Source organism: Schistocerca nitens, chromosome 2 (genome assembly GCF_023898315.1).
Source record: "Schistocerca nitens isolate TAMUIC-IGC-003100 chromosome 2, iqSchNite1.1, whole genome shotgun sequence".
Taxonomy (NCBI): Eukaryota; Metazoa; Arthropoda; class Insecta; order Orthoptera; family Acrididae; genus Schistocerca; species Schistocerca nitens.
In genome coordinates this window covers 659532537-659604625 of record NC_064615.1, presented here as the reverse complement: position 1 = coordinate 659604625, position 72089 = coordinate 659532537, and positions in this window count along the sequence as shown.

Sequence of the window (72089 nt, the reverse complement as noted above, 5' to 3'; positions counted from 1 at the left end):
ATAATGCACGCGATCTCCACACGATGTGCTTACTTCATCGATTTCTTAGCCACTGGTGCCCCCAATACTTATCTTCTCACATTAAACACCTATCATCATTCCACAACCGCAATACCAGATCGGATACGTCTAGCATCTTGGCTGTACCTTTACATAAGACAAAATCTTTCTCCGTGTCATTCTCCATCTCAGCCGTACGACTATGGAACGCGCTACCCTGTGATCTGCGTCTTATCCAGAACCACTCAATATTCAAGAGGGAACTCAAGACTTACATATTAGGGACGGTATAGCCACCATTGTTGTGCCCCTCTCATCTCTTTCTTTCTCCTCTCCATCATAGCTTCGAATTTTACCATTCTATTTCTCTTCCTCTAACCTTGAAAGGGTACAGTACCGCCCAACATTGAAAATAGGTACGAAATTCTTGTCAGAGCAACACATTTTTTGTGTAAAAGTAACTCAATTTCAATTAATACAGCGAAGCCGGATACCAGTGTGGGAAAGAATGACTATTTATTTAATTGATCACATGTGCACTCCCTCAAAATAAATCCCTACATCCAGTTTGGTGAGATCTGTGAAATGAATAAATGTATGGTCGTCTGCTAACCACAGATAGTGAATGGGAATGTAGGATCATCTTTGAGTCGATCCTTTGGCTACCTTTGGTGAGACCAAAGAGATGAAAATTTTACCAGAGCTTTGGGCATCTGAAATGTGGCTGACCAATAAGGTAGCAAGGTGCTTCTCCCACTTCGAGAGAGGTGCGAGAGAACCGGAAGACGGCCATGTTTCAGACTCGGCACTCTGGCGCTGAACCTTCTGCTGTAAAGACCTGTTTTTTTGTTGTGCTCCGTAATGAAAGTGTGGAGGCATGGTATGGATGTGGAATATTTAAGAGTAGTTAGAACTAATCATTTCTCTTTCCCAGGAACTTTTGTGGGGAAAATTACAAAGTGAGGCAGGTAATTTTAAGGGGATTGTAGTAAACCAACGGTCACAATATGCCCACGTGTAGTTATAAGTTGAGATACTAGCGTGTGTACAATAAGCTGAAATATTGAAGAATTAATAGCGTGTGTACAATAAGCTGAAATATTTAAGAAATAGCGTGTGTATCATAAGTTGAAGTATTTAAGAAATATCATTCCGTGTGACGCTAAATTTAAACTCTGAGAGAGAATCAAGGTGAGTCGGCCGTTTTTCCAGCATCGCCACTTGGCTTGCATTGCACAGGAAGACGTGCGTTTATCTCCAGAGTTCACAGTAGGAAAGTAGAATTACAAAGTGGGGCAGTGTCGTGTGAAACTGGGATAGATATTGATTGAAGTGGGAAAGCGGAAAGTGATGATGTTGTAACAGTTCTTTGTGTTGTATCTCATATTGTTGTGTTGTATATGTCATGTAATTTGGGTATGTGTGTTTTGCATGGGGGTAGCAAGGTAGTTTCGAAAGATTTGTGGGTATGCCTGTTCCTTCTGTATCGCTCGATCTGGAGGAAAGTTTCGTGAGGATGATTGTGAGAGACGAAGTGTGAGGTATAATAAAAGATCCACCATCCGATCCAGGGAGTGCACTGTTGCGGTAAATAGATTACGAGACCATAGTATAGAGATTCACTAACGTAAAGCCATGCCCACTGGGCGGAATTTCTCATGTGATTTTGTTGTAGGTTGTAGAATTTGTGTGTTTAGGAATAAATCAGATAGTGAAAAGAAAGAGATTGGTGGCCTTTTTCATTAAATTGTATGTTGTCATAATATCCCGAATTTATATAAAAGCCGTTAAATCAAAGACAAAAAGTAAATGTGGTATTGCCAATGCGTAGTGTGCAGTCAGAGTTCTATAAATCACTGATTGTCAGATGCATGTTTCCATTGCGTATTATTCATGCAGGAGGATAATTTGTAACTAAATAGTAAGATACGAGAATTCATGTTGCTCGATAAATTAAGGAAGAATCCACTCGCTTGGCAAACCACTCATCTTGCAGGCCTGACTGCTTGATGCCACAGTATGAGAAAGGCAAGTGGGTGCCTCTCATAATTTCGACCCTGCCAGGATTATTTTATTGGTTAGGATATTTTGTTGCCAGGATTCCGTTTTTGTCACGATAATTTTGTTGCCAGGATCATTTTTGTTAGGATATTTTGTTGTTAGGGTTTGCTGTTAAATTTTTTTTTATGGAATGTATTGTGATAGCGCTAAGAAGTAAAATTTTTTTTCTGTTTGCAATTTCTTTCTGGATTGGTGAGGATCTTTTATTTGTTTTATGTAATTAATTTTGGTATCACACAAGGCTAGAAGATCGTTTTATAATTTTTTTTTTGCGTAATGTCCGTAGTAACTAGTCGCAGGCTAAAAGTATAGTCACCATGGAGAATAACGATTCTGGCGTGAACGTAGCAGTGCAGCAGGAAGTAGCTGTGGACCATGGGTTAATGAGGGAGAAAGACAAACACTCCGAAGAGGCCGTATTGTTCAGTGGACTGCTGCAAGGGGATCCTTTATGCGGCGGGCTTTGTCCACAAATGCGGGCTTTTCCTGACGACGCGGGCGAGCAGGGACTCGGTCAGGTAGAGAATGAAAATGCAGCTACCCTTAGCGAAGCTACGGTCTCTCAGGCGCACGAGGTGAGCGCGTCGAAAGTTGCAAATGACGATATGATGCTACAGTTGTTACAGAGTTTGGTGAGAGATAATAAGGAGAGAGATAGGGAGGCTAAGGAGAGAGATAGGGAGGCTAAGGAGAGAGATAGGGAGGCTAAGGAGAGAGATAGGGAGACTAAGGAAAGATTGGAAGCAAATACAAAAAAATTGGAAGCAATGGATAGGGAGAATAAGGAAAGATTGGAAGTGATGGATAGAGATAATAAGGAGAGAGATAGGGAGAGAGATAGGGAGGCTAAGGAGAGAGATAGGGAGACTAAGGAAAGATTGGAAGCAAATAAGGAAAGGTTGGAGGCGTTGGATAAGGGAAATAAAGAGGCAATGAGGAAGCTACACACAGTTATCGGTGAGCGTCTGTCCGCAGTTAATAATCGGTTAGATGAGGGGGAGAAGAATCTGGGTGCGGTGAAGCAAGTATGTGATGCCGTGAAAGAAAAAACCAATAATTTGGAGGTACGAGTAAGTGCAATAGAGAGCGATATTACGGAACGTGGGGACGTATTGCCGGATGAGCGGATCAAAGAGATAGTGGAGGACTTACTTGCAGATAAACAAGGGGCATTAGACAGCGTGGAAGCTCAAGTCACACGGCAGGAAATGGCGCTAAATAAACACAGGGATGAAATTGCGGAGGTAGTGGTCAGAATGAATACGATTAGCGCAGATGTAGAAAAGATCAGTATAAGAGGCGAAACAGGCTCTGACAGTACGCAGCGATAGGTTTATGCCGATCAGGAGGAGATACAATCACTATTACAGTTTAAAGAGGCACAATTAGAAACAAATAGGAAACATAGAGAAGAATTAGCACAGTTGCAATTAGCGTGCAGAAGCGAAGGTGACACACCACCAGGTAGACTGCAGAGGGAGAGTGAGAAAAATTCAAAAAACGAAAATAGGCAGAAAGAGGAAGACGAACTCAGAGAGCTAGAAGAACGATTGTGTCGGATAAAACAGGTGGCAAACCCAACTGGGTATAGTCCAAGGTCGGAAAACATAAGTGCGGAAGAAGAATGTAGGAGGCACTTCGTGTCGGTACAAACGTACACTTGTTTTCCGGATCCTGATAATTACCAACATCCATGCCTGTGGCTGTCTCAATTTCAAGATTCATTACCTTCATCGTGGGGACCGCTCCTCAAAATGAAGTTTGTGTGTAACCATTTGAGGGACGAGGCTAGAGCGAAAATGCAGGAAGTTATTAAAGACTGTAGTAGCTACAAGATGTTTTGTGACAAATTTTTAAATGAATTCTGGTCGAAAAGTAAGCAGGACCAGGTTAAGCAAAGCATATTGATGATGCCAAACTGTAACGAAGGTGGTATAAGAGATCCAGTGTCGTGCTATCAGGAAATGCTGAGACGAAACAGGTATTTGGATGTGTCATACGAAACTGGGGAGCTCATTAGGATCTGTATAACGAAGTTGCCAGTGAGATTGCGCAGAGATATAGTGATAGCAGGCAGAGGCATAGACGATTCCGCGTCATTTCAGCACTTGTTACAGGAACTGGGTAATGAGAGCAACATTGTGAACGGCGACATGAATCATAGGTCAGACGGGGTTGAGGATAGGAACGGTAGAAACTATCAGACCGACAGGAGAGCATGGAAGCAGAGGAATGACGGAAATGGAAGATGGCGAGGAAATAGGGGGCAGAATTCATGGGGATATCGACCAGAAAACCGGGAAAATAGAAGATGGGACAGAGATGGAAGAAGAAGGGAAAATGAAAATGATGGGCGAAGAGAGGATAGGCAGTTATTGGGTTCACGACAGGACAATCCTTGTCACAATGACGGAGGGACAAGAAGGTGACTACTTGATAGACGGGTACAAACCAGGACTAGTAATGATGTAAATATTAGGTATATCGATTACGGAAAACTAAGGGAGAATCTGTTAGAGGAGGTAGGAGATGTTGGGAGTGAAGTCCACCCAATAATTAGCGTAGAAATAAATAATATAATCGTACCTTGTGTCATCGACACAGGCAGTGTAATGAGTGTTTTGAGGGAAGATGTGTTTAAGTGTTGTAGTCTTACAAAACCATGGCCAACGTTGCCATTGCAAAGGACAACAGTGAGAGGGGCAATTACAGGAAAGGGAATTGAGGTGAAGTTACAAGCGCAGGTAGACTTTGTGTGCCAGACGAAGAGGTTTAGTACAGTGTTCATGATTGTGTCATCTCTGACTGTTGAAGGGATATTAGGCGTTAATTTTTTTGAACCAATATAAAGCAGTCGTTAACATGAGGAATGGTTCGATTGAGTTGAAACGAGATTCGGAGGAAATTACATTAAGATTCGACGATTGCTTACAGGGTAAAGATAACGCACACCTAGCATTATGTCTGGCGGTAAAGTCCGGTAAACAGGCACAGAATAAGGGGTTCGAACAAGAGAAGAAGGAAATTCATAAATGTTTGGAGGAGGAGATCAGGGAGAAAACCTGGCATTTACGAGGGACCACGGTCTACGGGGAATTGCAGAAAATTTTATACGAGAATAGAAAGGTATTTAAACATGCTGCGGGTACAATAAGAAATTTTGTATATAGATTCAAGGTCAAGCCACATAAACAATTTAGGGCCCAAGTGTACCCGATACCTGTTGTGTACAAAGAAAGAGTGGAAGCTGAGATCGAAAGCATGCTACAACAATTGATTATCGAACCAGCATCCAGTCCGTACAACAACCCTTTAGTGTGTGTTGAAAAAAAGGATGGGTCAATTAGATTAGTTTTGGACGCAAGAAGGATTAATAAGATAATAGAGCCAGAGACAGATCGGCCGCTGACACTAGACGAACTGCTACAAAAGTTCCACGGGATCAGAGTTCTCAGCTCAGTTGATTTGAGAATGAGTTTCTGGCAGGTGGAGTTAGACAGGGGGTGTAGAAAATACACTGCCTTCTTGTGCTACGGGAAATCGTATCAATTCCGGAAGCTACCATTTGGGTTAAATGTATCATCCGCGGCATTTATCAGAGCGCTAAATACTGTCATTCCTAATGAAATAAAAGATAAGGTAACACAGTACGTGGATGATGTCCTGATAGCCGAAAGAAACTGGGAAGACCACAATAGAACGTTAGGCATACTGCTCGGTGCACTGGAGAGACATGGGGTGACCGTGAATTTGGGAAAATCAGAATTTGGACGAAAAGAAATCGAGTTTCTAGGTCACATAGTGACGCCAGAGGGAATAAGACCAAATCCAGACAAACTCGAAGCAATCAGAGATTTTCCGGTGCCAAGAACAAAACGTCAGCTACGGGGTTATTTAGGATTAATCAATTTTTATAGGAGGTTCATTAAGATTGGGGGTGCAGCGACACCTAGACTATGTCAGCTGACTGGAAAGAAAACGGTGTGGAATTGGGACCCTGTCGCACAGGAAGAGTATGAGGCATTAAAGAAGGCACTGCTATCGGCACCTCTTCTCGGGCATCCAGACCTAGGGAAAGAGTTTTGTATGGCCACGGACAGCTCCCGTAGTGGACTTGGGGTAACATTGTTCCAAGAGCAAGAGCAAGGAGGAGAAGTAATACAGCAACCTATTGCATTTGCGAGCCGAGTGCTTAGCAAAGCTGAGAGAAATTACACGGTAACTGAGCTTGAAGCTTTGGCAATAGTATGGGGTTTTAGTAAGTTTAGATACTATTTGTATGGAAGGCATACTAAAATCTATACTGACCACAAGTCACTACAGTTTCTGATGTCGGCCAAACTTAACCATAGACGACTCGCTAGGTGGGCACTCTATTTACAGGAGTTTCAGTTTTCGGTCATGTATATTCCTGGGCCACAGAATATAGTGGCAGATGCGTTGTCAAGGAATCCAGTAGGTCACGGTCAATGCTTTGATGAGGAGGTAAACGAAAACAGATATGATATATTGTATATGCAGGGCGTGCCGTTCGAGAAATACATAGGGGCGGTACTCACAAATATCGCGAAAGAGCAGGATAAAGACGCGTCATGGAGAATGGTGATGGACAGAGTTAGAGCGAACTTAGATGCCAATATAGCGCGCTTTTATACAATTCAAAACGGGGTCCTTTTCTACCGTAGAAATCCGAACACACAAGACTGGGTGTTGTGTATACCAAATGAAATAATCAACAAGTTGATCTGGTACACGCACCTAAGTTACGGGCATTACGGAGCAAGGAAATGCTGTAAGAAGTTAAGGGAATCAGTTTATTTCATTAGTATGGAGAGGAGGATCAAGAACGTGCTTGGTAGTTGCAAATTGTGCCAGAAGGCAAAATCGTTAACTATCTCATGCAAAGCACCGCTTTTTCCGATAGTGCCAGGTAGACTGAGGGAATTCGGAGCAACAGATTTGTTTGGCCCGCTACCTAGGTCAGTGCAGGGATATAGATATGTTTTAGTAGCAGTGGAATTGGTGTCAAAGTATGTGACTTTTACCGCATTGAAACGTGCGACGGGAAGGACAGTAGCAACAGCGATCGTTAAAAACTTTTTGCGAAAAGTAGGGACTGTAGAAAAGTTCATTGCTGACAATGGACCGCAATATAGATCCAGACAATGGCTAACCACACTGAAGAGAAGAAGGATAAAACCGGTGTTCATATCCCGATACCATGCTGCAAGTAACCCCAGTGAAAGAGTAGTAAAAGAACTGGGAAAATTGTGTAAGATCTATTGCCATAGGCAACATAGAAGTTGGAGTATTTTTCTCAAGGATTTTCAGGACATCCTCAATGAGCTACAACATGGAGCAACTGGTTTATCACCAATTACGGTACTAAAGAATGAACCACCACCAGATCGAGTCAGGGAGCTGGTAGATTTTCCACGATCAGGAAAGCAGAGGCACACAGAAATTGTCAAGGTTGCGATAGAGCGAATTAAGAAAGCAGCTAAGGATAGGCAGGAGAAGCAGAAAGGAAAGATCCGTAAGATCGAATTGGCAGTAGGAGACAAGGTTCTAATAAAAACTCATCGATTATCGAAGAAGCACAGATTCCTAACTAGCAAGTTTTTTACTGTGTATAGTGGACCATTCAGAGTGAGGCGGATTGTCCATGAAAATGCTGTACTGATTGAGACGATCAAGGGAAAACAATCTCGTGGGCTTCATCACATTTCTAACATCAAATTATGGAAAAGTTAAGGATAGATCTAAGGAAATTTATGGTAGATAGTCAGTGTATTTATTTGTGATGTGCAACGTTGTGCAGGGTCAAATCGAACATAAGAATTTTCAGGCGGGATGTCAGGAAGTGTGACGGAATAGACTGGTCGAATGAGTCATGAACAGGAGTCGACAGAGTGGTGTATGTACGTATTTTTTGTCATATGAATGAGGATCAAGCAGAAACGACGTGATGATTAATGAGTGAATAAAGATGGTAGGTAGAGAAGCGACGTGATAAATAGTAGTGGGTAAAGGTGAGGTGTAAGGAAAGAAGCGACGTGAAGCAGTGTGATTAATAAAGAGAGATTCGACGTGATGAAACAGTGGTAAATAAAGGTTAGTAGAATTGAATAATGTGGAGATGTCTTAGATGTATGTTACAGAGAGGCCTGTGTATGCTGCAGTAGAGATTGATGCCAATGGCGAAGGAAGACCAGGAAATGATGGAGTAATGGACGGACGGAGAGCCGAAATACGAATGAAGAGATGAGGACAACTGCACAATGTGAAAGGACGTAAAGAGAGTATGAGACCCAGATGGTGAACGTTGTGAAATACTGACGTAAGATGTAATATAAGTGTAGATCTAATTCTTACCATAAAATATGCTATTTGGCAAAAATAATATTTTTTGTTGTTGTTGAAGCCTGGTACCAGTATAACTAATCAAAACGGTTCCAATAATGTGTACAGTTATTTTGCAGGTTGATTAATTTGTGTATTTTTTGTTCTTAGATGAAATGTCGCAATTCTAAGTTGGTGTTCAGCAGAATGAAAGCGAATGCGGAGGTAAGCCGATGGAGAGAGGTGCCAGAGTGAAAGGACGAATTCGGAGACTGGAATGCTATCTCCGAAACAGCTTCATGTGTTATGTGGTTGAGTATATGGGAGCAAAGGTATGGTATGTTGTAGTGAGTGTGGTGGTGTTAAGGTTAGCTGACTTCTAGACCTATTCTGTTAGTGTATCAATGGATTGAATGAGAGGGAAAATGTGATGTCTGGTGAGTGAGAGTCGTAGAGTAGTGTGATCAATGCACACACTCCTGTAAAGGGGATGCTACCGATCCATAACTAAAACATTATTGTGTTTTATTGTTTGTTGGGATGAACCTCGATGTCAGGTCAGGATCTGTCATACGTGTCCTAGAAACGTTGCTATATATAATGAAATGTAAAATATGTGAAGAGATACTGATTTCAGTCTGTCACAAGCACAAAGGTGCATTATATGTTGTAGATTTAGAGTCACCAGTTCCTAAAATGTTTATTGTGTTAGGATGTTAAAGTAGTTTAATATTTAATAACCTGTGGTAGGTAATTGAGAGTTGTGTAGATTATTTTCTCATTTTTTTGTTAGAACACTTTCAAGGGGTTTTAATTTCAGTCTGTCACAAGCACAAAGGTTCATTGTATATTGTAGCTTGAGAATCAACAGTTTCTAATATTTTCACTGTGATAGGATGTTAGAGTAGTTTACTATTTTGTATTGTAATTATGAGTTGTATAGATTGTTTCTTATTCATTTTGTTCTTTATTTTACACCTTCATGTTTTGTATGAGGGACGACAGGTACAATGAATATCACGAGTGTGGGCTGTCTATAGAAAAGGGATAGATAAATGTATGTTGTCTGTGTAGAAAACTAGGGTGTATAATTTTATGCTCTTTTTATAACAAAGGTTCTTTTATTACCAATGTATCTAATAGATCATACATGTAATCAATGAGTATTTAAATAATGTAAGAATATCCTTTTGTCTGTAATGTTGCGAGATGCACGGAAGATCTGGCTAATTGGGTGTCGTAACGCCCATACCGCTAACGGGCCGAGCTGACGTCGCCATGGCGACAGGCGACACAGCCGCGGCACTCCCCACTCCACTGTCGGACGAGGTACACTCCACGCGCCCGCTACAGCAGGTCAACGGCCTGGGGCGACACGCACGCATCACTGGCCATTCATGAGTTCCACCACCCTTACGACTGGGGAAAGAATCCCGCGGAGGCAACAGCGGGTGGTTTCTTCTGCTCAACGGCGCGCGCAGCGACGCTACTGCAGAATGGACGAGGCGCGGCAGAGCCCGGCGAGCATTTGTTACCAGCAACTATTACCTAGTACTGGACTGTGGAGCCGTGAAACAAGATGACTGCGACTTTCCATAATGTGGAAAGTGAAGGACTGGTGTTTCCACGTTGTGAGTGGTGGAAAAGATTTTGTCTTTAGCAGACAGGACGATCGTTTTGTTTTGTCTTGACCACTGAATGGTGGGATCCATAAACTTTTGACAATGACTTGTTAAGTGTGCTTTGTGAATTGCATGTGGGACACTTGGTATACTTAGAGGACAGTTGTCGTTTGGTGAACAATTATTGTATGAAGGCAAGAAATTAGAGTGGGACATTGACATTGGCGTCTGTAGTAGGAGACATTTCTTGAATTGGCGCGGGAATAAGTGCTGTTTGTTGAAACTTACGACTTTTAATTACACCATTAACTGAAAGGACAGAACCGTGGGTAATAGTAGTTGTAGGGCCATTTTTTGGACGTACAGATTCGTGTGGATGGTACTCTGAGAGTGACTATGACATTTGTGTTTCATGAGAGATACAGTTTACTGTTCAGTGCGTGTTCAAAATGCCGAATTGAGTGACTCAAAGACTTTTGTCCGGGTAACCATGGGAGAGCTTTGACACCGAGACAGTGGTTCTAGGAAAACTATCAGCAACCTTTTGACCCCAAGAAAATCACAGAATGAAATGTTTCCGTGTGACTTGCAAGATAGGGAATAATGTATTTGTAATTGTGTAAATGTTTTTTTATATGTTTCATTCCTGAAGGGACAGCAAGCGTAATTGTATTTTATTAATACTTGTGTTTAGAATAGTTAGTGTTTTTTTTTGTTTGTTCTGGGTTATCAAGTTCACGTAGCATGTTTATTAGAATATTTGGTACAATGATGCTTTAATTATAAGCCAGTGGCGTAATACTAACGTAGCGGTTCATGTAGCATTGATCAGTAAGATTGTCACAGGGGACAAGAGTTTGCATTGCACAACAAATATCGGAATTAACTGATGTATTTTGATGTCGTGCATAGTAATAATCTTGTTGGTGTTTTGACTGAAGCCACTTATTTTTATTATCACAGTGGTGATATTTCACATTAAAGTGTAACGAAGGCTAGTCGAAATGAAAGTTCTTGTCGTCTATATGTGTGACAACAGAGAAATGAACAGTAGAGTAAGATAAGAGAGCTACTGGTAGATTCAAGCACTTATTGCTAACTATTTATTGCGAGTATTGATCAAAGTTGATGGACTGACTAGCTCAGCAGCAGGTATTTGTACTGATGGATATAGGATAAGGTTAAACTCACTGTCGAGTAGCTGTGGCAATTGTTTAGGTGATGATAGTTAATGAGGTATGACATGATGTCTTAGACGAACTTTATTACGTAACCAGTATGTAACTCGTGGTATATTTCATTGTTTTTCTTCTCAGTTTTTATTTCTCTGAAGGTTTGAGGTATATTTTAGAGTAATGGTATGGAGCCTGACATTCTATGTGTAACTAGTGTACCAATTTTTTTTTCTTTTGTTGATTTTGTTTTGTATTTAGACTTTGCTGTGTAAGGGTTTTTACAGCGCAATTTATGAATGTCAGATTACCTGCTCTGTGTTTGGACGGTGAGCTATTTAAAATTTCATGAGTACAATTAGTATTTTTTTTATTTGTTTTAGAATTATTGAAATTTGGATTACTCATAAAAATAACGAAGATCCCAGTAACTAAAGCAAATTTTTATCTCAATATTATTTTTTTCATTTCTATGATGTGATGTTTTATTTGTCATGTGGATTGTTATATATTTGTATGTGTACGTTACTCCGGATTGTGGAGAGTACAATAATGCAACAACTGTCAATAATTTGGTCGTCTATTTGAGGTCACCAGGGGCTAAGGTCTCCTCCTGGTTATTTTGATGAATTGCTGCGACAGTTTTCTTAAAAAAATGTTCGGAACTACCCTCGCATTGCAAGGATAGTACCGTGCCATTTTTCTCTGCATGGGTAGCCGGTGGTGAAAGGGTACAGTACCGCCCAACATTGAAAATAGGTACGAAATTCTTGTCAGAACAACACATTTTTTGTGTAAAAGTTACTCAATTTCAATTAATACAGCGAAGCCGGATACCAGTGTGGGAAAGAATGACAATTTATTTATTTAATTGATCACATGTGCACTCCCTCAAAATAAATCCGTACATCCAGTTTGGTGAGATCTGTGAAATGAATAAATGTATGGTCGTCTGCTAACCACAGATAGTGAATGGGAATATATGATCATCTTTGAGTCGATCCTTTGGCTACCTTTGGTGAGACCAAAGAGATGAAAATTTTACCAGAGCTTTGGGCGTCTGAAATGTGGCTGACCAATAAGGTAGCAAGGTGCTTCTCCCACTTCGAGAGAGGTGCGAGAGAACCGGAAGACGGCCATGTTTCAGACTCGGCACTCTGGCGCTGAACCTTCTGCTGTAAAGACCTGTTTTTTTGTTGTGCTCCGTAATGAAAGTGTGGAGGCATGGTATGGATGTGGAATATTTAAGAGTAGTTAGAACTAATCATTTCTCTTTCCCAGGAACTTTTGTGGGGAAAATTACAAAGTGAGGCAGGTAATTTTAAGGGGATTGTAGTAAACCAACGGTCACAATGAGCCCACGTGTAGTTATAAGTTGAGATACTAGCGTGTGTACAATAAGCTGAAATATTGAAGAATTAATAGCGTGTGTACAATAAGCTGAAATATTGAAGAAATAGCGTGTGTATCATAAGTTGAAGTATTTAAGAAATATCATTCCGTGTGACGCTAAATTTAAACTCTGAGAGAGAATCAAGGTGAGTCGGCCGTTTTTCCAGCAACGCCACTTGGCTTGCATTGCACAGGAAGACGTGCGTTTATCTCCAGAGTTCACAGTAGGAAAGTAGAATTACAAAGTGGGGCAGTGTCGTGTGAAACTGGGATAGATATTGATTGAAGTGGGAAAGCGGAAAGTGATGATGTTGTAACAGTTCTTTGTGTTGTATCTCATATTGTTGTGTTGTATATGTCATGTAATTTGGGTATGTGTGTTTTGCATGGGGGTAGCAAGGTAGTTTCGAAAGATTTGTGGGTATGCCTGTTCCTTCTGTATCGCTCGATCTGGAGGAAAGTTTCGTGAGGATGATTGTGAGAGACGAAGTGTGAGGTATAATAAAAGATCCACCATCCGATCCAGGGAGTGCACTGTTGCGGTAAATAGATTACGAGACCATAGTATAGAGATTCACTAACGTAAAGCCATGCCCACTGGGCGGAATTTCTCATGTGATTTTGTTGTAGGTTGTAGAATTTGTGTGTTTAGGAATAAATCAGATAGTGAAAAGAAAGAGATTGGTGGCCTTTTTCATTAAATTGTATGTTGTCATAATATCCCGAATTTATATAAAAGCCGTTAAATCAAAGACAAAAAGTAAATGTGGTATTGCCAATGCGTAGTGTGCAGTCAGAGTTCTATAAATCACTGATAGTCAGATGCGTGTTTCCGTTGCGTATTATTCATGCAGGAGGATAATTTGTAACTAAATAGTAAGATACGAGAATTCATGTTGCTCGATAAATTAAGGAAGAATCCACTCGCTTGGCAAACCACTCATCTTGCAGGCCTGACTGCTTGATGCCACAGTATGAGAAAGGCAAGTGGGTGCCTCTCAACCTACTACCTCTTCTATATCTCTTTCACCCCATTATATCGTCTTATGTCTCTGCTAGATGAGAATAACTCACAAGCTGCAAGAATATATAACGAGAAAATTCCCAAATAGCAATAGGATTGACATTCATAAAAGAAAAATATGTTTTCTTTCATATACATAGTCATCACTATTATTATTATTATTCATGATTGTTATAATTATTTTTTTATTGTTATAATTATCATTGTACTACTTTTATAATCTCTATTTTTTTTCTTTAACATTAATACTGTATAACATGTTATATGTCCTTAATGTTCTGTAGAAACTGAAATTAGTTGAATCTGAGTATGCCTGGTTAGGTGTAAGAGAGGGCCTGAAGGCCCTAATCTTGCCAGGTAAAATAAATGCATAAATAAATAAATAAAATAAAATTGAAAGAACATCTTCGAGGGCTTCAGTTTGACAGCGATGAAGCGGTGAGCCTGTGGCTCCCACAACAAAGTAAAACATACTGCGGTGACGGTATCAACAAATTGGTCTCTGGTTGGGTGAAACATGTTCATCGCCAGAGGAACTATGGTCAGAAAGAAGTATGTAGACATGAAGAATAAATGTCTAGAATGTTAATAAACGTTGTATTACTTGAAAAGTTTTAAGGGGTTTCACATGAGAATCTTGGAGGCATTAATTTTCTGTACACCCTCATACGTACTATGTTTCTGTGAAAGCACCTGTTTTCGTTTTCAGCATCAACACTAAAACAATTATGTCGCTTCTCAGCTATTCATTTGAGACTAGCGGTCGTAAGCCATATCATCGACTATCTGCTCTATATACTCACATCTAGGTCGGCCCATATGATTCCATCCCTGTGCCATCCTGCAAATACTTTATACAGCAAAGACTCACGTCGTATTATGTGCCAAGCTACCGTTCACTGTATTCTCTAGTACACCATTTTTTTTCGTTGACTTGTTCCAGGACACTCTTATCACTTACCTGCTCGATTTGCTAGATCGCCGACGGTCTTATGTAGCAATACATTTCCAAGGCTTTAAATCATTCCACTTCTATCTTTCCACTTGTCCATGTTTCGCACCCTTACAGGCTCGCCCTTCAAACATTCGGATACTTACGGATGGGTGATAATAACTGTTTCTTTGAGAAAAAAGACTTTTCGCCTTATCAGCCATTGCTACTATGTCTTTCTTGTATCTTCCTTCAATAGATATTCCCCCAGTGAGATAACAGATGTATTTCAACTGTTAAGAAGTCTTTCATTTGCGTATGTGTAGAGAGTCGAAAGACGTATCATTAACTTAGTTAAAGGTAGGAGTTTTGAAGTAATAAATTTAGTTAAAATGTGAAGGAATACTGGGTCCCAGAAGTCGCGTGTGTGTCACATCTGGCTGCGCGTTTCAGCGCTACGATACTGTGGCGTAATAGCGTCGGTGGAGCGCCGAGTTCAGAAAGCCGAAGGAGAAAACTGTGTCAACGACCAGATCGCCGCACAGCAGTTCGCCGCACGCCAGGGTGTCGACATCGAAGGCGGTCATAGGGCCAGTCACGCCAGCCGAGCGACAACAGAATATTCCACCAACCCACCGAGGAAGAACAGCACACATCAGCGGCAAAAAGCCGTATTTAAGGATCGGCAGCCAGCTCGTCAACATCGTCCAACGTTTGGCGTTGTAGTAACACAGAACCTGTGTCACTTAGAGCCACCAACAGTTCGGAGTCCTCACTGACATCGGAATCATCGTAATAGGCACGTCGTAATGCAGGTCTTGGCCTAGGAGGCGCCAGAGTGCCGCCGCCGCCGTTGCTATCGGACGCCATCAACAGGAACACACCTGCCATGGATCATCGCTTCGGGTGCTTTGCGGTAATGCGCTGTCGCTATTGTCCAGGAGGGACGCTGCCGCCACGAACGCCGTGACCAGGGCAGCAGCCGTGGACCCTGGCTTACCGAGGCCACACAGCCGCTGCCTGGGAGTCCACTGAGACAGGCCACTGACTTATTCAGCTGCCACGTCCCCCTCCCCCCCCCCCCCCCAACCATCAGCATATAGCATAACAGAGGCCTGTGGCGCGTGGTTCCAGTAAGTCCGTGCAAGGCCGGAGCACCGCTGTCGAGGCAGCAGATTCCAGTCACGCCAGTGCAGCTTCAGACGCAGCAGCGGACGCACGTCTGACGTCCACCGGCCACCCTTTATGCCGCGAAGAATATTATGAGTGGAAGCACAACTCGCCCAGAGGGCCCACAAACAATGTACTGCTTTTGATTAATAAATGGTTATTCTGTCATCAGGAGCCGTCTGTGGACACATGCTCACCATCCTGTTCCCCACGTCCAGCAGAGAACAGACGTTCGAATCTGGCGATAGGCGTTGGAGTCCCGTGCCTGCTAATACTGTCCATTTACACTGGTATCAGATGTGGCCGTCTACATATGTGCATAGCAATGCATTCAGCTACAATATTTTCCATTCTGCTACGAATGAATATCACTCATATTATAGGAAATGCAAAGTGCTCCATAGAGGAAGCAAAGACAGAAAACTAACATTACATCTACATCTACATCTATACTCCGCGAGCCACCTTACGGTGTGTGGCGGAGAGTACTTATTGTACCACTATCTGATCCCCCCTTCCCTGTTCCATTCACGAATTGTGCGTGGGAAGAACGACTGCTTGTAAGTCTCCGTATTTGCTCTAATTTCTCGGATCTTTTCGTTGTGATCATTACGCGAGATATATGTGGGCGGTAGTAATATGTTGCCCATCTCTTCCCGGAATGTGCTCTCTCGTAATTTCGATAATAAACCTCTCCGTATTGCGTAACGCCTTTCTTGAAGTGTCCGCCACTGGAGCTTGTTCAGCATCTCCGTAACGCTCTCGCGCTGACTAAATGTCCCCATGACGAATCGCGCTGCTTTTCGCTGGATCATGTCTATCTCTTCTATTAATCCAACCTGGTAAGGGTCCCATACTGATGAGCAATACTCAAGAATCGGACCAACAAGCGTTTTGTAAGCTACTTCTTTCGTCGATGAGTCACATTTTCTTAGAATTCTTCCTATGAATCTCAACCTGGCGCCTGCTTTTCCCACTATTTGTTTTATGTGATCATTCCACTTCGGATCGCTCCGGATAGTAACTCCTAAGTATTTTACGGTCGTTACCGCTTCCAATGATTTACCACCTATGGCATAATCGTACTGGAATGGATTTCTGCCCCTATGTATGCGCATTATATTACATTTATCTACGTTTAGGGAAAGCTGCCAGCTGTCGCACCATTCATTAATCCTCTGCAGGTCTTCCTGGAGTACGTACGAGTCTTCTGATGTTGCTACTTTCTTGTAGACAACCGTGTCATCTGCAAATAGCCTCACGGAGCTACCGATGTTGTCAACTAAGTCATTTATGTATATTGTAAACAATAAAGGTCCTATCACGCTTCCTTGCGGTACTCCCGAAATTACCTCTACATCTGCAGATTTTGAACCGTTAAGAATGACATGTTGTGTTCTTTCTTCTAGGAAATCCTGAATCCAATCACAAACCTGGTCCGATATTCCGTAAGCTCGTATTTTTTTCACTAAACGTAAGTGCGGAACCGTGTCAAATGCCTTCCTGAAGTCCAGGAATACGGCATCAATCTGCTCGCCAGTGTCTACGGCACTGTGAATTTCTTAGCACTTCATTACTCGAAATTCTGGGTCGGCCTGAGTGGCCGAGCGGTTTAGGCGCTTTAATCTGGAACTGCGCGATCGTTACGGTCGCACGTTCGAATCCTGCCTCGGGCATGGATGTGTGTGATGTCCTTAGGTTAGTTAGGTTTAAGTAGTTCTAACTTCTAGGGGACTGATGACAGAGGTTAAGTCCCATAGTGCTAAGAGTCATTGATTGATATCGAAATTCTGGCTGTTATTGAACACCAACCAAAGAATCCTGACCTGGATCTCAGTGACCAAACACTGTTCCATTACTCACCTTACTAAACTAGCAAGAAAAAGTAATTTTTGTTACCATTGTGTAATAAACGTTTTATAACCAGTCCACATCCATATTCCATAGATTTTTTCCTCCACGCCCTCCCCACTTTATTTCGGCCTGTTCCATTACGGCCGGCCGCGGTGGTCTAGCGGTTCTGGGCGCTGAGTCCGGATCCGCGCGACTGTTACGGTCGCAGGTTCGAATCCTGCCTCAGGCATGGATGTGTGTGATGTCCTTAGGTTAGTTAGGTTTAAGTAGTTCTAAGTTCTAGGGGACTGATGACCATAGATGTTAAGTCCCATAGTGCTCAGAGCCATTTGAACCATTTTTGTTCCATAACATTTACCAGTTTGCCCATATGAAATCGCAGCCTATGCCATTACTCACTTGTACAACAGATTTGGAGAACACATCCATACAGTTTTAATTTTTTTTTTAATTTACTGTAACATAAGATTTACTTGTTTAGAATTTCTTTGGTTATTACACCATGCTTGTGTTTGGTATCGATATAGCCTAAAATGTCATATCTTTATACACCTCAATCTTCGTACAGCTATGAACTCGAGCTAAAATCATGTGGACTGCCTGACGGTGGTCTAAGAAACCGAAAGTAGGTTCATAACCAACTATTGAATAAATATTTTCGTGGAACGTTAGTGCTGTATATTCAAGTTTTTAACGTATTCGATTTCATGAAGCACACGACTTAATTTCTGCTCACTTTACGGGACTATGTCTACATCATAAGTAAATCATATCGTACTAATTTTCTGTGCCTGGCATGCAAATACATCATCTAAATAATACTGTGTGTGTATTGCTGATTTATCCACGTACAATCAGTGTCGACTAAATATTAGTCATTTCCTTCAATGAAATTGGCCGATTTGGAGCTCTGTGGATGGCTTGGAACTGTTAGCAAAGATCATGTGACCTTTCTTCGCTGACGTACATCGCGGCTGTTAAGTGATGTGTTTGTGGCAGTCAATAGTATGGAAACAATGCAGTAATGTAGACTCGTATGGCATGAATGGCTGGGAGACATCCAAGGGCAGGTTCAGTTGCCTGAATTGACAAGGAAAGTAGGGTTAATGTGGAAATGCGCACATGACTGCACTGTGAATGAAGCTGCTTAGTTTGTAAGTGTCCAATGTTTCTATGAGGAAAGGTGTACCATTCGCAACCATATTACAAGGTATAAGAAGAGCGGTCATAAAACGATCGACAGGAACTGGAGTCGGTTTTTAAATACACGGTAGTTGCTGATTCCAATGGATCAACCAATTTTTCGAAGAAATATTACACAGGGACATGAAATGGATATTTTGTGCCGTGTACCTCACAAAACCCTTTGTTCATAGCTGTACCTAATGCTGCACGTCTTCGATCGGCCATTAACAACAGAAAATGGACTGTACCTGACCCTGGAGGCATGTAGTGTGTTCAAATGAGACACGATATTGCTTGTCTTCAAAGGATGCTAGGAATAGAGTGCATCAAAAGCTTTATGAGGCTTTTAACTAGCAGTCTGTAGCGGGCGTAATTCGGGTTAGAGGCGGTTCTCTTGAATTTTCAGGGTAGTCTTTGCAATTTGACGAATAGTGACTCATACAGTTTGATGTGAACACGAACCGGGGTATTTATTAGAATAAACCTCGTGACCATATATACGCCATTCTTGAATTCCTTGTTCAGTTAACAATGTGGCATTTCAGCTGGCCCACAACAACACATTATCTCCACCCCACACAAACTGAAGGATTGTTTAAAACGTTTCGGTTTGTGGGCGTTGCTGCAGCGTAAATGCAGTATAGCGCGACTCCGATGCGGGTACATAAGCATGGACATGTAGGCAAGTTATTAATGTGGCATTCATCTCTTTCCTACGTGCGTGAGGTAAGTGCGGAAACGTGAACTATCACGACGTTATTACCAAAAGCGTCCAAATAGGGCCAAGCAGCTGGTATTCTTTCCTTGGGTGCCGAAGACATATACTGGTAGACATAAAAAGTGTATGTTGTAGCATATGTGTACAAAACGACCATTGTGGAGTGATGCGCCAAGATCCGTGCTGATTGTTGCTTCGTGATAACGCACGTTCTCATGTCGCAAATGTAAGGCAGAAGCTACGCCAACTCAAGTGGGGGGCATTCGAACACTCATCCTATAGTCCTGATCTCATCCCATACTACTGTCACGCATTCCAGCGCTTGAAAAACGCCCTGACGAGTCGACGATTACTGTCCTGTGTAGCACGTAGTTACGGACGTCTTCATATAGCTGGACGCAGCGTTTTACCAAACAGGTATCTTCAAACTGGTGCGACAGTTGGATGATTGCCTCAATGCTCACGTTGATTTTAACATGATTGGTGTAACGATTGTGGACCGTACATTTTGATAACTCACTGTAGCCACATGGTAACATTTTAGCTACTGGTAGCTACGTCTAATACTCAATGATTGGCTTCAGCTGGATATTGTGTACATGAAGAAGCTTATGGACTCTCATTTCCGCTGAATCGAGACCTATATAAAGACTAAGAACGGCAATACACGATATTATCGTGATGGCTCCTTGTAGAGAGTAATATCACGTCCGGTGTTAACACAATTAAAGACCACATTACCCAAATGTTTTCGAGATTGTGACTGATCAGTGCTTCTGACCTATCGATTATAAATTTTTACCGAAAGCAGAATACTAACGTGTTTACAAATTGGGGTAAACTAAAAATCACACTTGCAACTGCTACCATATGAGACTGTAGTTGAGCAGTTAGTATATCCATGAGATCTCAACAGGATCTGACCTTGGTGAGCTTTACAGTCAACAGACCACTCCCCATTAAATCATTGTGAAGCATTAAGATAAATTTCACACAGCGCAAATAAATAAGCATCTGAACTTAAACATCGGTGGCCCACTTGCACAAGAAAAATGGGAACCATAACCCGCAGAGATATAATGAGAAAGGGGTTTCACCAAATTCTGAAAAGAATCGAAAGGTCAATATGAAAACTTGATTAATACAAAAATGCATTAATTGGATGTTAATAGATAAATCAACTAACAAAAGTCCAGTGAGGTTCACAGGAAATGTTAAAGACATGTGGTGTGGCCATGGTACAGGAGGTGGAACTGGAAATGAAATGTGTATTCCTCAAGAATCTGCCATGATTAACCAGCTCTGCTCGTTCTCTCTCAAAAGGGGGACAAAAAGAGCAACTTCTCTCCAACTCAGAGAGTGGTTTTACATTTTAGCCAATAACAAGGACTGCTCACATACAGCCGTGAGTCTTTCTCCCAAATACGACACACTTTTTTTGTGAAGTTCAGCCGACTGTTCTCCGTCTGAATGCATTGTCTTTCCCATCCCCACAGATACGTATCCTTTTTGATAGCATTCTTTCCTAGACTTCTCACAATGACAGTTGACGGCCTGGTGAAAGTCACCTGCAGCGTTCAGTATGTCTCTTATCTGCAAGTGGGGTATTGTCTCTTTCAATGCAACTGCACCCAGCGTAGCAGTCCTGAGAGCCGGCTTTCCACCTAGAAACAACTTTACGACACGCCAGCCACTGGACGGCTGCATCCCTCCTTTCCACAGTCTGCCAATGGACCCCAATTCCAGAGAATTCTTAGAAGAGATATGGAATTGATAAGATCTATTTAGTTATGTTTTCATTAGTGTTTGTTTAATTAGCATTCGGATTTTCATGCACTCATTCATTTTGTATTTATGTTGGTAGTTTAACATTGGACAGGAACCTGTTTAGTAGGTTACAGAGCAGCTTTCAACAAACTTCCCACAATACTCTGCACGGTTTTAAAGGTGATTTTGATGTGTTTGTGTTGAGGCTTGTCCATAGCACCTTAAAGAAATTCTACTTGAGCTCCAGGTTCTAGTTTTTCATTTTGTTTATTGCTCACTGGTTTGATGTGCTTTGTGCCGCGAATGATGGAAATGATTAGGTTATTCTGTTTTTAAAGCCAAAACTTTGTTTTAAAATCACTTTCACATCCAGGCATAAGCCTGCACCTGACAACTCACTTGCTAGCGTCAAGATTATATGTACACAATGGAGAACAACCTTATAATATTCCATTCGCTAGCGCTGTTTACTTTTACAACGTTCAAAGAAAATGGTATTGGGCTGAAATTCTCGGTCATAGATGGATGGCCTCTTGATCAAATTCCCTTTTGCTGAAAATCACTTGATTACTTACTGATACAACATTCCATCTTACTATATTATAGTTGCAAGTATTTCTCAGTGTCTGTTCTTCAGACGTGCCCAAAATAACAGACACCACGTATGTTATTAAGTCTGCCATGGCCATTGATTGGTTCAGTGCAGATTAACACCAAGTACGAACACTTACGGGAATCGGCGAGATATCATGACTAATGAGGCTAATGAGAAAGGGCAATACATCGGTCGTGCGTGTGCAATTTGAGAATTTGGGTCTGACGGGAGGCGAGATGGGGTAGTTGGTTTAGATCTGATGACCACTGTGTCCAGAAGGCGTAGTGCTTGGCGCATCTGCCTAGTAAGCAAGGGACTGGGTTCGAATGCTACTACACAACTAGTTTTCAACTTGGCGCCTTTGATATAAATTAATTCCCAGTGGTAACTAATGTCTTTAATTCCTGTGGGTCTGGACAAATACACTCACAAAAACTTATACAGGGTGTTACAAAAAGGTACGGCCAAACTTTCAGGAAACATTCTACACACATAAAGAAAGAAAATATGTTATGTGGACATGTGTCCGGAAACGCTTACTTTCCATGTTAGAGCTCATTTTATTACTTCTCTTCAAATCACATTAATCATGGAATGGAAACACACAGCAACAGAACGTACCAATGTGACTTCAAACACTTTGTTAAAGGAAATGGTCAAAATGTCCTCCGTTAGCGACGATACATGCATCCACCCTCCGTCGCATGGAATCCCTGATGCGCTGATGCAGCCCTGGGGAATGGCGTATTGTATCACAGCCGTCCACAATAGGAGCACGAAGAGTCTCTACATTTGGTACCAGGGTTGCGTAGACAAGAGCTTTCAAATGCCCCCATAAATGAAAGTCGAGAGGGTTGAGGTCAGGAGAGCGTGGAGGCCATGGAATTGGCCCGCCTCTACATATCCATCGGTCACCGAATCTGTTGTTGAGAAGCGTACGAACACTTTGATTGAAATGTGCAGGAGCTCCATCGTGCATGAACCACATGTTGTGTCGTACTTGTAAAGGCACATGATCTAGCAGCACAGGTAGAGTATCCCATATGAAATAATGATAACGTGCTCCATTGAGCTTAGGTGGAAGAACATGGGGCCCAATCAAAGAGTCTCATGTCAACACAAGCAACGAAGTCAGCATTATCTTCCTTCAATTGGGCGAACTGGTGGTGAATCGAGGAAGTACAGTACATACTGACGAAACTAAAATGAGCTCTAACATGGAAATTAAGCGTTTCCGGACACATATCCACATAACATCTTTTCTTTATTTGTGTGTGAGGAATGTTTCCTGAAAGTTTGGCCGTATCTTTTTGTAAAACCCTGGTCCCTGAAGACAAATAATAGACTAACAAATAGACGCATTTCACTGTTTTGAAACAAACTCATTCTTTTAAACACATGCATAGTTTTGACTGAAAGTTGGCCCAAGAAATGTAACGATTTCGGAGGATTTAATGTTAGTTAAAATTTACTGCTCTTTTCGTAAAAGCGCGTTACGATTTGAGATCATGTATTCATATTTCCACTGGTTGATTAGCTACATGTCTATTTTTTGGTTAAGGCCTGTGTCATACTAGTATTGTTCCTGTACATAGCCTGCTTATAGTAACCAATTAGATCACTCGTGTCTCCAGTAAGAATTGATGCTTCGGTGAGTTGTCTACTAATCTTCATCCTAATACAAAACAAATGGAATAGAATATTTTTATGTCTGGTAAGTGGATGCAATCATAATTTGGTTACTGGTACTTGTAGATCGTCTTATGTGTACCAACACGTAAATTTTCTAGGTGTTGCTATAAATTATGTTGCTTCTTACTGACATGATGTCTACTTGTGTGGGCATCCCAATGGTGAAGCCCATTATAGATCAGTACAGACCCCACACTAGTTATAAAATGTTCTATATCGACTAAGAGCCTGTCTAACATTCAAAGTATGGCCCTTGATACTGAACGCAGTCAGTTAGCGTGTTCCTGAAGGGGTCAGCAAATAGCGGTGTGTCTTCATTGAGAATGCAGGCCACTGATTGCTGATTAACGTCACAGGTACACCCTCGTTTGTACTCAGCTGTGAACCGAAGTGCTGGTTCTGGCAGCCAGCTGTGGAGCTGTGACATGGCATGTGCCGCCAAGGGCGAATTTTTTTGAAAACCACAGACCATGCTGCCGAAGACCTGCGAGGTAAGGCCCGGACCCTTGTGTGATCACACCACTAGGTGACCCGAAGTCGCCTCCAACTACAGCTGTTGACGCAGGCGGTCTATAAAAGCATCCGATTATCATTTTTTATTTAACTTCAACCATGTTAACTGATATTCGGAATCCATGATAACCTATCCTATAATTAGTTAAAAGAGTTCATTCCATTTTAACTGTTCTGTATGCATACTCCCAGATATTTAATGGATAAGATTGTTTCAAGGAATTTTACGGTAAATTAACACACTAATGGGAATTTCTACAATATATTCCTTTTTTTTTTTTTTTTACTTTGTGGTTCAACTGTAAATTGTAACACAAAGCGTTCATTTTCTACAGGTCTTCCTGCATTTCGCTACTGTTTTTTACTGCAGGTACTTCTTTATATTCAATAGCAACATCTGCGGGCAGCCACATAGTGCTTCCTATCTTTCGGCTACTGTCACGGGCTACATTCATATGAGCCTGAAGCGAATTCAGTTTATTACTGACTGTGCACATAGTATCTCCTATTCACCCCTCATCTCTCCAATGCACTAAATGATGACCAACTATGATCTTCTAACGACAATGCGATTGTTCTTATTCTCCGACGTCAATAAGACTATTCGTGCAACAGAAGCCATCGGAACAATAAACAGATACGTTCACATATTAACAGAATCTTCCCACTAATATTGTAGAACAAAAGCAAATTCGTGCTTTTCATTTATTAGATACGTTCACTTTTGGCCGAAAAGAGATTTTACTGCGAAGTTTGAAAGTTGCTCTACAGTGTATTGCAAGAATGAGACCCACCTAATCGGACCAATACAGAATAACTTAGGTAGTGGACTTGCGGACAAAGGCTGTTTGGGTCAAGGACCACGTATGTCCAGTCGTCTGATTCCAGCATGTAAATGCATCCAGGAGGTTCACTGTTTTTGATGTTACACAAGATCTATTTTTAGACATCTTGTTCAACCCAAAAATTATTCTTCGGCCTAAAATTAGTAGTGTCATAAATGACAAGCTTACTGTTTCAAATTACAGGTCCTCTCAGTACTTCACTGCACACAAGCATGTAGCTGGCTGTAGTGTATCCTTATCACAATTTGTCTGTCGCGATATCGTCTTTCAGAAAGTCTCAGCCACAATGTCTTTTCCTAATCAGAAGCTTTATACACTCCTGGAAATTGAAATAAGAACACCGTGAATTCATTGTCCCAGGAAGGGGAAACTTTATTGTCACATTCCTGGGGTCAGATACATCACATGATCACACTGACAGAACCACAGGCACATAGACACAGGCAACAGAGCATGCACAATGTCGGCACTAGTACAGTGTATAGCCACCTTTCGCAGCAATGCAGGCTGCTATTCTCCCATGGAGACGATCGTAGAGATGCTGGATGTAGTCCTGTGGAACGGCTTGCCATGCCATTTCCACCTGGCGCCTCAGTTGGACCAGCGTTCGTGCTGGACGTGCAGACCGCGTGAGACGACGCTTCATCCAGTCCCAAACATGCTCAATGGGGGACAGATCCGGAGATCTTGCTGGCCAGGGTAGTTGACTTACACCTTCTAGAGCACGTTGGGTGGCACGGGATACATGCGGACGTGCATTGTCCTGTTGGAACAGCAAGTTCCCTTGCCGGTCTAGGAATGGTAGAACGATGGGTTCGATGACGGTTTGGATGTACCGTGCACTATTCAGTGTCCCCTCGACGATCACCAGTGGTGTACGGCCAGTGTAGGAGATCGCTCCCCACACCATGATGCCGGGTGTTGGCCCTGTGTGCCTCGGTCGTATGCAGTCCTGATTGTGGCGCTCACCTGCACGGCGCCAAACACGCATACGACCATCATTGGCACCAAGGCAGAAGCGACTCTCACCGCTGAAGACGACACGTCTCCATTCGTCCCTCCATTCACGCCTGTCGCGACACCACTGGAGGCGGGCTGCACGATGTTGGGGCGTGAGCGGAAGACGGCCTAACGGTGTGCGGGACCGTAGCCCAACTTCATGGAGACGGTTGCGAATGGTCCTCGCCGATACCCCAGGAGCAACAGTGTCCCTAATTTGCTGGGAAGTGGCGGTGCGGTCCCCTACGGCACTGCGTAGGATCCTACGGTCTTGGCGTGCATCCGTGCGTCGCTGCGGTCCGGTCCCAGGTCGACGGGCACGTGCACCTTCCGCCGACCACTGGCGACAACATCGATGTACTGTGGAGACCTCACGCCCCACGTGTTGAGCAATTCGGCGGTACGTCCACCCGGCCTCCCGCATGCCCACTATACGCCCTCGCTCAAAGTCCGTCAACTGCACATACGGTTCACGTCCACGCTGTCACGGCACGCTACCAGTGTTAAAGACTGCGATGGAGCTCCGTATGCCACGGCAAACTGGCTGACACTGACGGCGGCGGTGCACAAATGCTGCGCAGCTAGCGCCATTCGACGGCCAACACCGCGGTTCCTGGTGTGTCCGCTGTGCCGTGCGTGTAATCATTGCTTGTACAGCCCTCTCGCAGTGTCCGGAGCAAGTATGGTGGGTCTGACACACCGGTGTCAATGTGTTCTTCTTTCCATTTCCAGGAGTGTAAAATGCCATTGCCCGTTAAATGGAAGAAATTTAAAGGTGTTATAAACCTTGCCAAGAAATCTGTGCCAGCGCCAGAGATCGAATTCTATGGTAAGATGATCTGAGACAAAACTATTTATGGTTCCTACGTCCAGATCACCAGAAGGAGATACACAATGAATTTCTTATTAATCTCGGACACCTATCACTTTCATTAGGCCATCCATAGTATTCAAAGAATAAAATTGTTTAGTGCAACGGCGATGAAAGTGCAATTGTTTGAAATTGAATAAATAACTTACTAAATGCTTGTTACAATACGTGATAAGCTACTGGAATGTGATGGTGCCCTAAATACAGGTGAGAAAAAGTGAAGACCGACTGATGAAATTTTACAGTTTGTGGAAAGTTATATTTTTATTCGAAAGTACAAGTATCCAAACGTGTCTAATGTGGCTATTGCACCAGTGGAATGCATGGAAGAAGGCCTCCATGTTTTCGATGGTGTTTCGCACAAAACTTGTATTATGAAAAGGGATACTGTCTGTTGCAGTCAATTTATGGGACTTTTAGAAATTGAAATGCAGCTGTAAATTAACTTCGTTAGCATGTTATATATATATATATATATATATATATATATATATATATATATATATATATATATATATATATATAATGGTATCTGTTGCTTGTGCGCCACAAGTGTGGCAGAGGGCGTAGTGTCGTTTAACTGGCTAGGGCTTTTCCATTCTTTATAAGTTTACAAATGAGTAGGCACCCGAATCACTTCCACATCCTTGTTCTACTAGTCAAGCTGAGGTGCGTGACTGAAACGAATGGATGTGAGTTTTCGTGAGAGTAGCCAGTAGGTGCCTGCTCATGTAGTTTCATCCGCTCCTTCAGTTTTGCCAACAGATTTAGAGGAAGTAGAAAGGCATGTCTAGCCTGGTCATCAGCTCTGTTGAAATAGCACATAAAAGACATTGGTTGAAAGGTAAGACGTTGGCCTCTTTGACCCCACCACAGGGTGGTGGAAGTGGCAGACTGGGGCTGAAAGGGGACGGGGTTACTGTTCTGCTAGAGCCTGGTGAGTATAGGGTGACACGTAGGCAGCCCAAACATGGAGATAATTGACTTGTTTAGTGTATTCATTTCTGTCATTTTTATTTCAGTTCTTTTGGCATTCAGGAGTAATTACATTAAGTATGTTGTTTATTTATTTGTACCAAGATCCATTACAATCTCTACAATACCACATATAATCATGGTAGTTGTCACTGGAATAATTTCGTGTAGAGGTTTAGTATAAATCTCGAGCTTTTGGCTAAAAATACTTTCTTTTTATGTGAGCTAGGCTCGATGTGTAGGGCAGAACCCAGAGACTTTGACCTCCCAGAACAATAATTTAACGGATTCATTCTCAGCGTATAGAGTACATTTATTAAAGAAGGTTACGAGAGGCATGAGACTGAATTTTAGATCGTTCATGAGTTTTTTTAACTTTAATATCGGGGGATTTTTGCAACCACATTACCATGTGGTCGATGCCAGAGTCTAAGCCAACTACAGCAAACGTGAGCACTTTCAGCTAGTGATTACTGTGTGAAATGCATTCCGAAATTCTATTCAGTTTTTCTGTCGTAAATCGATGACTTTTCACTGCGTGAATTTCGTTTTGTCGAAGCTATAATCGGGGCTTTTCTGTGTATGCTTTTTGCCATGAGCGACCACGTGTTGATAATCCTACGTTATAAATTATGTCACATCTCTAGCCAATATACTCTTGCTAAGTAGCCATTATGTTTTGTGGTAGTTTTCGGGGTGTAGTAATGCGGCGTTTATTTTCGTGTGTTGTGGTATGAGCGAATGTACGAGCGCTAGATTTTCCGTTTCCTGTCCGCCATTAACTTTCCGATTTAGTAGACTGATGGGCTTCATTGAGTCTTCGTGTAAGGCAGACGACCACACCAACCTTATATTTTCACTGCTATTGTCTTGTCTGTACTTGATCCACATTCAATCAAGTTGCCTAATAAATCATTTGGACCAAGTGTTGAAAAATAATTCACGATATCTATATTGCAGCCACAACCCCTTTCCCCAGGTTTGTTTTTGAATGAATGAATTGAAAATGTCTCCTTCGGTATCTTATTAAATGTAAGTTCTACATCTACATCTACATTTATACTCCGCAAGCCACCCAACGGTGTGTGGCGGAGGGCACTTTACGTGCCACTGTCATTACCTCCCTTTCCTGTTCCAGTCGCGTATGGTTCGCGGGAAGAACGACTGTCTGAAAGCCTCCGTGCGCGTTCTAATCTCTCTGATTTTACATTCGTGATCTCCTCGGGAGGTATAAGTAGGGGGAAGCAATATATTCGATACCTCATCCAGAAACGCACCCTCTCGAAACCTGGCGAGCAAGCTACACCGCGATGCAGAGCGCCTCTCTTGCAGAGTCTGCCACTTGAGTTTATTAAACATCTCCGTAACGCTATCACGGTTACCAAATAACCCTGTGACGAAACGCGCCGCTCTTCTTTGGATCTTCTCTATCTACTCCGTCAACCCGATCTGGTACAGATCCCACACTGATGAGCAATACTCAAGTATATGTGGAACGAGTGTTTTGTAAGCCACCTCCTTTGTTGATGGACAACATTTTCTAAGCACTCTCCCAATGAATCTCAACCTGGTACCCGCCTTACCAACAATTAATTTTATATGATCATTCCACTTCAAATCGTTCCGCACGCATACTCCCAGATATTTTACAGAAGTAACTGCTACCAGTTGCGCCTTGTTTTTAAATGATTATAAAATGTAATCATTGAGCGGGCCTGCTGTTAAATCTTAAAGAAAAGGAGCTCTCTCTAAACTTAAGTAGCTATTTTAATGTACCATCCACTTGCACATTTTTTAATAGTAACATATAGGTTTCAGAACGATTTGGAATTTCATGTGTTCCTCTACGGCTGTTACCCTCTCCAGCTTCCTTTAGAATAGTGGAGGTTATTCCCTCATGTATTAAGAGATGTCCTATTATCCTGTCCCTTCCCCTAGTCAGTGTTCCCCATATATTCGTTTCCTCGCCGATTCTGTCAATAACCTCCTCATTCCTTACCTTGCCAGTTAAGCTAATTTTCAACATCCTTCTGTAGCAATACATCTCAAATGCTTCTATTCTCTTCCGTTCAGGTTTCCCCACAGCTTGTTTCACTATCTTACAATGCTGTGCTCCAAACATACATTCTCAGAAATTTCTTCCTCAAATTAAGGCGTATGTTTGATCTCAGTAAACTTGTTTTGGTAAGGAATGCCCTTTTTTCTCGTACTAGTCTGCTTTTTATTTTCTTCTTAGTCGGTCTATCACGGGTTTTATTGCTTCCTAAGTAGCAAAATTCGTTAACTTCGTCTACTTCATGATTCCCTCATAAGTTTCTCATTGTCCTCATTTCTGCTAATTGTCGATAGATTCGTTTCCCTTCGATTTACTGTCAATCAATGTTATATACTCATTAGACTGTTCATTGCCTTCAACAGACATGTAATTCTTGTTCACTTCCAGGCAGCGTAGAAATGTCATCAGTGAATCTTAACCGTGATATCCTTTCATCTTGAGCCGGCCGTGTGGCCGAGCAGTTTTAGGCGCTTCAGTCTGGAACCGCGCTGGTGCTACGGTAGCATGTTCGAATCCTGCCATGGGCATGGGTGTGTGTGATGTCCTTGGGTTTAAGTAGTCCTTAGTCTTGGGGACTGATGACGTCAGATGTTAAAGTCCCGTAGTGCTTAGAGCGATTTGAACCATTTTTTCGTCCTGAATTGTAATCCCTGTCTCGAACGTTTCATTTATTTCCCTCAGGTAATTCAAGCAGGAGTGAAGGTTTATTCAGCATCCACGTACAATCACGTAACAGCCATAAGCAGTGTGTTCTGTCCTTGAAATGGCTAGAGCAGGGGGGGGGGAAGGGGAAGGCAGAGAGGACACACGGGCACATCAGGCCAGCCAGGGCGGCGAGAAAATCCGGGGTTGGCAGCACTTAGCTGCAGACAAAAGCCTGCAGGCCGGGCGGCGCTGCAGGTCAGCTGCTAATTGCCAACTGAACAGAGCCGGCGCCCGCGCGCGGCTTAGACCGCAGCCCGGCTCCGGGAGGCCGCTTAACTGGCTGAGCTGCAACCCTTTTCAGCGCCTGCACCCGGCGAACCGGCCCGGCTTTATTTGCCTTCGTCGCAAAACGGGCGCCCAGTCACTCGCTTAACGAGCATCATTAGGACTCTCACGTTGCTGCATTGCCGTGTCGGAGTAGGAGGTCAGCTGTTGTCGAGTGCGTACCTAACTTTATATCACTTGTACTTGCCATATAACAACATCTCATCATCATCCAAAACCGCTGAAGTTGTGGGTCCTCCTGTGAAGGTTGCCCCTACTAGCCTAACCGGCGAGTTGCAGCATAATAGAAATTGTTACGAAAGATCGTAGAAGCAGATGGGTGTCACTGCTTTTAAAGAAAGTTTTCTTTCGTCACCCTTCTATGTCGATGTATTCATTAACGGAAAAAATTAGCATCACCAAAAAATTGATTAATGTACAGAAAGGAAATTTCTGGAATACATTTGTCGAGGTGAGCTACTTAAGTGAATAACATTCTAAGATAAAATGGTTCAAATGGCTCTGAACACTATGGGACTTAGTATCTGAGGTAATCAGTCCCCTAGACTTAGAACCACTTAAATCTAACTAACCTAAGGACATCACACACATCCATGCCCGAGGCAGGATTCGAACCTGTGACCTTTAGCAGCAGCGCGGTTCCGGACTGTAGCGCCTGGAAAAGCTCGGCCACAGCTTTGGTGTGACGTCATAAGCGAGTGACTGTGTGTGAGATCGCTCTCTAAGTTTTTTATATATTTTTAGGTTTCAGATCCATATTTTAACGGTTTTTGTGATAATATTTACTATATAAGTGACTTATTAGTGATTTCTTCATTCACCTCAGCCTTTCTTGTGTTGTGACCTGATATTTCTGAGTGTTTCGTATCGAGCAACGTAACCTCTTACCTGTGTTTACATTCCTCGCTGACCAGTTGCAGCTTCAGCAGCTCAAAAAATGGTTCAAATGGCTCTGAGCACTATGGGACTCAACTGCTGTGGTTATCAGTCCCCTAGAACTTAGAACTACTTAAACCTAACTAACCTAAGGACATCACACACATCCATGCCCGAGGCAGGATTCGAACCTGCGACCGTAGCGGTCGCGCGGTTCCAGACTGTAGCGCCTTTAACCGCTTGGCCACCCCGGCCGGCAGTCTTTTGTTATATTCACATTTGTTGTTTATTAATACTGATAATAACAGTAGTTACTTCCCTTGTAGAGTAAGTTTGTGATTATTGTAGTCAGGTTTTTAACATCTTCTTATTGTAGTAGCGGAACTTAGAAAAAGTAAAATTTTACCATGAGTGAGAAGTGTGGGCTTTGCCGTAGGTTCGTGAGTAGTGGATTGCGGTGTGAGACTTGTTCGAAGTATTTTCACTGGGGGGAATGCAGTGGGGCAGCCTGTGGGCATTCTGGTGAGATCCTCTCCTGGAACTGCAGGTTATGTAGCAAGAGTATGTTAATAGAGGAGCAGGAGTGTAAGATCTGTGCGCTTCAGGTGCAGTTGAAAGAAAACGCACAGGAGGAGCTAGATAGGATGAGGAGGGAGAAGGGGGTTGGGGAATGGGAGCTGGCTGTTGGCAAGAGATCTGCTAGGAGAAGAAGATTTTCAGATAGTTTTACTATTGGTGTTTACAATAGATATGACCAACTGTCAGAGTCTACTGGAGAGGGATCTCTAGTAGCTGTAGATGTAGGAAGTATGCAGCAGACCTCAGTAGTTACGGTGGCTAGAACAGTTGCAAAGTCGAAGAGGAAGAAGAAGGTTCTGCTGTTAGGTAGTTCTCATGGCAGAGGTGTAGGCCAGCAGTTGCAGGAGGTGCTGGGGAGTGAGTACCAGGTCACCAGCATTGTGAAGCCTAATGCAGGATTGGCTCAGGTGACTGTTAACATACGGGGGTTATGTAGGGATTTTACTAAAGAGGATCAGGTAGTGATGGTGGGGCTGGTAATAGTATTGATAGGGATGGGGAGTATGACATAGATGGTGACCTGGAAAAGATAGTCACTCAGACTGGCAACACGAATGTGCATTTCGTGTAACTGTTTCAGCGTCACGATCGGCCTCATCTTAATACAGCCGTCAGGCGTAATAACATGAGACTTGGGGGTGCGCTGATGACAGAAAGCATGGGTCACCTTTCAGTGGTGTCGGTGGAGTCTATCAGCAGGACGGGTTTCACTAGACATGGCCTGCACCTCAACAGGTATGGGAAGGGGAGGTTAGCAAAGCTTATAGGTGACAGCATAGGTGGGGTTGGTGGGATCACTCACGGGAAAATTCCTGCAGTTGTGGGTGTTAGAGCTGCACCTTTTTTAGATTGAAATCAGCTGATACGTATTCCTGCTTAAGGGAAGTCTCTCTAACAAAGGAACCACTTTTGACAAAGCTTAGGTATCCGAGTAATGAGGGAATTAGTATATTTCATCAAAATATACAAGGTATTAGAGATAAAGTTAGTGAATTGCTTATAGATGTTGACTCTGAAATTATAGGTGTATCTGAACACTTCATAAATAAGGAGATAATTCAGAGGCTTCCTTTACCAGGATACAGGTTGGCTGGTAGCTTTTCGAGGAGCTCATTGCGGTGTGGGGGGTAGCCATGTATGTGAAAAACGGCATCCCATTTGAGTCAATTGATGTTTCAAAGTACTGCACTGAAAAGGTGTTTGAATGTTGTGCAGGTGTGGTTAAATTTAATGGAGCTAAACTTCTGACTGTTGTTATTTATAGATCCCCAGACTCCGATTTCACAACATTTTTGCTAAAGCTAGAGGAGGTTCTTGGTTCACTTTATAGGAAATACAAAAAGTTAGTTATATGTGGTGACTTCAATATTAATTGTATAAGTGACTGTGCAAGGAAGAGGATGCTGGTAGACCTCCTTAATTCATATAATCTTATGCAAACCGTATTCTTTCCAACGAGAGTGCAAGGGAACAGTAGCACAACCATAGACAACATTTTTGTTCTTTCCTCATTACCAGAAGGGCATTCTGTTAGCAAAAAGGTGAATGGCCTTGCAGATCATGATGCACAAATTTTAACTTTAAAAGATTTTTGTGCTGCAACACGTGTTAAATATAGTCATCAGCTGTGTAGGAAAGCTGATCCAGTTGCTGTAGAGACCTTTGTAAACCTTATCAAGGAACAAGAGTGGCAAGATGTTTATAGCGCTGATACATTAGACGATAAATATAATGCTTTTCTCAAGACTTTTCTCGTGCTCTTTGAAAGTTTCTTTCCGTTAGAACGTTCAAAACAGGGTACTAGCACAAACAGGCAGCCTAGGTGGCTGGCTAGAGGGATAAGAATATCCTGTAGAACAAAGTGGAAATTATATCAAAACGTTAGAAACAGTCACAATCTAAATGCAGCAGCCCATTACAAACAGTATTGCAAGGTGCTTAAAAATGTTATTAGGAAGGCAAAAAGTATGTGGTACGCAGATAGAGTAGCTAAGTCTCAGGATAAAATTAAAACCATATGGTCAGTCGTAAAGGAAGTGGCTGGTCTGCAGAGACAGGTCGAGGATATAGAATCAGTGCGTAGTAGGAATGTCCGTGTTACTGATAAGTCGCATATATGTACAGTATTTAATAATCACTTTCTGACTATAGCAGGTGAACTAAATAGAAACCTAGTCCCAACGGGGAATCATATAGCGCTCTTAGAAAAAAGTGTTCCGAGACTGTTACCTGAAATGCTCCTCCATGATACTGACAAGAGGGAGATTGAGTTAATAATTAAATCACTAATGACCAAGAACTCTCATGGATATGACGGGGTATCTAGCAAAATACTGAAGTATTGTTCTATGTATGTTAGCCCAGTACTTAGCCATAACTGCAACTTTTCCTTTAGGAGTGGTCGGTTTTCTGACCGATTAAAGTACTCGGTAGTGAAGCCACTTTATAAAAAGGGAGACAGGGATAATATTGACAATTATAGACCTATTTCTATGCCATCGGCGTTTGCTAAAGTTATCGAGAAGGTTGTATATACAAGGTTACTGGAGCATTTAAATTCACATAATTTGCTGTCAAATGTTCAGTTTGGTTTTAGAAATGGTTTAACAACTGAAAATGCTATATTCTCTTTTCTCTGTGAGGTTTCGGACGGATTAAATAAAAGGTTGCGAACGCTAGGTGTTTTTTTTTATTTAACGAAGGCTTTTGACTGTGTTGGCCACAAAATATTACTGCAGAAGTTGGACCGTTATGGAGTAAGGGGAGTAGATTACAGTTGGTTCGCCTCTTACTTTAAGAACAGAAAGCAGTATGTAATTATCCGTAATACTGAGAGTGGTAGTGATGTTCAGTCCCAATGGGGCACTGTTAAGTGGGGCGTTCCCCAAGGGTCGGTGCTGGGGCCACTGCTGTTTCTTATTTATATAGATCATATGCCTTCCAATCTTACAGGTGATTCAAAAATATTTCTGTTTGCTGATGACACCAGCTTGATAGTCAAGGATCTTGTGTGTAATATTGAAACAGTAACAAATAATGTAGTTCTTGAAATAAGTTCGTGGCTTGTGAAAAATAATTTGATGCTAAATCACAGTAAGACTCGGTTTTTACAGTTTCTAACTCACAATTCAACAAGAACCGATATTTTGATCAGACAGAAAGGGCATATAATAAGCGAGACGGAACAGTTCAAGTTCCTAGGCGTTCGGATAGATAGTAAGCTGTTGAGGAAAGCCCATGTCCAGGAGCTTGTTCAGAAACTAAATGCTGCTTTATTTACCATTAGAACAGTATCTGATATAAGTGACACTTCAACACGAAAAGTAGTCTACTTCGCATATTTTCATACGCTTATGTCGTATGGTATTATTTTTTGGGGTAATTCTTCTGATTCAAAAAGGGTATTTTTGGCTCGAAAACGGGCTGTTCGAGCTATATGTGGTGTAAGTTCGAGAACCTCTTGTCGACCCCTATTCAATAGTCTGGGAATTCTGACATTGCCCTCACAGTATATATTTTCTTTAATGTCGTTTGTTGTTAGCAATATTAGCCTATTCCAAAGAGTTAGCAGCTTTCATTCAGTTAATACTTGGCAGAAATCCAATCTGCATGTGGAATACACTTCCTTGACTCTTTTGCAGAAAGGAGTGCAGTATTCTGCTGCATCCATTTTGAATAAGCTACCACAAGAACTCAAAAATCTTGGCAATAGCCCAAACTCTTTTAAGTCTAAACTGAAGAGTTTCCTCATGGCTCACTCCTTCTATTCTGTCGAGGAGCTCCTGGAAGAGCTAAAAAATTAAGCAAATTCCAGTATTACATTGTTGATTTTCTTTATTTAAACTTACGACTTGTCACCTGAATATGTTTTTTTTATATTTCATTTTATCTGTTTCTAATATCGTGTTATAGTTTCATGTATTGACTCGTTCCATGACCATGGAGACTTCTCCTTAATTTGGTCCCAAGGAACTATAAATAAATAAATAAATAAAATAAAAAACTGCCGACCATTTTAAGATAATAGATTAATGTAAGAGTGAGATAAGCAATTGGAAATGTGAAATGATGGTTCATTAATAACCGGCGTAACCACCAGGATGTTAAATGCAAGCATGCAAATGTGCAAGCACTGTGATGTACGTGTGCCAGATGTCAGTACAGGATCTGTTAATGCTGGTTTTGAACGACGCAGTAGCAGTCGATGTCCCATATGTCCTCGATTACAGAGATCTGGTGATCATGCAGGCCAAGGCGACATGCCGACATGCCGTAGAGCATGTTGGGTTCAACAGCGGCACGTGGCCGAGCGTTATCCTCTTTGAAAACAGCCTTTCGAATGCTGTTCATGAATGGCAGCACAACAGATCGAATCACCAGACTGACGTACAGATTCCTAGTGAGGGTATGTGGGATAACCACAAGAGTCCTCCTGATGTCATACAAAATCGCACCAGGACCATAACTCGACTTGTTGGTCCAGTGTATCTAGCTCGAAATCTGGTTGGCTGCAGGTCCTCACCTGGCCTCCTGTTAACCAACACACGGCCATCACTGGCACGGAGGCAGAACCAGCTTTCACCAGGAATCACAACAGATCTCCACCCTGCCCTCCAATGAGCTCTCACTTGACACCACTCAAGTAGGAAATGACGGTGGTTTGGAGTCAGTGGAATGTACGGTATAGGGTATCTGTCTGCGAGCAGTCCTTTAAGTAACTGATTTGCAGATTTCGTTGTATCACTGCGGTGCTAAGTACTGCTCTAATAGAACCACACGCCGAACAAGGTGGCCTTCCTTCTCAGTAGACCCCATGGCCGTCCGGACCCGACACATATCCGTGACGACAGCTGCCAGCAGTCATGTACAGTGGCTACATTCCTCCCAAGACATTCTTCAGTATTGGAGAAGGACATCCAACTTCTGCCGCGCGGTGTAACCGTGCGGTCTGGGGCGCCTTGTCACGGTCCGTGCGGCTGCCTCCGTCGGAGGTTCGAGTCCTCCCTCGGGCTGGGTATGTGTGTTGTCCATAGCGTAAGTTAATTTAGGTTAGATTAAGTAGTGTGTAGGCTTAGGGACCGATGACCTCAGTAGTTTGGTCCCATAAGGCATTACCACAAATTTCCAAATTTTCCATCCAACTTCTCGCAGTCCCATTACATGACCAAGTTCAAACTCAGTGAGGCGATGGTAACTGCATCTTTGTCAGCTTAAAGGCATTGTGGACTTAAACTTACCACATCCCATATCAAAGGCATCTAATGGTCGCAACCCTTACAGAGTGTATTTAAAATAAGGGAAACTCTTATGAGACTGATGCTTAATGCGAACAGACGTCATCATTCAAGTGTAGGAACACGCCTTTGAACTTCACTTTATGTCGCACTACTCCTTTGTGTTGCGATTATTTTCGTCTGTGTAGGTGACTATATTTATTTTCTTACATTATCTGTGCCCTCAAAAGGACGTCATACGGCCCTGCAGTGCATGAAAATATGTGAAAAATGCTAGAAACCATGACATATGAAGACGCAATGAATATATGGGTCAACCTAACATGAGAAGGCGTAGTGAAAGGCAATGCCTCCGAATTTTGTACATGAAAATTCTTAAGGATTTTTAAAGAAAACAAACGTTATTAACATTCTACATTTACATAAGTCATGTTTACACATTTTCAGCCCTCTGAACTGGAAGGTTCCAATTTGTAGCGTGTGTAAGTGGTTGCGACACTTGTGAGGAGCGACAGTTGTGAGGAGCGACATTTGTGAGGAGACCCGGCCGAACAGGTAGCGGGCGGTCTACAGGGTCACCAAACAGGTAGCGCACCGCAGTTCAGTACTGCATCGTCACATCACTGCAGTCACACAGGAGTGCAAAACGATCGCTGCAACAAATCAGGCAAAAAGCATGGGATCTACACAAGATCCGATCGATGCTGCAGGAATATTTCTGCAAGAACATCATTTGGTAATGAATGAGGGGAGCAAATTTTTACTTGCAGGTGACGACAGAGGATCAAATGATAGAGTATTGGTGTTCAACAGCGAAAGGGGAAAATCCTGTTTAAGAGACTGCAATTCGTTCTTTGTCGTTCAAAAGCTCCAGCAAGCAATTTTGACAGTTATTTATTGTTCAAGCCGATATTTCTAGTTCTGAGGAGGAAACAAACACAGCTCCAACCGTGTACGCCTTGCTACCCAATAAAAAGCGAGAAACGTACGATCGCTTTTTAACAGCTGTTGAGAGCAACATACCTGGATGGAATCCTACAGCTATCATGATGGATTTTGAAGCTGCAATCATCCAATCAGTGACACATTTGTTTCCTGATTCAAAGATTAATGACTGCAGCTACCATTTCAACCAGTGCTTCTGGGGGCAAGTGCAGAATTGCGGCCTTGTTGCTGCCTACAAGGAAAACGAAGAAATTCGTTTCCATATAAGATTGTGTTCCGCTTTGGCTCACATTACCGTGGACATGTTAGATGATGGGTGGCCATGCATTCAGGAGAGCACGCCAGATAATGAAAAACTGCAGGATTTTTACTACTGTTTTGTTGAACAATGGCTGCATAATGAAGACATGCCAAAAGATATATGGATCTGCGCAGGAAGGCGTCACCGCACCAACAATGTTTCAGAAGGATGGAATCGGAAGATGAATACATTAATTTCGAAGGTTAACCCAAATTTTTACTCCTTAGTAAAAATTCTCAGAGAAGACGCTGAATATCATGGCCACCGACTAGTTTTAAGTCTTGGTGGGAAAAGAAGAAAGAAGTCCGCAATTAAGACAGATGAGATAGTTTCTAAGACCCTAACAAGACTCCAAGTTGACGGCAATATATAATCATTTCTTACTTGCATGGCTTATGCACAGAAATTACAATGAAAAGGAAATGGTTGAAGCTACAGCAACACTTGTAAATATTAAAAAGGGGTTCAGTTCACGCCGATAGCCCTATTGTAAAAATTGTAAATAAATAATCTTCCTGCAAATATTGTAAATAAATATAATGCGTGACGAAGACAGACTACCTCCTCGTGGTTTTCCCTGGAAATGACACAAAGTCGGCTAAATGTCTCTTGCAAATTGTAAAAGATTCACTAATGAAGTCTGGAAAGTCATAGCTTTTCTAACAATCACAATCAGCATTTTTGTGTGGAGAATTTTAGAAACAATGTCTGTTTGAGTGGACGATGAATACATCTTGTTTCAATACATAAATTGCATTCCTTAACGCTAATTGCTAGCAGGACTCACATTAGACCTCAGTACACTTTCCTGCGTGGTACGGAAAAATTGAGGTTTATTTGGAAATATTTAAAGAAAAAGTTTCTACCGAGAACCAAATTCTTTAGTTGGCTCCTCTTAAATATGGTAAAAGGTTGCCACTCCTATCATATCAAATATTGGGTGAGAGGTTGAAAGATGGAAAACATTTACGGTTTCTATAGTTTCTGTAAAATACATCGTTAAGTACGAAGTTGAGCGAAAATTATGCCCTATGTAAGATTAATGAAAACAAAAATTCCAATGAGAAAGGTCTTGCGCATAACTATGCTGCAACTAATGGTTGACATGATATCGTGGCGGCAAAATTAGCTCCAATTACTGATTTGACTAAGGCTACTCTTCCTTGCCCAAGAAAATTCTGAAATAACGTAACCTGGCAGCACTGGAGGAGTGTGAATGTCCCTCGGCAGCTGCCCGGGCCGGCACAAGCCGAGCGCTCAGTCACACCAAGCGGCAGCAGGTAGTCGCCGAGCAGGTAGTGGCCGTGCCTCAGCTTCCCGGATTTCTCACAAGTGTCCGCACATTCCAGTTTCTCACAAGAGTCGCTTCTCACAAGTGTCTACAACTCGTGTGTAATGGCGGAGCGTAACGTAATTATGTCGGTGCTTGAGAAACAGCATGTTCTAATCGAGTTTCGAATTCGAAGAGTTCGTCCATATACTAAGCATCCTCACCTTGAGCATGGCAATACCTGAGCACAAGTGAGCGCTACGACATCGGCAACAACCCCGTGCCTTCGTTTCACCGTCATCGCTCGTGCTACATGCAGTCCCGACTTGGACACATTCCATTTTCATCTGTTTCGAAGTCTAAAGAACAGCTTCGAAGACTTCACTTTAATGGCGATGAGGCGATGGAAGCAGAGACGAGATTTCTGCTCTGCCAACTATGTCAAGCATTGTACAGCGATAACATTAACAAACTGGTATCTCGTTGGGAGAAATTTGTTTATCACCAGAGTTACTATATTTAGAAACAGATATGAGGAAATGATGAATGAAAGTATTGAATGTAAATAACGTTAGTTTCATTTAAACAACTGTAAGAGTTTTCACATAAGAACTTCGGAAGCATTACTTTTCAGAACGCCGTCGCATGGTCCTCCTTCCGCTATATGAACACTGAGTGAAGGGACGAAACACTTACAAGCAGACACCGTTCTTTCACTCTACGTCCAAATATAGCACTCGCCTTATAACAAATGTAGTCATCGGAAGATAGTTACTCAAAACCAGTTACGGTGATTAAATTTTAAGGCTTTCGTAAAATATTATCCGCTGCATGTGATTCCCCTCATTAGTTGTTAACGAAACATCACACAGAAACGCCCATCACCGTTAAAATGACATTGTCGATAATGAATTTTCTGGCCGTCAATTTCTGATTCATGATACTACACGCTGCTTCCACTCCCTCCGATGCTGTATTATATTTCGGTTGTCAGGAAAATCAAAACAAACGTTGCTTCCGGTTTTTTTATGGAACCGAGTAGAAAAAAAAACTGATGAAAAATTGTTGCCTGATTACCTAGTATATACAAGAAAACGAAAACAAAAACCATTCATTGGGGATTCGTTCTCACGCATGACGGAAAGCGGGTCATTGAAACTCATTCAAACAAAATACATCATCTATCATAATAGATAAACATAGCGGATTCTGCAGTATATTAGTGATGCTGTTATGACAACGGCACGATCAGGAAGTAACCTGTGGAAGATATGGTGTAATGTGATGCGCATGAACCATTCCATTACCTCCGTAACGTTGCACGACATTTGGACGGTGATTACAGCGATTAGCCAGCTTGTAGAGTAGCCATTATACTCACAGGACATCAACCAATTGGGCTTTATCGTGGGGAAATAGCAAAACTAGGTTTACGGCACTGGAGTGAACAGCGAGATAAATTAATCGTGCGCTCCACAGGGAGCGTGATGCACCCGAAATTTCAATGCTATGCCGTTGCGAATCGTCTTGAAATGGGTCGAATAACGTGTACGTAAAAATAATTAGCGTGAGGTGTGTGAGAAATATATTCAACGTTAGTCTTTTACTTTTTGTGGCTCTTCTACTTTTCCACTACGTCTGACAGGCGTTTATAATGTTGGACGGAGGCCATATTTCTCTTACACCCATTATCACCCGATCGTACACCGAGAAGCGAAAGATATTTTCTATACCAAATTCATTCTACCGCCCCCCATTTTTCCATTAATCTGTCCCACTATATGCTATGAAATGTATCGGTACCACTCAGAATCCGCCAGAGTTTCATTGAGTTTATCATTTCCGTCACCGGGCAGGCGTTGGCCGACCTAATATAATTGACTCGTACCGCAACACGACAAGGTAGGCTCTCCGCAATATAATGTGCATTTCTTTTAGCTTCTACTGTCGGAGATTGTTGAGGAAAACAACACATATATGACTAAGAGTGCTGCTCTTCTTTGATGATCCGTTATTTCCCTTTCACCCAACTTCATAATGGTTCAAAGATGACGAACAATTCTCAAGAATAGATCCAAAAATGGTTTCACGAGCAAACGCCTTTGTGTTTTTGAGTTATTCACATTAATCTCATTCTGGGATCTGCTATTCGTACGGTTTGGTTTATTTGACTGTGACAAAGCTACTCATTGTAACTCATACTTGACAGTTGTGAATGAACTACGGTGGCTGGTTACACATCGTGTATTATACCATTATATGTATTTAAGAGTCTTACTTTAAAGTTTTTGTGTTAAGGGCACCTTGTTAATCTTGAATGCGAACTTTGACCATTTTCAAGATGTACTACCTCGCCACAGTTGTCCAACGACGCGGCTCCCCAGATGTATTTTGCCAACATCCTGACAGAACGAGAACGAAGAGTGTTGTTAGTCACATAGATTACTAAATGATACAAAACGAAAGAGACTGAATAGGGGGAACAGTTGTAGTGACATATTAGTGAGTGACTTTTCTGCATTGAGGTGTGTCTGTAGGCTGTAACAACTTCTATTAACTTTTATTAAAAAAATTCACTAAGTAAACGAGATGAATAAAATTTTCAAACCAATAAAGAAAATGAAGCAATTAAAGATAAATGTAAAACACTCCTTCAAGCTAAATCTATCAAATTATCAGGTTCACTTTCTTTCAATGGTTGGACAGGGTTTATGTTCGTCTGGTCTATTTTGTTTGTCTGATATTGTTTATGAACGTTTCATGAGAAACGGCGAACGTAGTAGCAGTGAATGAACACTCCATCTGTAGTTAAATCTGTGGAGCTCGTATGCAGCCCAACGTTCGAGGGGCAGACAAATGAAAATCGGAAATCAACCACAGCAGGACCATGGACTTGGTCCATTCGAAAGTAATCACCGCACACGTTACGACATTTATCCCACCGGGAGGCGACATGATCTATTCCTGTTTCATAGAACGCGGACGGCCGCTAACGGATCCAAAACCTCACTCTCCCATACACTTCCTCGTCCTACTTAATCCGACATCCATGCATGTCTTTCTTCAGGTCTTCAAAGATGTGAAAATCACAGCATGAGAAAAATCTGAGCTCTAAGGAGGATGTTGCAGTGTTTTCCAACCAAATCACTGAAATCGGAATGGCAATGTGGGGATGGGCGTTATCATGCAACAGGATCATTCCGTCCGACAGCATTACGACAGATCGAGGGCAAACCGAAAAGTCAACAGTGGAAACATCTCTCATCTCCATGCCCAAGAAACTCAAAGCTGTTCACACAAGTCCGGTAAAGTCACAATGGCCTCCTCCGACTGCAGGAGCCTCCTGCTCATCGTCGTCCTCGAAGGTGGAACCACCATCAGAGCGCAGCGCTACGGCGCTATGGAGACATCTTGCGGAAACTGCTGTGTACCATAAAGTCAAAACGCACAGGAATGCTACTGGACGGAATCGTTGCACAATAACGACCGCTCCCCCTTTGCCAATCGGACGAATGCTACGCTTCAGAGGTTTGGTTGGGTACCGCTGCAATATCTTTCGTGCAGCTCGGATCTTAAACCGAGTGATTATTACATCTTTGGCGATCTGAAGAAAGATATGTTTGGACGTCGGTTGCAATCGAGTGAAGAAGTGCAAGAGTTCTACGAGAGAGGAATTGATCATTCCGTCTCTCAGTGGGATATATGTCTTAACGCGCATTGTGATTACTTTTGAATGGCACCATTCCATGGTCCTGATGTGCTGGGTTTTCGGTTTTATTTGACTACCCCCCATTCATGTGTTACATATGTTTCTTGTAAGGATAGTATGTAGTCGCGTGGGACCCAGATAGCTCCTATGGCGAAGGTAACAGCTATCTGCTTATAATCTTTTCTAACTGTGCAAAACTGATACACGTCCTCTGCCCGTCATTGAGAAGAAGACTGTCAAATCGTAGAAAAACGGTTGCGTGTCGAACACTAATGGTCTTCAACATGTGGTTCATTAACAATGAGAGCGGAGTCCTTTCTGCTTTTTTAATGTACACGTCTGCATCGTTAATACATACGATCATATGGTACTTTTTAAATATGTTAAGTGCTGCTCTTCTTTCTGAGATGTCACGCCATCAGCAGGAACCTATTAGTCTTTTTTTGTTGGAAATTTCCTATTTAATTCTGTATATTTTTCTATGTTCCACTAGCAATTTGCTTTAAGTTATTTCTCTACTGCTGCCACCTTGAAAAGTGCGCGAGACAATTGAACACTTAAATTTTTCCTTGCGTGCTATGATTTCTCTGATTTTATTACGATGATCTTTCCTCCATTCGTAGGGGGACACCTACAAAATATTTTCGCATTCGGAGGAGAAAATTGCTAAGTGTAATTTCGTGGAAAGATCTGGCCGCAGAGAAAAAATTACTGTATTGCTTTATGTATGGAAGGAGTCTGTCCTTCCGATCACCTATGTGTGAAAGAACAAGCACCATCCACATACACAGCAATACATTCCAGACGGCGTAACGGTATTTCAGTGCAGATGCACAGCAGTATCCTAACCTTGGGGGAATAAAGTTAGACTGAGAGCGAGTGGATAAATAGATAGAGGGTGCTAGCGTGCGGCAAATGGAGGTTTGTGTCGGACAGACGGCGTGCTTGGATAGGTGAGGTAGTTAAGGCTACGGCCTCCGTAAAGCTGAAATCTGGATTCGACTCTCGGTCTGGCATGAATTAAATTTCATCTGTGACTGTTCGGTGCGCTCAATTACCCAATGCAACTAAATATCACATATATATTTTGCTTTACTTTTTAGTATCATGTGTAACCTCACTTCATTCAACACCCTGAAAACGTATCAAGTGCACATGGCACACGGTTCTAATCTGCCAGGAAGTTACTGTTTCACGAGTTTTGCAGTCATGAGATGAGCAGCGTAATTCTTTGGTTTCAAAATACTTCCTTAATTTGTTAGATACAAAGACAGAACCCAAATGGTGAAATAATGTTACAGATATTACACCTCGGTAACTGTCTCTGCGCCCCGCAGGAGTATTCTCAACACCGAACGAATATTACAATATACGACTTGTTTAGCTTGGGATATTACCCATTGAGAGTAAGTTTTTCAAATTACCTGTCGCATACTTTCCTTGTGATGACTATCTTGGTTCAAATGGCTCTGAGCACTATGGGACTCAACTGCTGTGGTCATAAGTCCCCTAGAACTTAGAACTAGTTAAACCTAACTAACCTAAGGACAGCACACAACACCCAGCCATCACGAGGCAGAGAAAATCCCTGACCCCGCCGGGAATCGAACCCGGGAACCCGGGCGTGGGAAGCGAGAACGCTAGATGACTATCTTATCACAGGGAACAAGGTGCTCCAAGTAACACGTCTGTAAGGATATCACAAGTATGCAGATCACTGCATTCCGTGATGCCTGTATTAGAAGTAAGAAAATGTCACACGTTCCAAGAGACAAATGTCAGTTATCAGCAGAGAAATTTACAAAGTGTATCTTCATGTTTTCGCGGAGTAAAAACTGTTCCATAAAATTTTGGGCGTACAGCCGCATTTCATACATCGGGCAGACGACACGTACAGTCCAGCAGAGATGTACAGAGCACCGCAGGTGGCAGAGCACTGTACTGACACTGGGTACTCTATGGTGTACGATAATGTCGAAATATTAGCCTCGACTTCATCTTTCACGGACTCAGCAGTGAAAGAAGGAATTGATATTCGGTTGACGACGAATTGAATTAATAGAGATAGCTGCTTCAGCTTGGACAAATCATGGAATCCGGCAAATTTCATAATTAAATCAGAAAGACGTCGCGACGGTGCAGCTCTCCGTAACACATCTGTATCACCGTGTAGATCGACTGCGCAGCCATAGATTTAATTTCCATGCATATGTTACATCTCTTTGCCGCCTATGAAAGTCTTTGGAGCCTTGTGTATCTTTGGCCGCATACGCAGTGGTTCGGTTCTCAAATTTAAAAGGATGGAGCAAGTGCTCGAGCGCTAGTCACCTCGGTTCACCCTGAAGATCGCTGGACGGTATTCAGCCGAAATATTATAAGAAGCTGAATTTATGCTGCTGCACGCCAGAAATTTTATGGAGCAATTTACAAAGTATCTCGTTTTTCGTGAAATACTTGTATTTAAAAAATTAAGAAAGTATTTTGAAACCAAAAAATTGTGCTGCTCATCTCATAACTGCAAAACTGGTGAAACAATAACTTCCTTGGAGATTAGAACGGTTTGCGTCTGCTACACCGTTCTAATCTGCCAGGAAGTTACTGTTTCATCAGTTTTTTAATCATGACATGAGCAGCATAACTCTTCGGTTTCAAAATACTTCCTTGACTTTTAGTTACAAATACAATACAGAGAATCGAACTTAGGACTTTTTCAACTCGCGAACAAGTGTTACGCCACCACGACTCACGATCCTTCATCACAGTTTTACTTCCACCAATACCCCATCTCCAACCTTCTACACTTCACAGACACTCTACTACAACTTTCATAGGTAAAATTTTATGAAGTTTGGAAGGTACTAGATGAGGTGCTGACGGAAGTACAGCTGTGAGGAAGTGTCGTGAGTCATTCTTGGGTAGCTTAGTCGGTTGAATACTTAACCTCGAAGGACAGAGTCCCCTAGTTCGAGCCCCACTCTGGCACACTGTTTCACTCTCCCAGGAAGTTTAATATGAGTGCTCATGGCGCATCAGAGTGAAAAATTCATTCTGCGGGTGTCCTCCACGCTGTGATTAAGCCATGACTCCACAATACCCTTTTTTCCAGGCGTGTTAGTCGTGCAAGTTTAGCAAGAAAAATTCTGTGAATGTAGAGGATGAGAAACTTCCTTGAGTAGCTCAGTCAATAGAAGCGTAAGGCCGAGGTCACAGGTTCGAATTCCAATGCGACACAAACTTTTAAACTGCCGGAAAGCTTCAGTGAAACTGTAGTCAACAAAAATCATTTCTAACATTTATTTACAAAAGAACAGCAAAACATACACTCCTGGAAATGGAAAAAAGAACACATTGACACCGGTGTGTCAGACCCACCATACTTGCTCCGGACACTGCGAGAGGGCTGTACAAGCCGCGGTGTTGGCCGTCGAATGGCGCTAGCTGCGCAGCATTTGTGCACCACCGCCGTCAGTGTCAGCCAGTTTGCCGTGGCATACGGAGCTCCATCGCAGTCTTTAACACTGGTAGCATGCCGCGACAGCGTGGACGTGAACCGTATGTGCAGTTGACGGACTTTGAGGGAGGGCGTATAGTGGGCATGCGGGAGGCCGGGTGGACGTACCGCCGAATTGCTCAACACGTGGGGCGTGAGGTCTCCACAGTACATCGATGTTGTCGCCAGTGGTCGGCGGAAGGTGCACGTGCCCGTCGACCTGGGACCGGGCCGCAGCGACGCACGGATGCACGCCAAGACCGTAGGATCCTACGCAGTGCCGTAGGGGACCGCACCGCCGCTTCCCAGCAAATTAGGGACACTGTTGCTCCTGGGGTATCGGCGAGGACCATTCGCAACCGTCTCCATGAAGCTGGGCTACGGTCCCGCACACCGTTAGGCCGTCTTCCGCTCACGCCCCAACATCGTGCAGCCCGCCTCCAGTGGTGTCGCGACAGGCGTGAATGGAGGGACGAATGGAGACGTGTCGTCTTCAGCGATGAGAGTCGCTTCTGCCTTGGGGCCAATGATGGTCGTATGCGTGTTTGGCGCCGTGCAGGTGAGCGCCACAATCAGGACTCCATACGACCGAGGCACACAGGGCCAACACCCAGCATCATGGTGTGGGGAGCGATCTCCTACACTGGCCGTACACCACTGGTGATCGTCGAGGGGACACTGAATAGTGCACGGTACATCCAAACTGTCATCGAACCCATCGTTCTACCATTCCTAGACCGGCAAGGGAACTTGCTGTTCCAACAGGACAATGCACGTCCGCATGTATCCCGTGCCACCCAACGTGCTCTAGAAGGTGTAAGTCAACTACCCTGGCCAGCAAGATCTCCGGATCTGTCCCCCATTGAGCATGTTTGGGACTGGATGAAGCGTCGTCTCACGCGGTCTGTACGTCCAGCACGAACGCTGGTCCAACTGAGGCGCCAGGTGGAAATGGCATGGCAAGCCGTTCCACAGGACTACATCCAGCATCTCTACGATCGTCTCCATGGGAGAATAGCAGCCTGCATTGCTGCGAAAGGTGGATATACACTGTACTAGTGCCGGCATTGTGCATGCTCTGTTGCCTGTGTCTGTGTGCCTGTGGTCCTGTCAGTGTGATCATGTGATGTATCTGACCCCAGGAATGTGTCAATAAAGTTTCCCCTTCCTGGGACAATGAATTCACGGTGTTCTTATTTCAATTTCCAGGAGTGTATGTTTCAGCATTGACTTCAGTTTTTTACACAACTTCATTCTTGAGGTCAGATGTTACAAAATTTACTGGAAATCTGTCTGTGCTGTTGACTAAGGAATGTCAACGTCGTTAACAGGAAATCGGAAAACGTTGCTGCTCCTTCTGACGAAGTACGGCATGCTATACATCAATCATGGCGTTTTTTCCTTTTGATTACTCTGACATTTGTTTTCATTCTTTCGTTTATGCGTAATAATTAAAAAAATAACTATATGAGTCGAGTAAATATGAGACAGTTTGATCGTATTACATTCTGAGATCATATACCCCTGCTTTGACAAAAACGTTCCAGCAGCATCATTTCAAATCAAAGAAGTCCGATGCATGCATTGGAATTACATGAACTGAGTTCATAGCGCTAGCTGAATCAACAATGATGTTAACACTTGCCTTGCCTTGCTTACTTCTCATAGTTTAGCAAATATCCGTTTTATAATATTTTTGAACCCTAAATTACCTCCTTACGAAGATATTCTACCGATACAGGCAAATGCTTACAAACACTTGCTTACTACATAATCTATTCATCAACTACGTGGAGGAGACCTTGACACGCTACTGTTTGAACACCAAGGAGAAAAACTGCTTGGCACAAAAAATTGTACCTCATCTAGTGACGAATATTTGACATTTCCTTCATGATTTGGCACAAGTCCTGGTGCAAACAAAAAGCAACAAGGCCACAGTGTTATTGAACACGGAAAACGATTTAGGTGTAAAAATGGAATTTACAACATTTTACACTGTCACTCGTCAGTTGACACCAATAAAATGAAAGAAGGAACCACTGCATCAAAGATATTTAGAACGTATTCCTCCTCAGTGCTAATGTAGCACCGTTTCCCTTTTTAACTTACCTTATAGTAAAGATGAACAGAAGTATTCTTGCGTGAGTAGTTGTGTCTGTGAAGTCTGGGTTTCAAGTTCATTTTTTAAGTTAAATTGTAATGTGTTACTCGTATACTTTTTTCACTTAGTACAAAATGGAGCCAGAAATAAGAAGCTACACTCAGAGCACAATTAATATGTGGAAAGAATTCTGCTCCGACGCTACTTGTTCTTGTCACCAATGTTGAGTACATAAATCAGAGTCAAAGAACAGGATTTGAAAGTGTACGGACACCATTAGATCGACCAGTAATTCTATGTCGGGTTTCTGGAGTACTTGCAATTACAAAGCAATTTGTGCAGAGTAGTAGATCGTTTTTATCAGTTCGCATACTTACAAATTTTATATTTCTTGTGGCACTATCCACAACTGTGAAAGATATCAGGTGCCATTGAAGGAACTGTGCTGTAAACTGAACAACCTACAGAAGTTTTCAGTTGAAAGGAAAGTCCGCGTATGGCATGTCGGTTGAGCTTACCTATAGGATACTATAAATTCGATTTCTAGTGACGTACAGCTTTTAAGGAAATGATGGTGTCCCACGAACGGAAACCTCTTATTAAACGCATACTAATAGAGGTAACCCAACCAACCATAAAATATGGATACCACACCACACGCAGATATATCCTAGCGAGGAGGGCTCATGTATCTATAACAGAAGAAAATGGTCACTATAACAATCAGGTTCATTACCGTAAAGCATCAGCACATGCAATGAATAATCCACTCAAGATAAGCAAATGAACATTTCGTCAGTGGACAAGGCATTATAACTGTCTATCGCTGGTATATGTGGATGAGCCAAATAAATGGATAATTATGAGAATAATTAGTAGATACTGCCAATGATTGCAATAACAGTTAGTACATTAAAGAAAGAATACGGACAAACAAGTGGTAGGACCATAAAAGTACATAATAGACGCAACTAGCTGGCTGCGAAATCTTACAGTTGTGCAGCTAGTCCCTGATGGGAGTTATTATTACATCCATACCATACTGCTGATTGCAACGCCGGCCCATTCTTACCACACTCATACTGCAGAGGGGTGTACGTAAGTCGCAGTGACAGTCCAACTCGGCCTCTGTATTCAGAACCAATTTGGAGGCATCATTCTCTCTGACTCCAAGTCTCATCTGACTACAAGTGTGTACCTAGACTTGGATAGCCCATACGCAAATGTTTACTCTGCCTTCAAATAGCAGCAAGTGTTCTCTGTCTAAATGCTGTGGAACTTCGGTGGTTCAGCCAAAGCAGGAATCTTGCCAGGCACTTGTAGCAGACATTGCAAATTCCGCCCGGCAATAATTTTGTAGAAAGGTTAAACGTACTCCTACTCTTGCTAATGAACAATGCTGTGTCATGCAGAGGAGGCCAGGAAATTTCTCTCTCTCTGTGGTACTATTCTGAAACTGAAATATAAAAAAGTTTTCACATAAAAAGTGTACACTCTACACAAACAAACACTGTGAACCAATCAAAAAGCCTGTTACATAGATCTGAATTGACCGTTTTTCAGTGGGATGGCTGCTAAGACAAATGGCGTTTCCCATGCCGCAGCAACTCTGGAAGGCTGCACCAGGTTAATATTTTTATTCTTCTAAGAGGATTCTTCGCACTACTTTTTGGCAGCTAGTATGCAGCTTTGGCAGCAGGAATGGATAAACGGAATTTTGACCTTGGCTACATGTGATGAAATTCGGCCCTCAGCTCTTAACATGTTTGTCACTTCCTGTTCCTTTAAGTAAAGTATCTCAATACAGTCAGCTTGGAAGTTTTCAACTCTGCTGAAGAACAACAAGCCCCTCACTGTAATAAAAGAAGAGAGAAGAAGAAGCAGTTACCTCGACAGCCACTGGTAGCACTGATCACCGTCTGCAGCTATGATGTGCCTTAAAACACTAACTACGTTGACCAAATAGATGAGTATATAATATCCTATCTTGAAATATCTTGCGCGACTCTTTTGCGAAGAAGCCGGAACATAAAATTACCTTCCTTTGCAAATGAAATGGATATTGTGGAGTGGTGCTAAGATTCATTTGTAGAAAAACGCCATCAAGTACATTTTAACTCTGTGGTGGTACTATTTTTACTTTCTTGTTACGCATGCTCATCATGTGATGACTATTATGCCATGGGTGACTATGTTCAATCTGGTACCAAGGTAAAGTATATAAATATACACAACCACAGTTTAGTACAAGCCATCATATAAATCAATCGAATATAGTGGTGAAATTGAATATTTATTTGAGGAAACGTGTTTTACGAAGAATATCTGTTGTTAAAATACTACACACACACACACACACAATTGCAATGAATAAAGGCTGTACCCTGATAGACATACACATACACTGAGATGACTTGTTGCCAAAATTATTCAAGTCCATATCATTCATTTATATTTAGTCTATTATCCCATTTACGCTTCTTGTATTACACCAGCAAATCGTTCACTCTATTAAACCATAGCATACTAGGTGGTATATTTCCCTGTGCAACAAGAATGACGGTAACGCAAGACATGATTGATAAATCACAACTACATAGGATATTACATAGAACACTAAGAATAACATTTATAGAAACACGTGTACAGTGCATTACACTGAATAACTATGGAATGATAATTATAGAAACACATGTTAAAAAGGAACAAGGCAAAACATTTTACACTGGTGTAATTGCATATTTCTTGAAAACTCTTAAAAGTACATATAAAACACGTGAAATACATTAATGATTGCTAAACATATCAATAACTTCTCATATACAGTTACTTGTGTTACTCTGTAATTAAGGTATGCAAATCTCGGTAAATGTGTGTAGTAATTGCAGCTTCAGTTTAGATAAATATTACAAATCCGCAATTACTCTCAAGTCATGAGACTGCTGATTGCGTGCATTAGATCTAATGCGAGAGTACCAAATTACAAACACGACACATCGAATCCAAACAAACTAGCAGCGCCATCGACTGATTGAATGTGCAAAAGTTGATTAAACGATGGTTGAGCCTACTAACCAGTCTTTATAATACAGTTCCTGAAATGAAGAAATAACACGCAAAACAAAAAATAGCAATCACTTCACTGTTCTGGGTAACGCACTGACTGCTCCTCACATTGACTGTTTCCGAGAAAGGTTTGTTTTTATGGAAGTTTCGGCACACGATAAAGCACGGGAATGAAAAGGCTAGTGTTTATAGTTTCAGAAGGTATTCTTGTTGCAGCGCAGCATGATGCACAAGTCCAAATCTGCAGCTTGATACACCTTCATTGAAATTAATGTGCTAAGTAACACAAATATTATTTCTGTAGCCTGCTCCTTACAATAATCAGTCGTTTCTCACAATGCTAACAGTGTCCAACACAGTAAGGTTTATGAGGTCACTGCTCTAAGGATAGAACAGTCTTCAATTACTTCATGAGCAACAGCTGGTGTTGACGAGGCACAATGTGAGGTTGTGGAAGCGTGACAAAAATTTACAAATTTCTTCCACACAAGCAATGAAGAAACGTGACGTCATCTGCTGCAGTATTCTGCATGTGTCTGAGTTCCATGACTAGTGACTGAAATTTATAATGAAACAAGAGATCATGACCTTTTATAGGTCCGTAATATTGACAATTTCAGCACGACACAGAGGGTGCCTCAAAGTCTGTGTGAAGTTCCTGATACAGATCTCACACACAGGTCTACTAATAACTCCGACCGACTAACAGACTGCGTGGCAGTTTGTGTTGTGGATGCTGGTTGGATGCCGTCTGTAACGCTGCCTCATGGTCTGAAGAACGGTTCTTGTGTCGGCTGTCGTAAGTGTGTTAGACTTGCCGTAAGTCTTGGCGACTGTGTCTCCTGTGGGTGCTGTGTGTCGTCGCTCGTGGGGATGAAGCTGAAACGTGCCAGTAGGACTGTGGCACGTAACAGCTGGCCACACCAAGGCTGGGACCGGTGAATCCCACGGACAGGAGTCGATCAGCAGGCTGTTGCTCTCCACGGCTCGCCAGTCGGTGAAGGCTGTGATGCTTTCACCAGTCTGCGGTATCTTTGGTCAGGCATTCACCTCATCTTCATGAGTTGCCGGTAAGGGCCTGTGGCAGCATTACATAATGACATTTGAATGGTTCAAATGGCTCTAAGCACTATGGGAGGTCATCAGTCCCCTAGACTTAGAACTACTTAAACCTAACTAACCTAAGTACATCACACACATCCACGCCCGAGGCAGGATTCGAACCTGCGACCGTAGCAGCAGCGCGGTTCAGGACTAAAGCACCTAAAACCGCTCGGTTACAGCGGCCGGCTGACATTCGACACATCACAATAAAGTTCAAATACAATCCTTATATACTGTAACCAAATTAACAGCAAATAATCATCTCGACCACAGTTGTTAATTGTAACTACACTCCTGGAAATTGAAATAAGAACACCGTGAATTCATTGTCCCAGGAAGGGGAAACTTTATTGACACATTCCTGGGGTCAGATACATCACATGATCACACTGACAGAACCACAGGCACATAGACACAGGCAACAGAGCATGCACAATGTCGGCACTGGTACAGTGTATATCCACCTTTCGCAGCAATGCAGGCTGCTATTCTCCCATGGAGACGATCGTAGAGATGCTGGATGTAGTCCTGTGGAACGGCTTGCCATGCCATTTCCACCTGGCGCCTCAGTTGGACCAGCGTTCGTGCTGGACGTGCAGACCGCGTGAGACGACGCTTCATCCAGTCCCAAACATGCTCAATGGGGGACAGATCCGGAGATCTTGCTGGCCAGGGTAGTTGACTTACACCTTCTAGAGCACGTTGGGTGGCACGGGATACATGCGGACGTGCATTGTCCTGTTGGAACAGCAAGTTCCCTTGCCGGTCTAGGAATGGTAGAACGATGGGTTCGATGACAGTTTGGATGTACCGTGCACTATTCAGTGTCCCCTCGACGATCACCAGTGGTGTACGGCCAGTGTAGGAGATCGCTCCCCACACCATGATGCTGGGTGTTGGCCCTGTGTGCCTCGGTCGTATGGAGTCCTGATTGTGGCGCTCACCTGCACGGCGCCAAACACGCATACGACCATCATTGGCCCCAAGGCAGAAGCGACTCTCATCGCTGAAGACGACACGTCTCCATTTGTCCCTCCATTCACGCCTGTCGCGACACCACTGGAGGCGGGCTGCACGATGTTGGGGCGTGAGCGGAAGACGGCCTAACGGTGTGCGGGACCGTAGCCCAGCTTCATGGAGACGGTTGCGAATGGTCCTCGCCGATACCCCAGGAGCAACAGTGTCCCTAATTTGCTGGGAAGTGGCGGTGCGGTCTCCTACGGCACTGCGTAGGATCCTACGGTCTTGGCGTGCATCCGTGCGTCGCTGCGGTCCGGTCCCAGGTCGACGGGCACGTGCACCTTCCGCCGACCACTGGCGACAACATCGATGTACTGTGGAGACCTCACGCCCCACGTGTTGAGCAATTCGGCGGTACGTCCACCCGGCCTCCCGCATGCCCACTATACGCCCTCGCTCAAAGTCCGTCAACTGCACATACGGTTCACGTCCACGCTGTCGCGGCATGCTACCAGTGTTAAAGACTGCGATGGAGCTCCGTATGCCACGGCAATCTGGCTGACACTGACGGCGGTGGTGCACAAATGCTGCGCAGCTAGCGCCATTCGACGGCCAACACCGCGGTTCCTGGTGTGTCCGCTGTGCCGTGCGTGTGATCATTGCTTGTACAGCCCTCTCGCAGTGTCCGGAGCAAGTATGGTGGGTCTGACACACCGGTGTCAATGTGTTCTTTTTTCCATTTCCAGGAGTGTATCAATTACGGCTCTAGTCCCTCAAATAATTAAATAATTAACTAAATACTGGCGCTCCTAGGCCTCAAAAACTAGAAAATTATTTATGAATTGTTAACAAACGTTACTGCTGTGTTCCATGGCCTTATAAAATAGAAGTAATTACGTTCAGTCTCCTGGGCACCTTAATCATTCAAAGAAAGCACCTATTGTGCAAAAATACAAACATGATTTTTCCAAATTTCAAATATCATGAAGGATTACAAATTAGCATCGTCGATATCACTTAGTGGTCATACAGCTAACTTATATCCCACGCAGCTATTTTGAGCACGCATGTCACATAAGATAGTGGCGTACCCTGCAGTGAACTACTGCGATTTTACTGTATGTGTTCATACTCCCTGATTCTTATAATGGGCCTTCCTCTCTCCCTACGATAGTGTCCTCCAGTAAGATTCTCTTTAATCTACAGCTCATAGAACAGTTCTGAGACAAACAAGGCTGAACGAGCATTACAAATGTTCGATGACTTGATAAAACCTGAGGCTTTGTCATGGTATTCGTTATATTTGCTAAATATTTACCTATTCTAGTGGCCATACCTGTATTAATGACCCGATGTTGCCTCAATTTTTACATTAAGATGTTCATCAAATCATTGCATCACTCAGCTGTATTCGTATTGCTATAAAACTCTTACAACATAAAGTTTACCTCCACCAAATGGCTGAGGCATCCCCTCACAACAGCACAAACAAAATTCGCAACAAATCCTGCGTCTTCCGTTGCGGGAACTCACTTTCCATTAGATGATGTGGCGTGTTACTAGTACAATCTTTGCTTCACAACCGTCCAGTACCTCACACTGCTGTCGTATTTGATCACAACTACAACAAAAATCCTCGTAAGTTTGGCGCTACAGCATGTCCGTCAAAACATAACATCCTCGACGCTCCATAGCTGCCGGTAATCATCGCTCAGTGTCTCTCGTTACTGACATGAAATATTAGCTATAACAGGCTAAATCATCCGTATAAGGCAAATGTATCCAACATCTCGTCCATGTACCCTTTATCGTAATCTTTCAAAACTGCCACAAATGCCTATATATATACTTCACTTATCGCGAATGGACCCAGAAGGATCACGCAAAGCTTTCTGACGTCGTTTCTTCTATACTTCTTTCATTCGTTCTCCATGTTTTCTTTTTCTTTCTTCTGTCCATTTTGTTCCTGGTCTCTTTAGTGCTTCCTTCTCCGACAATACATTCCACTTTTCCACCTTATTTCTAAAAGTTTTTCTATCTGTGACATCTTTAAGTTCAATATTTGCTTTTTGTAAATCTAATTTTACTTGGCTAATCCATGGTGTTGTTGATTTGACTTTTTCTATGTAAGTGAGAATTCTGTTGGTGAGTCGTGTGGGGGGAAGTCTAGTGACATGTCCATAAAATTTTAATCTTCGCCTTCTTATGTCTGCTGCCAGGTTTGATATAGTTTCTGTGGTTCTTCTTGATTGTATCCGGTATCCTTCTTCTGTTAATTTTGGACCTAAAATCTTTCTCATAATTTTTCGTTCTTCTTTTAGTATTTTTTCTAAATCACATTTTGTGTGGAGTGTGAGCGTTTCACTAGCATGTAGTGCTGCTGGCTTAATTACTGCGCAGTAGTGTCTGATTTTTGTGTTCGAGGACATGCATTTTTTATTGTATATTTCATGTGTCATACCATATGCTCTCTTCATTTTCTGTTGTCTGATCTTCTGTGCAACTTTCTCTCCTCCGGTTAGCTCCAAAATTTCACCTAGGTATTTAAAATGTTTTACTCTATTTATTTTTCCATATTTTGTGTTCAAACTGTGTATATGGAATTTTGTACAGAAAAATTCTGTCTTTTGAAACGAAATTTGTAAACCTACTTTATCCGCGCATTCCTTAAGGATCTCTATTTGTTTGGTGGCGATTTCTTCATCATCTGCAAGTATGGCCAAATCGTCTGCGAATGCTAAACAAGATATCTCCACGTTGTCTTTGGTTCTACCAAGATGGATTGGTTTCCAGTAAGATTGATGTTTTAATTCTTTTTCCCATTCCTTAATGACTTTATCCAGGACTATATTAAACAAAAGTGGAGATAGCCCGTCACCTTGACGTACTCCAGTTTTAATGAGAAAAGGTTCAGAGATGTCTCCTCTGAATTTAACTTTAGATACAGTGTCTGTCAGTGATTCTTTGATAAGCCTTAGTGTTTTGGAGTCAAGTCCAAGTTGCTCTAAAATGTTAAACAAAGATTGCCGGTCAATTGAGTCATAGGCTTTCTTAAAATCTACAAATGTACAAATTATGGGGGCATTTCTAATTGCTTTGTGTTTTAATATTGTCTTTAAATTAAATATTTGTTCTATGCATGAGCGACCGGGGCGGAAGCCTGCTTGATAATCACCAATTTGGCATTCCAGCTGCTCTTGTGTTCTTTTCAGCAGGCATGTTGAGAGAATTTTGTAGGTGACTTGTAAAAGTGAGATTCCCCTGTAGTTATTGACATTTGTTCTGTCTCCTTTTTTATGTAACGGGTGAATAATGGCACATTTCCACTCCTCTGGTAATTTTTCTGTTTCCCATATTTTTGTTATTATTTTTGTGAGCTCTTGCAACGTCTTTGGTCCTAGGTTTTTTAATAGCTCTGCAACAATGCCATCTTCGCCAGATGTTCTATTATTTTTTAAGTTTTTAATGTGACATTTGATTTCTTCCTGTGTTGGTGGTAATGAATCCGGTTGAGCGTTGGCACAGATTTCTTTGGGAAACCTTAAACTAGGTTCTGGGCAATTTAGTAGGTTAGAAAAATATTGAGCCAATACTTGACAGTTTTCCAGGTTTGTTAGGGCTAATTTACCATCTGGTTTTCTGAAACATAAATTTTGAGGGATATATCCTCGTATTTTATCTGCGAAAGTTCTGTAGAAGTCTCTTGTATTATAGTTTTGGAAATTTTCTTCTGTGGCATCCAGTTGTGCCTTTGTGTACTTCCTTTTTGCTTGCCTAATAGATTTTGAAACCTGTTTTCTAACCTCGTTAAATAAATGTAGACTTTCTTGTGATTTTTTACTGTTATATTCTTGAAATGCCTTTTTTCTCCTTTCCAATGCATTTTCACAGTCCGAATCCCACCAAGGGTGTTTGAATATCTTTTTCAAGGGAATAGTTTCCTTAGCTATTCGCGTGATTTTAGAATGAAATTCTTCCCATGTGTTTGCCTTTTCCTTCTCCCATTCATCTTTTACTTTAGATTCTTTAATCTTCTTGGTGTCATATTTCTGTATTTCTGTTTTTTTCTGATGACTTCTTCGTGCTGTAAACTTGATTTTAATTCTAGTTAGGTAATGGTCTGAATCAATGTTTGCTCCTCTGCATACTTGGACGTCGTAAATTTCTTTTTGTACTGGGTATGAAATCGCCACATGATCTATTTGAAACTCGCCAATTTGTTGTATAGGAGATCTCCATGTCTTTTTTCTTGGACATTTTCTTAGAGATGTTGACATTACCTTCAGGTTATTCTGCTTACATAGTTCGACGAGCCTTGTGCCATTTTTATTGTTAAATTTATGTGCAGGATATTTGCCTACGGTTTTTTGGTGGATTTTCTCTCTACCCATTTGGGCATTAAAATCGCCGAGTAGAACTTTTGTATCATCTTTTGGAATCCTGGCCATTATATTCTCCAAATTTTCCCAGAACTTTTCTGTTTCTATGGGGTTTTTCTTGTTGTCTCCGTTTGTGGGAGCATGAACATTAACCATTGTGTATGTTTTGTTGGCACATTGTAAGCGCATCGTCATTATCCTATTATTTACGGGAGTAACTTCCTTGATGGAGCTGAGCACGCTCTTGTGTATGATAAACGCCATCCCGAGATGGGGGGCTCCTCTTCCGATTCGTTTATCCGTCTTGCTCTTAAAGATGCGATAGTTGCCATAATCTGATGTTTCTTCATCTGTAAAACGTGTCTCCTGTAAAGCTAGTATTACTATCTTTTGCTTTTCAAGTTCTGTTGTAAGGTTTAGAAGTTTTCCTGGTTGGATTAATGTATTTATGTTAAAGGTTCCAATGTATGTAGGTGTTTTAAGTGGAAGTTTGCCAGAGAGCTCCGACTTTCTCTGATGTAATCGTGTAAGTCCAGGTTCCCCAGAATCCGAATTCCTGGTTGCCATCTGTTGATGGGTGGATTGGTTACCACCTGGGGTAATGTTGTTATTAATTGCACGAGTCATACTTGCTTGTAATCAAGTTGGTGCAGTGTTTCCACCGGGTGTTTAGAACCAGGGATTGTTAGTTCCTGGAGCATTATGACCAGCCGCACATTGTGTGAACAGACGCTGACCAGGATGCCGATGGTTCCCACTTCAGACGCGTCCTGGATTTGGGTGTTGACGGTGCTTATTGTAATGGCGGCACTTACTCGCCATGACACAGCAACGTCTTCGGGTTCTGTGGTTTTTGAATGAGTGTGACCCTTGCCAAAAGTCACACTCCCACACCCTCGTGATGCTGCCGCCTCGGTCCGGGACTGCTTATTTGGGTTTCCCCTTATTCGCAGCTGTCCACCATATCTGATGGATCGTTCGCTATCCGCCACCTGCGACCCGCCCTGTACCTGAGGCTCGGATAGGGTATAATCTTCCTTGCTCACTCACGGCTATGAAACCGATTGCTGTGTATTCAACTAACCTCTTGAGCAGTGAAACGTGTCGCCGACATTCAATCTGCGACTGCTGAAGGTCTCTCTCTCACCAAAGTTATTGTGAAAAATTTTGTTTACTCTGAACGATCCACAGCTTACGTAAAAGAATTATGACTAATATATCCGATGTTACGTGACCTTCTAGTTTTCAATAACGCAACATCGTCCACAAACTCCCTCCATCTCTTTAAGTTCTACTGATAGTTTGTGGAAACTCATTATCCATCTGGAACAAGACGCTTATCTTGCGCATACACATATATGCCTACATTCCAGTTATTAACTACTTATAGTCTAATGACTATTTTTCTGGTTGGCATCTAACTGTGTGCCCCATGGCTGATCCTCTTCATCGTTTTTCCAAAGTTCCACCGGTTTCTTCTCCGTTCCCGTCAACAGAAGCGCCAAACCTCTTGGGATTGCAACACACCCTTATTCTTTTGGCTTATGTCTAAGTTCCCCGCTTACACATTCAAATTCATCTCCACCAGAGTTGTCTTCTTCCGATAATATAAAAGTATCATTTATCCACTCTTTAGTGTGAAGAGACACATCTAATGCTTTCCCAGCCTTGCCTGACGTATTGAACTTATTTGTATATAATTTCTTTGGTCTCTGACTCGCACAAGCAAAAGCCTTCCCAGTCGTCATCGTCCTTATCGTATTCTTCGGATTGGTTCTCTGACTAGTGCGGCAATCGACTGTGTCGTTAGAACTCCTGATGACATGTAGTTCTGTCTCTCCTCCTCCTGTTCCTAATTCTTCATCACCTACTTTCATTAATTTAACGCTTTCGCCTTGTTGCAATGTATTTCCTTCAGTAGTAGCCTTCCTCCCTTCCTTCCTTCCTTCCTTCCATTCCTGTTTCGTCTTCCCGTACTTCCATCACTCTAAATCTTTGGTTTCATACTAACGTATTTCCTTCACTAATTATAATGATGCCCGGCATTTGAAAACTCTCCTTGCTCAAATTTCCCTCACTGTCCTTGAAATTTAATTGATTCCTTTCTTGTTTGAAAACACTTCTGCAGACCTCTGCTTGTAGTTCACCACCTACTTTTAGAACTTGATAAACTCGAGACCGAGAACTGCCTTTACAGTCACGTTCCGTGTGATCAGAAAGTCTGCACTTTGCATGTAAGTCAGTTCTAAATTGCTCCTTCACTTCCTCGCTTTCCCGAGTATTTGCTCCGTCTGTTCTCACCCCTTGCTTCTTAAACGTAGGCCACTTCTCCAAATGGCACCTGTCACATAGCCCTTAGAGAGAATTAGGAATTTACTTCCCGAATCTAAAATATACGGCGCAGATACGTTTCGGAACTTCACATCTAGCAATGGGTATGCAATGTCTTCTGTTCTCTTATCTAAGTAAGTGACACCACGGATAAATTTTTCCTGAAAGCTTCGTAAACGTTCGATAAGGGTCATGACAGTTGACTTTCGTCCCGTAGCGAAATTGGAGCCTCTGCTGCAAGTTAATCTCTACTCTCAGTCTTTTCCTCTTCATTCCCTCGTGGATTCATTTGTGAGCCTGGGCCACATACTTCAGCGATTTCCACACACCCTGATCTTGATCATCACGTCCTCTGTGTTCTTGCCTATAGCCTCCACTATACTTTTCACTATACGATCCGCGCAGAAATTATGCTGATTGTTTCTGTTCCACTGGTTGTCCTTTTCGGGGGCCGATGCCTCTCCCGCCAGTTCACATTCGATGGCCCAAGCTGTGGTGGTCCGAAGTTTTTTTGTAAAAGGTGCACTGGTTCTCTGACATCGGTTCCACGATAGTAGCCAAGCTCGTCCAGCAAGTGCAAGAATGTGCCCGCCTCACCCATACCATGACCAGCTAACGTAATGTCTTTGAAGTCGGTTTGACAATTTGGTTTGGCTTATCCGTATGAGTTGCTTTGGTTCTAACAGTGCGTCAGTGAAATGGTTTCCCAGTAAAATAAGGCGTCGGACTTCGAAACTGTGAACCAGCATGTGGCTCCATCTTTAAAATGCCTGTTTTTATATTCTTCTGTTTCTCATTCACCAAAAACTCGTGCAAGGACGCCTCTTTAAAACTCCCCGTATGTTCTGCACTTTCCCGCGATCATCTGCATAGTTGTGGCTTAGACATCCTGTAGAAGTGCGTAAATAAACTGGATTTTGTAACCGGCTAACCCACGTCTTGGAAAACCGTTTTGGAACTGTTCAATCCAAATTTTGAGATGTAAACTATTAAATCTACTGGGTAACAGAGCATACTGCTGAACGGAAATGAAATGGTTTGGTTTGGTTGTTTGGGGAAGGAGACCAGACAGCGTGGTCATCGGTCTCATCGGATTAGGGAAGGATGGGGAAGGAAGTCGGCCGTGCCCTTTCAGAGGAACCATCCCGGCATTTGCCTGGAGTGATTTAGGGAAATCACGGAAAACCTAAATCCGGATGGCCAGACGCGGGATTGAACCGTCGTCCTCCCGAATGCGAGTCCGGAAATGAAATGCTTTCTTCTTCCATCCTCATCCACGTCCTGACAATTTATTCCTACACACACACACACACCTGGGATAACCGAGCGAGGTGGCGCAGTGGTAGCTCACTGGACTCGCATTCGGGAGGACGACGGTTCAATCCCGTCTCCAGCCATCCTGATTTAGGTTTTCCGTGATTTCCCTAAATCGTTTCAGGCAAATGCCGGGATGGTTCCTTTGAAAGGGCACGGCCAATTTCCTTCCCAATCCTTCCCTAACCCGAGCTTGCGATCCGTCTCTAATGACCTCGTTGTCGACGGGACGTTAAACACTAACCACCACCACCACCACCACCACCACACACACCTGCTTCAATGTTTACAGAAGGGCCTGTAGCATCTCTTTATATGCGATAGAGGCTGTCCTCTGATTCACCTACTTCCTCGTCTTCCTTGCACCTATCTTATTTGCTTATTAATAACAGGCCATTCCGCATATCGTTTGCTCATCCACTATTTCATTGTCTATCGTTGAAAAATTTTACCAAAGCTTCAAGACTGTGACGGTTGATGTACGCTTGATTTTGTTCGAACTGAAACAGAACTTTTATTTCTTCTTAATATTATAAATTAACCTCTACGGCGCTATTAGAACTCGCGACGACAATTCCCTTACCTGCTACTAGAGAAACGTCATCCGTAACCACATCTCTCCACTTTTTCATATTGTCAACGTCCTTTAGCAATTCAAAGATATTTTCACTTCGTGAGTTGACGTACCTAATTTATTTTCGCTTTTGCCAACTTACTGTATCGTTCCCTACTGATTTCTTAAATACTTCCCCGGTGCTTTTGTATAATGCGTAAATGTCCTATGCACACCCTTGTACATGTCCCGTTAACAGTTGTTTTAATCTCTTAAAATTATCACTATGTTCCTTGAACTGTTGAACATTTTTAAAATACGCATCATACACTGAAGCGCCAAATAAACTAGTATAGGCAAGTGTATTCAAATACAGATATATGTAAACAGGAAGAATATGGCGCTGCGATCGGCAACACCTACATAAGACAACAAGTGTTTAGAGCACTTGCTACATCGGTTGCTGCTGCTACAATTAAAGGTTATCAAGATTTAAGCAAGACTGAACGTGGTGTTATAGACGGCGCACGAGCGATGGGACACAGCACATCCGAGGCAGCGATGAAATGGGGATTTTCCCGCACGACCATTTCACGAGTGTACTGTGAGCATCAAATCACTGACATCGCTGCAGCTCGAAAAGGACCCTGCAAGAACGGGACCAACCACGACTGAAGAGAATCGTTAAACGTGACAGAAGTGCAACTCTTCCGCAAACTGCTGCGGATTTCAATGCGGGGTCATCAACAATTGTCAACGTGCTAACCATTCAACGAAACACGACCGATATTGGCTTTCTGAATTGAATTCCACCAGGACAGTGCGACATCCCACACACCCAGAATTGCTACAGAGTGGCTCCAGGAACGCTCTCCTGCGTTTAAACACTTCTACTGGCCACCAAACATCCCAGACATGAACATTATTCAGCATATCTGGGATGCGTTACAACGTGGTGTTCAGAAGTGATCTTCACCCCTCGTTTTCTTACGGATTTATGGCCAGCCCTGCAGGGGTCATGGCGTCAGTTCCCTCTATTCCCTCGACATTAGTCGAGTCCATGCCACGTCGTGTTGCGGCACTTCAGCTACACAATATTAGGCAGGTTACCAGTTTCTTTGGCTCTTCAGTGCACTGTTCGTCTAGCTTTCTGAAATTTTCGCCTTCCTTTACTAAAACTGCTTCTGCTCCTATATGCTGTTTCTCGTTGTCTAATGCAATTACGATAAAAAATGATGTAGATCAAAGGGTGCGGTGAAGACAAATTTGGTGTGCAGTCGACAACATTGTGTCTCACGTTTCGCAGCCGGCGTTTACGGAATAATTCTTACAAGCTTTTCTGTACGTTGCTTGCTGCCCTATTCGTCTATTGTGATGTCTTCATATACTTCCATGATTTTCCATCATCTCCCAATTGTGCGAACAGCCTTGTTCGGCCTCCTCGTCTAGTTGGCAGTTAACTGAGTGACTCGCTTCTGCCATATAAACGGTGCTTGATACCTCTAAGTCACGTGCACGGGCAGTAACCAAATAGAGGCATAAAAAATTTAACCGCTTCCCCCTAACAACCAGTTTCCTGACCTACACGCCACCAAAAAGAATTAAATCCCAGTTAAATAATAAAAGTAAGTTCCTCAAAACTGCAATGACGAAAAAATCAGGACTATGATAGACTTCAGCTCACAACGTTTCCGGGATAAGTTAGTGACAATCCCAGCACTTACCAGTATTTTAAATTCTATGCCTTCTTTCATCATCAAGTGTTCTTCGTCATTTTTTACGTTAAAACTCGATTAAGTAAAAGAAAATTTGAGTACGAAAATCACAAGATCGTGGGATTTAGGAAATTATCCTGTACGGAAGGCGCCAGCGTCCTGTGTGAGGTGTTTCTTGAGCTGTTTACCATACGTCTAGGATGCTATAATTCCGATCTCTGGGAAGCTACGGAGTAGGGAAGCACGCCATAAGATCGCTCTGCTCTTAAGGAAATGATAGTATCGCGCTGACGTAACCGTCTTATTGAACGGTAATTAACAAGAGGTCGCCCAGCCAAGCAGTAAAATACGGTACCACACCACGCAGGGATATTTTAATTGGTGGAGTAGTCATCTATCCATAACTGTAAGAAATGGTTACTGTAATCAAGTTTGTCAACTTAAAACATCAACACATGAATTACCCACTGAGCTTTTTAAAAGAACACTTAATAAGTGCACAGAGGATTATAATTCTGAAATGCATCTATGGTGCTGGTGGGTGAGCATGATAAAAACATAATTAAGAAAATAATTCGCGTATATGACCAATGACTGTGATACTAGGGCATTTAAGAGAGAACATGGGAAGATACATGAATACCAGTAAGATCGCCAAAGTTCATGATAGAAGAAGCTACCTGGCAGTTAAATATTAGAACTGTGCAACTGTCTCTGATGGAAGTTAACATTGTGTCCCTACCGAATCAGTGATTGCAACTCCGGTCCATTCTTACCACACTCATACATCAGGAAGGTGGATGACGTCCGGAGTAACTGCTGGAAATTCAGAGTCCAGCTCGGCCTCTTTACTCAGTACGCACATTTACACATGCTTCTCCATGACACAAGGTCTCGTCTGGCTGCAAATGTTTACTCTTCGGCCCACCGGCGGTAGGAGTTCTCTTTGACTTTTCATCTGCAAATGTTTATTTTCCATTGCATGGCTGTTCTCTATGTTAAAGCTATGAAACTTGGCTGCTTCGTCAGAGAGGAATCGCGCCAGCTAGTAGTGGGAGACACTGAGGTCTTTAAATTTTTTGAAAAACCTTAAAGGAACTCGTACTACTGCGGATTATGTAATTAACCGATAGTGCTGAGGCCCATGGAAGAAGCCAAGAAAGCTCTTCGACTTCATGGTACGATTCTGAAGATGGTAAATAAAAGAGATTGTACGTAGACACACATGAGAAAGCACGCACTCTTCATAAATAAGTACTATGAACTAATGCGAAAGTCTGTTACAACGATCTCAAATGACCGTTTCTCCGTGCAGTGGCTACTAAGGCAAATGACATTTCTCGTACTTCAGTGTCTCTAGAAGGCTGCGCCTGGCTTACATTCTTACCATTCCAAAGGAATCTTAGAACAATACTGTTATTTGGCGGACAGCTGGCTCTGTGTACCACTTAGAGTGCGGGGATGGGCGAATCGAATTCCGCTCTCGGCAAACTGCGCTGACTGTCGGCCCTCAGCTCTGGAACATTTATATCTCTCTCTCCCTGTCCGTTTAAGTAAACTCCTATCTCATTGCAGCCGGATTGGAAGCTTTCAACTCTGCTGGAAAATAACAAACACCTCAAAATAATAAGAAAATGGAAAAGAAGAAGCAATTAGCTGAGCAGTCATTGGTAGTATTGAATACTGCCTGCAACTACGATGCAGCTTGAACAATTGACTAGAGTGATAAAATGAATGGGTATATAGTATCATAAAATACGCTGCGTGACACATCTGAGCGAAATCTATCGCTTAATATATGTCTTGCAATAAAATCACTAGCAACTGACAACTTCCTACTGTAACGTACTCTGTGATGATTCCTATTCAGCTAAACTTAATTTACTTAGGTACTTTTGATAGCCTTATCTTCGAGCCAATGTTGATTGGCTCACTTTTTTGCTATGACAAGCCATTATAATCATAAACCACGAAGCGTTTGTACTCGTACCAGTGTAACTGGCATAGTCCAACAAAAATAAGAAGTTCGGAATTATTACAATAACAACTTTTGTCATTAAAAAATCAAGATGCACTAAAATGGTGCAGTCTACATATGAAGAGCTAAGTTACAGCTAGGTACAGATGGCAATGTTTACAGATGGATGGTTGTAGCAGTATATGCAAACTTCCCTCGCGAATCCAACTATTAGTAAAAGCCTTAGCACTACCTCAACAGGTGCTGCTGAGATTACCTTTCGCAAATACTCATAAAAACGCGGTAAGTTGCTCGACATGTGTACCAGAGTGAAAATGACGTAATGCGGACATGGAATCTGTTCCAATTGACAGGTGGCGATGAGATCTTATATCGCATTGACCGTCCACTGAGCCGTGCTGGCCTATGTGAGGGTATGTGCGCGATCCTACTGGCGTCACTTGTGCACACATTCCATCGATTCTGGCCATAGTCGTACCATTTTTACTTGGTTTTCTCATCCATCTGGGGCTGTGTGGTAGTGAGCGGAGTGTGGGACGCGGAGCTTGATGGGTGTTCCGGAGTAATAGGCGTCCTGGTGATTGCAGCACGTCCAAACCGTTCACCGTTGGGCCATGGCGATCCGCTTTTTCCTGCAGCGTTGCATTTTGCTAACGCTGAGTTTAGCGGGCAAGGAGCCGCGCTCGTCGCGTGCAATCATATTACGAAGTGCATAAGTCAACTGTGGTGTGCTAAACACGCCGATATGTATTAAACAGCTTCTTGACAGCTACGAGAGGAGGGCAGTATTGTCCGGTGCCTACCTGGACTCCTGAATCTACTGGTGTCCTTAGCATTTATTAGAAATTATGGATGAAGACTTCAGTAGGTTCTGTACTGAAGGATTGTTAATTCTGCCCCAGTGTGAGCTGGCCAGGAATTCGGTTCCTTTATATCTTTTGGGGCTGTTTGTGTGTCAACGTGAAGGTTTTCGTAAGTGTCAAGGTAGTTTTTGTAATATTAATCTGCTACATGAAATCGTTGTTAACATTGATTATTTGATACTACTGATTGTAATTTCAGATTGTTGTAGACCTTACTGTCCTCCCACGGTCGAGATGTGGGATTTGGCCTGTAAGTAAAGTTGTCTGCGTTCCGCCTATAGGTACGAACGCGTGTGTCACGTGTGTGTGTGTGTGTGTGTGTGTGTGTGTGTGTGTGTGTGTGTTGAGGAGATTTTCGGGTTATAGTTGTACATTTTAACCAGCCATAATTCATTTGGATCGTGTTCCAATTACAATTAGTTCTTAAGAGGCCCCAGTAAAGACACACCTTGACTTATTTAATCCTGTTTGAATTATTACGTAATTCTTCTTTTAAATGAATTTGTACACGTTTCTTGTTATTGCTAGGAAGGTTAACTTGCAATGTTTATGAGCGAGCCGGTTCTATACTGAAGTTTTAATAGTTGTTTTTCTTGAAAATAATCCTTAATGTTCGTATAAGTGTCGCTGTGTTTGCTAATTTCTATCAAACTTTTTTGCTGTTTGTTGTTTGGTATATGCTGACAGTCTTCCATCGGCGCTGCGATGCGCTCTTCGAAACAGCAATTTTTTTACCACGGCTCATCTCGGATCTGTTTGTGTTAGGGTAATCGCAGAAAAAACGATGGAACGCAACCTGGTAATATAGAATGCCTCCAACAGTCTTTCCCACAAGTGTAAAAAGGTGATTGTGGACTAATGTTATGGAGTACAGCTTTCGTGGCTGTTTAGGGCTATCTCATTGCTCTGCGCAACACGGACGATGTTCTGTAGCCAATAGTGGAACCGTATAGTCAACATCTTGGTGACAGCTTCACCTTGATGTATGACAACTTGGGTGCTGTCCTCGTGAACACGCCCCTTCAGCACGCTGGGATCACCAGACTGATGTGGCGTGGTCGGTCGCTTCCCAGGATATGAACGCAATGGAATATGAGTATGGCTGATTAAAACGAGATGTTTATTTCCTTGACTCATCGACGGTATACGACGAAGGAATAGAGCTTGCTTCCAACCAAGGTGACGTTCTTCAAGGTGTTGGTGTCCCTCAGGAGCGGGAGCGTTGTGAAGACGCCCCCCCCCCCCTCAGCCCGTGGGAAACGTACAAATTTACAGCTACACAAACTTTTTTAATTTTTTAACGTACATGATCTGGCCACATAGCAAATAAATATATGTCTCACGTCCCATTTTATTTACTGTGCTCTGAATTTCGAAGTGATGGGGTGATTCATGTATTTTCTCCGTGTGTGTTAGTGGAAACCTTATCAAAATACCTACTGTAGTTCGTAAAATTAGTCCGAACACACAGACAGAAACCATGACGGAGGACTTCAGTTTATAATACGAGTGGATTTCTCACCATATACTAACAATAACTTGGCGCAGAATTAATGTTAGAGGTGCCCGTATGGCAGACACCAAAGGTTAATGTAAGTCATACTGCGGCCTCGCGGTAGTAATGTCTTTTCTTCTAAAACTCATAGAAGCTGTGTGCACCAGCTGCATAAAACATGTTGTAACAGTATGCGGACATCCTTCGATTACCGGCCCTTGTTTGCATACGTAACAGTATTGCCTTTCCTTCACCTATTACGTACTAAAGATTTTCGTTAACAACGGAAACGAGAGCAACATCGTTTGATTACGTCAGCGTTGCTTTTCTCGATGGCACTTTTATAGGTGTCCTACTTTTTTCACACGCTTAGTTGCTTCTGTATAGACGAGATGTAACTATGACGGAAGATCTCACCATTTCTTACGCCACTATTAACAAGAAATTGTTTTCCATCCTTCCTTCTTGTACTGCTGACACTATTGTTTGTCTGATAAGTAATTGTTGGAATGTATTTATCGTATATACGCATTAATATGTGAAGCACCATTTCTTGAAAGCGGCATGATGTAACGATGTTGTTATACATCATCTGCGTTCTAACGTCATTCTTTAGTAAGTAGTGAACCCAGACATGATGTGCAGCAAGCTACTAGTCAGAACTGCTTTACATAACATCGATCGACTTCCGCAGATGCTATAAAGGCTGATAATGATCTACGTATCAGTTGGGGGGTTATCCGCTCCAACAATGCACTTCAAGATAAGTGAGTAATCAGTACAGTTGAGTCCTTGTAAAAGGAGGAAATTCTGTTCCAGTATGTCTCCATTGTCAGGGCATTTAATTGTTGGAGAATTATTCGAATTATATCTGACGCAAACGCCAAAGCTACAATGTACAATCGGCCATGTACTGTGCAGCGACTTGCTGAGTACTTACGAAGATGTAAATGTGGAAAACAAATTTAGGATGTAACTGAATATTCAATGGTACTTCATATGATATAATGATGAACATTTTGGTGTGTCACAAATCCTTTGTGCTGGTGAAATACGGCTGCCAATCCTCAAATGAACCAAGGTAATGAAATTTTTCTTTCTGTAAATTAAAGTCAGTACTATCAGTTCGACCTCTAAATCTAATATCTGTTCGGCGAATGACAATAATGCACCGGTTAATCTAATGGTCCGTCTAAGTGTCATACGCATGCCAGTCACCTTGAGCGATACGTGAACCAATATAACATTGTAGTTTCCGATTTAGGTATCTCAGAGAAACGAAATTCCAGTTTAAGAGAATGAAAAATTTCACGTTTTAGTGTTATGACTATATTCCTACATTTACTACCATAAAGTCAATAACGTTCAGCATAAAATACGCAATTTGTTGACAGATATGTAGCCATATCTCAGAATGGACGGTAATGCTTCCAAGGTGATATGTGTTTCTCTACTCTTGAGAATAGTTAATTATCAGACACTGATTGAACACAAATGTAGAATTTTGCAGATAAATGTTTTTGATAGATGACAAAAAAGGCACACCTCCGTGTTTTAAAATCATTAGTATTCAGTTTTAGGCGTACATGTTTCGATACTTCTGTTTTAAATAAACTAATGTAAAGAAATGGCTCTCCAAAAATTCAATGATTTCCCTTATTTATGACATCTAATAACTCATCATTCATTGGAACAAGCCCATATTCCATTTAGTAATTGCGGATGTACGGTATAACATTTGTAGAGCTACCTGAAATTAAATGTCTCTTGGTTAGTTTATATATTTTCCTTTTACTGAACAGTCAATATGTTTTTGGCTTGAACTGTACCGAGAAGTCTTTAAGCTGCAGAGAAAGCTGTTGCATGCTTAATCCCTTGTGGGCGCGTGGAGCTGCGGGGACCAAGTTGAGAAAGGTTGTTACGAGGCATCTGTTTAACACCCGCGAACCTTCCAGGCGACTCATTAAATTAACGCAAATTAAGTTTTACCATAATTACATCCGCGCCCCTCAGGAAAACTAATCGATGTTCATTAATGGATTAACCAAGTCTAGGCACTCAAGTCGAAAGCGGTGTGGGTCCCCAGACAGAAAAGTAAAGGCACGTTACTAAAGGCACGTTGCAGAAAATGGTGTAAAAAGTAACATTTGACACTCAAAAAGCTCTAAAAGAATTTCTCTCTACTTCTTCATCGAGTTTTCAGATGCTCATATTATCTACGTTAAGCCGATAAAGCTGAGATGCCGCCAGTGGCGGACTGACTTCAACTTTCACAATATTTAAATTCTTTAAGTACGTTTCATAATTACTGCCGAATGTTTCGCAGAGTACTCTACGATGATTATCTCTACTTCATGCCTTATCAACGGTAAGGGCACTCACTCGCACTTAAAAACCGACTCCTGTTACCACTCAGTATCTGGGCCGTGCAGTATTTTACACAAAAGTTACGATTTTGTTAAATGAAGTTTCTTCTTGTTTGGTCAAAAAACAAAACAAAAGCAAAAAAAAACTTTATGATAACGAGGCTGAAACTACTCAACAGGTTATTACCATCTTGCAAAAAATTCCCCATCTATAGATGTGTCTGTATTTGCGAAATGGCAGCTGTAACTGTTTCGACGTAAGTGTAGGTGACGACTATAGTTTGAACTGAAACGAAGCATACCACATAATGTCAGCCATGAAAACGATCAACGTGATCATCATCAGACTACGACATCGATACATCCATTCTCAAGTTTATTCATTCTTTGTTAAGAAGGGTATGAAGGATTCAGTCATCACTTAAAACAAAGTAAAGACTAATGGTATGAGTGCCTGGGAGCCCCTAAGTCAGTTTCAGCCACTTATAAGGGAGAGGTGTTTTCTGTCCTTCGTGAAGTGTGGGCGCTGTGTGTTTTTGTTTAAGTGTAACTGTTAAGCGTAGGTGACTGTAATTGGTGGGCATGTGGTGTCACGTATGCGTTCGATGATTCTGAGAAAAGGGAGACGGTAATGCCATCACATACTATAACGCAATGGCGTAATTCAACTACTAATTGGGATT